The 72,089-nt window shown below is 41.2% G+C and overlaps 1 protein-coding gene across 1 annotated transcript; it reads right to left on the minus strand.

The window, feature by feature from the left end:
* Nucleotides 1-4,348: 4,348 nt before the first annotated feature.
* Nucleotides 4,349-60,187, minus strand: CERK (ceramide kinase). Its single transcript, XM_058190579.1, has 13 exons — nt 59,680-60,187; nt 48,927-49,040; nt 46,466-46,588; nt 43,608-43,733; nt 39,554-39,617; nt 32,947-33,092; nt 30,160-30,234; nt 28,146-28,298; nt 20,774-20,879; nt 19,931-20,001; nt 16,709-16,917; nt 13,161-13,369; nt 4,349-12,166 (listed from the first exon to the last, which is right to left on the minus strand). The coding sequence occupies exons 1-13, from the start codon at nt 59,825-59,827 to the stop codon at nt 12,082-12,084; spliced, it is 1,629 nt and encodes a 542-aa protein (XP_058046562.1). The 5' UTR covers nt 59,828-60,187; the 3' UTR covers nt 4,349-12,081.
* Nucleotides 60,188-72,089: the final 11,902 nt, after the last annotated feature.

The following is a 72,089-nucleotide window of genomic DNA, read 5'->3' on the forward strand; positions in this document are numbered from 1 at the left end:
ATATTTTATTACTATTATTCCTTCAGTGTATATTCCACTTTTCTACGGGTAGGTTTTGAAATAGTCACAAGCCACTATGACACCAGCAAAGTACTCTCTCTCACTGATCTGTCTTCTCCTAAAATAAAACTCAAGAAAACTGTAGCAAAGCTCTACCAGTAGAATGAATCAAAGGCACCTGGTGACAAATAATTATAAGCAACGATTCAGTTTTTATGGACAGTGTGAGTGGATTGTTGCTTATGATTGTTCTTCTCAACTATGATGGCTACTGTTCTGCTGGAATCACAGAAATCAATTCAATTAGCATTCTAATTGGGTCTGGAGAGCTATTTTATTTGCCTCAATATTCTGAGATTTTAGAACATCTAATCTATAATTTAAATTTAAAACATATCTATCTATCTGTCATCTATCTATCTATCTATCTATATCTATCTATCATCTATATCTATCATTTATCTATCTATCGATCTACCTACCTACCTATCATCCATCCACCTACCTATCTATCTATCTATCTATCTATCTATCTATCTATCTATCTATCTATCTATCTATCTATCTATCATCTATCTATCTCTATCTACCTACCTACCTATCATCCATCCATCCATCCATCCATCCATCCATCCATCCATCCATCCATCCATCCATGCCTCAATATTCTGAGATTTTAGAACATTAATATATAACATAGGATTGTGCAGAATACTTAGCTTGTAGCAGTTAGTATTTCATATATCAGCCTATTATATGCGATTTTTATTTAAACCAGAGAAATGTAAATTATTTTTGTGTATAAGGCTGAATATTTATCTGTATAGACAATAATACATGCTGCATCTAATGAGAATAATTATAAGCAATCTAAACATATGTTCCTCTAAATGCTGAGTTGTTAGACCCAAAGTACTGTGATTTCTGCATATCTGTGGAAATTATGGTTTTCATTTGCCTTGCTGAGACTTTAGCTTTGAATATTGCTTTTAAATCATTCCACACTGCAGACTCCAAAATTATGGATGTTTATGCATTTATTTCCCTCCTGATTTGAATAATTGTGGTTACCAAGCAATGCTGTAGCCTTTACTTTAGTTACTCATTAGACATAAATGTAGCTGACTAGCAAATTGATCTTAAACTTCATGTGGTATTTTAATAACAAGGAGAAAACATATGTACAGTAATTTTAAAACACTCCTGCAAACAACTAGTTCCCTTGACTATTCTATTTCTTTTGGCAAAGCTGTATATATATAATATATGTTTCACATTTCCCAAGAACAAAACCTATTTCTAGCAAGGCAGTCTACAACTGTAGCCATGCTTGAGGATTTCAATTTACGATTCCCTTACCTAAAATCTCAATCTATGGTTCCCTTACCTAAAAGAAGCCACACTGGATTCAATCCGTTTAGTTCCAATTGCATTGCCCACACTTCCATCTTTACAATTTTTACTTTCAGTTGTATACTTTCAACTGAGAACATTCAAGAAGCCAATCAATTAGTGTAATGCATGAATATGCCCAATTTACAAACTGGATGGAATCATGAGAGACGGTGGAACAGGAAATGGAATCGGAATTGGAATTAATAAAGTAAAATGCATCTCTCTCCCTCCCTCCCGCTCTCTCTAATTCAAAGTCTCGCAAATCTATATTCATAAATGCATATTCGTATTTTCAAACATAAGTCAAGCCACTTTCAAGTCAACTTCCATACCTGGTGACTTCATGGACATCCACGTGATTTTTTTTGGGATAGCAGCATAGAAGTGTTTTGCCATTGTCTTCTTTTGGAATGTCATTTAAATTTTCTAATATACTCTACCACTTTGGAACTACCTGATGTTCCTCCAACCAGGTACCAATGGGGTGCAATCGTGCTTGTTTTTTAATTCAGCCAAGGTGAGCTATCTGCTCCAGATATTAATGGATGAGAAGGGACAGAATGAAGAATGCAGTGGGAGTGCATGGAACAAAGTGGCTCCAATACGTTACCTGCAAACCATAAACCATATCATCTGTACACTTTTACTAACTTGTAATCTGGCTTGTTTGGTTTTGATTTGTGTTGTGTGAACTAGCCAGTAGTAGTGTGGGAAGCCCCCCCCCCCAAAGAATGAAATATTTGGGGGAATATTAAAAAGGCAGGATAGAATATTTACCCTAAAGCAGGGGTCTCCAACCTTGGCAACTTTAAGACTTGTGGATTTCAACTCCCAGAGTCCCTCTGGGAGTTGAAATCCACAAGTCTTAAAATTGTCAAGGTTGGAGACCCCTGTCCTAAAGGAGAAATGGGGGAAAAAGACTTAAGAGAGGCAGAAACCAGCCCCAGTCTCCCTGCCCCAAGCAGAAACTTTTAGAAATGCACATTTGGTAATCCATTCAGAAAGACTAGGTCAGGCAGAAACTCCAGATAAGCAAGAAGCCAAAGGTTGACAAATGAGCTCAAACATTTATTCCCAGTGCCTTTCTCCCAGGTTGGACCTGGACCTGGATATTTCCAGGATATTTCCAGGACAGTTACAAAACTTAGCTTAACATGGTATGGAACCCTGTCATAGCTTTGAACAAGAGAGGACAGTACACTATGTATGCTGTTTTTGAGTTCCTGATTGGAAGGAGGGATACAAATCTAATAAAAAAACCTCCAACATCTGGGGATTCCAGTTGCATTGGGATTGTAACTCCCAGAGATCCCGTGGAAGGAGAAATTCTGGGATGAAAAGTGGCAACAGATCTGAAGGTCCCCGTTCGAGAAGGCTGGTTTTGAGTGGTATGAAGTGGACAACTGAGTTCCAAGTGGAAGATGAGGAAACTTGTAATAGGCATAGCCTAGGTTTCCCTTCCTCATTTTCATTAGGTAAGTTTCCCTTTAGTTCTCGATTCATTCTTCCCAGCATAATACAACCTCAGCTGTCAAAAGATATGTATTGAACAGCTGAACTGCCATTCAACTATCTGACAATTATGGAGTTGGATTTTATTTCATTTTCAGGAGAAAAGTTATTTGGTTAATTTTTATTCCCTGAAAGCTTTGAATGCCACTCTGTACTGGGTAGGGGTAAATTTGTACAGATAGTCCTCAACTTATAGCTATTTGTTTAGCAACTAGTCAGTTACAACAGCATTGAAAAAAAATGACTTACAGTATAGCCAGTCCTCACAATTATGACCATGATCCTATTCCCATGATCACATGATCAAAATTTGGGCACTTGGCAACTGGCATGTATTTATAAGAGTTGTAGCATCCCAGGGCACCTGATTGCCATTTGCAATCTTCTAAGTCAGCTTTCGACAAGCAAAGTCAACGGGGGAACCCAGATTCACTTGACGGCTATTTAATTCACTTAATGACCATTGCAAATCATTATACCACCACCACCACCTAAATTTATATCTCACCTTTATTTGTACACTCATAGGTAATTTTGCTTTTCATTGTTTTGGAAAAGGAAAACAGTGAGTGATATTGCATCAAGTGTAGAGACTGACATTATGATTTCAGAGGAAATGTAGGGAATGGCTTGTTGACAGCTGCAACAGAAACTGTATGCCTTTCTCTACTGGTGCGTGATTACAACACAAATATGTCCCGGCAATTTTCTTTTTTCTGCCAGTCTCCATGAAACCCCTTCATGTCATCTGCAGCCCAGAAATGAAGCAGATCATCCTTAACTGTTCCAATTGTTATCGCAACATCATCCAAGGGCAACTGCGAGGTGTATAAATTCTCTTTTCCCACCCATTACCTACCTGTGTTTCCCCGAAAATAAGACATCCCCTGATAAGCCCTCCCCCTAAAATAAACCCTCCTTTGAAAATAAGCCCTCCCCCCAAAACAAGCCCTCCTCAAAAATATTTAAACACATGAAAAGACATTTTCTCTGGTTAGGGTTAGGAAGACAGAGCTGGAAATCAGGTAAGATGGTAAGAGAAGCCCCGTCTTGCTCTGTGCCACAAAATAATAAGACCTCCCTGAAAATAAGGCCAAGCACTTATTTTGGGGTTCAAAAAAATATAAGTCAGGGTCTTATTTTCAGGAAAGCATGGTAGGAGGGAAGTCAGGTGATTGCATCATCTTGAAAGGCAAGCAATCAAGGCAGGATATAGTTCCTTGCCGAGTCAAAGATGGGGTGTTAAACTCGCGTCATCACATGACGTATCATGACTTTTTTCCCCTTTGCTAAACCGGGTGTGGGTGTGGGCATGGCCAGGATGTGACAAACTGGGCCTGCAGGCTGCGAGTTTGACATACCTGTTGTAACCCAGCAGTAGAATAAAGCCTGTTGAGATACAGTAAGAACTTGAACAGACACAAGAAGAACACACATAACATCTGCAGTATAATTTTATTTCCAGAAATATTTTCAGTTTAAAAACAAAAAGTTGCATTTCAATCTTGAAACCAGCAAGACTGATAAATTCATCCCCATGGCAACATGGGGCTTCCTACCAAACATAGAACATATTAAGAATGCTGATTCTACTTTCAAACGAAGCTTTAAAAAGTCAGATAGAATATGTCTTTGTACATTTGCTAAGCACCAAACCCCAGCTAGTTTCATGAGGTTACTCTCAAATCAGCATTCATAGGATTGCATTCCATATACAGAGAAATTGCCTTATAATAAGAAATACTTAATACATGATATGAAGCATGAATTGTGCTTTGTAACAATTTGAGGAAACAGAGTTGTTACTCCAATGTCTATATTTATCATGATTTCACAACTATGCTGGATAGTCTCATTTGTTTTCTGATTTTGAAAAGTCACTTTTTTACAGCTATAACAAGGTTCTGGGCGACACAGAATGTTGCTGACAATATAAGGTCTGGTCAGCTACATGGATATGTTGATCAATCTTAATAAAACTATCTATTAATATAATAGTGTCCTCAACTCAGAAAGCTATTTCAGCAGATTACCTCATGCTAACCTTATAATTGTAAAATTACTAAAAGCCAACCTTTAAGTAGCTTGGTTATTGAGTTTTTCTAATGTTAGTAATTCTGTTACAAAACTTAATAATTGAAAATTTAGAATAGTCATACTTTTTGATCTGTTCCTATTCTTGGAACATTTCCTAGCAAGTATTTGTTACTACACAATTCATCCTTCTGCTGGCAAAAAAACAACAACCTGCTATATATCTGGCTTTCTTAAAAAAATTGATGGGATACCAATCAACATTAAAGCTATTCTAAAACATGTTAGAGAATGGAGCAATTTTCTTTTAGTCAAGACAGTATTAATGTTGAAGGCATAGATTATCTTGATGAAGACCATAAACTAGAGTTAAGAGTTACAAACATATCTGGGAAGCTCATGTAAGGGAAGCTCATGCATGGAAAATCTGAATATTTATGGAATGTACATTAAACAAAAATGTTTCCAAAATCAGGCCTCCTCCATTTCTGTAAAATTCCAGTCAAGTTACATTGGGTACAAAGAAATATCCAACAGAGATATTTTATTCATTTAACTGGATGGAAAATAAGCTTTGGAGCTTTACCATAGAACCAAAGTTGGCAAAAGAAATAATGACATAATTTAGATATGAGTTATACAAATGTTTTTGATGGCAATTAGTTGTCTAGTCATGTATCTAGTAGCTAAATATAATAAATATAATATCAGCTGCACCATTTTCCAAGCAATTAATTTTGGGGTTGGGGACCCTGGAAAAGTAACTAATGCATGGAGTTCATGAGAAACATTTCATTGAAATAACTGGGTGCTATACCACAAATTACTGAAAGAACTTATGGAAAATTCTAGAAATATCTTCACTGAACAGTAGTTTATCATTATTGATGTGTACGGTGGTGGAGCAATGACTTATTATCAAACATTACATGTCAACTGGATATTATCTAAGAAAATACAAGGAATCCTACCATTCTTACAGTGAGTTTTATACATTTAAATGGAAATCAGCTCCCACTGAATTCAACAGGATGTGCTTCCTTGTAAATGGACTGATGGGGAAAGGATGGAATGGAACATTCTCAAGAAAAGCACAGACATAGAAGAAAAATAAAAAAAATATTACAGTAGTTACACAAGTTCAAAGATAACAGAACAAAGCAAATGCTTGGTCCAAATAATATACAAAATTTCTACAAAGGGTATGAATAGATTTTCATTAGCTTTGCAAGCTTCTATGGAGAATTCCTATTTTTTCTTCTTTAAAAACAAAGTCCCTTACAAAGAGATTATAGCAGTGGCAATGAAATTCCACGATATCATGTACCCAATCCAGAGTATCAAAATAAATACTGCAACCCACCTGTTAAATTCTATATGAATTAACTAATTTCTTTAATCAGCTATTAGACGCAGTCTAAACATTTCAATATTTGTTTGGTCATTACAAAATCAAATAGAAGATGATACTAACACCTTCTGGCCAGTTTATTTATCAGCAAAACCAAGGAGTTTTACTAGATACCGTTCAGGCTAGAAATGTAGAATCAGTTGTTTTGCATGCAAGTAGAAACCTAGCATATCAGAAATTAATCTAGGTTTCTCTTTGAGATGCTAGATATAAAAAACACTGTTTCGGAAGGGATTAATTTAAACATGCAATTGATTATACACATATAATATGAATTGGTAACATCCAGATTATTATTTTTTTCAGAGAAAAAGCAAGTATACAGTATAAATACTGTGCTCATTTAAAGAAGTTCCAAAGAAATTTAACAATATGAAATTAAAAATTAAGTAGTCTACCAATTGGTAAAAGTAACAAGGCAGCTCTGTCTACTTACATTAATAGTCTACGTGAAACAAGCTACATTTTCAGCTATCCCTGAAAAAACGCATCAGCAAATGAATTCTGTCCCTTGATTCTATTGCAATGTTTCTCAAACTTGGCAATTTACAATATGCGGACATCATCTCCCAGAATTCCCTAGTCAGCAAGCTCAAAGTGCCAAGTTTGAAAAACAAAACAAAACACTGTTCTATTGATTGCACAGAAAACCTTTGGTTGGGAAGAAACCCTGGCTGGTATCCAAAAGCTGCTGCTCCATTCATGTAAGGGGAGAGGCAGGAGCAATTTAGGAAACCATGAAAAAAGATGAAGAGGCAGAATTTATTAATCCAATTTCTATACCGCCCTTCTCCCGAATCTGGAATAAAACATTCCAGATACTCTATACAGAACCGCCCCAATTATAGGAGCATGGAAGTTCCGTGAGTCTTCTCTATGAAGTGCTATATGCTTCTATCCTGCCCATTTTTGTTCCTGCATCATCTGAGGGGGTTATCCAGGGGTGGGATTCAGCCGGATCGGGAAAACCAGATGTTAATTTTAATCTGGTTTGCCGAACTGGTTGTTGCAAGGACTGGCTGACCCGCCCACCCTGCCTGTTTTGAGTGGCAGGTAAGTGCAGGGCCTGCATAGACACTCTGGCGGGGGGCGGGGGGCGGGGGCGGGGCAAAAATGGGCCTAGTGAAAGTTCCGGAAGTCTGAAAATGGGTGCATCTCCGGCCTCTGGAGCCCAGGGGAAGCAGTTTTCACCCTCCCAGAGGCTCAAGGAAAGCATCTGGAACCTGGGGAGGGCAAAAACAGAAGTACCGGAAGTCCGAAAACAGTCCCGTTTCCAGCCTCTGGAGCCCAGGGCAGGCTGTTTTCACCCTCCCAGAGGCTCAAAGAAAGCCTTTAGAGCCCAGGAGGTGCGGGGTGACCCTTTGCAGGGACGTGCCAAGGAGTTTAGTGGTTATCTATATGATAAAATCGCTCAGCTCCGGGATGGTCTGGACCGAAATTGGGATGATCCAAGCGGGGGAGAGGAGGCACGTCTTGTCGAGTCTGTTTGGGATGAGTTTGACCCTGTGGCTCCCGAGGACGTGGACAGGTTGTTGGGGAGGCTTCACACCACCACGTTTACTGGACCCGTATCCTTCCTGGCTGGTGCTGGCCACTCAGGAAGTGACACGAGGCTGGCTCCAGGGGATTATCAACGCTTCTTTGTTGGAAGGGGTTTTCCCTGCCGCCTTGAAAGAGGCGGTGGTGAGACCCCTCCTTAAGAAGCCCTCCCTGGACCCGGCTATTTTGGGTAATTATCGTCCGGTCTCCAACCTTCGCTTTGTTGCGAAGGTTGTAGAGAGTGCTGTGGCGCGACAGCTTCCCCAATACCTGGATGAAGCCGTCTATCTAGACCCGTTCCAGTCTGGCTTCCGACCCGGATACAGCACGGAGACAGCTTTGGTCGCATTGGTGGATGATCTCTGGAGGGCCAGGGACAGGGGTTATTCCTCTGCCCTGGTCCTATTAGATCTCTCGGCGGCTTTTGATACCATCGACCATGGTATCTTGCTGCGCCGGTTGGGGGGATTGGGAGTGGGAGGCCTTCCGTCGTGAGCTCAAAACATATTTATTTATTAAAGCGGGACTGGCATAATTATTGATGAATTTTAATTGGGTATTCTTATATTTTTAAATTTTAAATCTAAATTTTAATAATTCAGCCTTTTAAAATTTGCTCTTTTTAACTGTTGTTTTAAATTGTATATATTTTGTTCTTATTCCGGCTGTACACCGCCCTGAGTCCTTCGGGAGAAGGGCGGTATAAAAATCTAATAAACCATAAACCATAAACCAGGCACCGTTTATCGGTGGTTCTCCTCCTATCTCTCTGACCGGTCGCAGACAGTGTTGACAGGGGGGCAGAGGTCGACCGCGAGGGGCCTCACTTGTGGGGTGCCGCAGGGGTCGATCCTCTCGCCCCTCCTGTTCAACATCTATATGAAGCCGTTGGGTGAGATCATCAGTGGCTTTGGGGTGAGATACCAGCTGTACGCTGATGACACTCAGCTGTACTTTTCCACCCCGGGCCACCCCAATGAAGCTGTTGAAGTGCTGTCCCGGTGTTTGGAGGCCGTACGGGTCTGGATGGGGAGAAACAGGCTCAAGCTCAATCCCTCCAAGACGGAGTGGCTGTGGATGCCGGCACCCCGATTCAGTCAACTGCAGCCGCAGCTGACTGTCGGAGGCGAGTTATTGGCCCCTGTTGTGTCTTGTCCGCTCTCACCGCAGCCGGGGTCTGCTTATCTGTTCCCGAACACGGAGGAATGTATGCCTCCCGGCCCCAGTTCTGGCTCCATGCCCAGACAAGCTGCAGAGGAGGGGGCACCTCCCGGTCCCAGCCCTGGCTCCATGCCCAAGCAGGCTGCAGAGGAGGGAGCATCCCCCGGCCCCAGCCCTGGCTCCATGCCCAGGCAAACGGAGCAGCTAGACCCCTCCCCCTCCTCCACAGCATGTGAGCCTGAGGAAAGTTTACTTCCAACAACAGCTGATTGGAGTGACCCTCGCATCAGAAGATTGGATAGGCGTAGGCAACAGAAGGAAGGGAGGGGCAGGCCTTAATGAGTGCTGAGTCATGGAGCCACACCCCATGGCCTATATAAAGGATCTGCTTTATGGCAGTCTCTGAGTCAGGCAAAGTCGAACTTATCTTGCTGAAGTCACTTACTGGTCTCCTGCCTGCTCTGAGGACTTTGCTAGGACTTTGGGCAGAGCTGCAGAGGCAAGCCTGATTCGGATTTCCCTGACCCGGCCGTCAGCGGAGGAGTGGGACACGACAGCCCCAAAGGATAGGGTGCGCAACTTAGGTGTCCTCCTGGATGAACGGCTGTCGTTTGAAGATCATTTGACGGCCGTCTCCAGGAGGGCCTTCCACCAGGTTCGCCTGGTTCGGCAATTGCGCCCCTTCCTTGATCGGGATGCCTTGTGCACAGTCACTCATGCGCTCGTTACCTCTCGCTTGGATTATTGTAATGCTCTCTACATGGGGCTCCCCTTGAGGTGCACTTGGAGGCTTCAGTTAGTCCAGAATGCAGCTGCGCGGGTGATAGAAGGAGCTTTGCGTAGCTCCCGCGTAACACCGCTCCTGCGCAGACTGCACTGGCTACCTGTGGCCTTTCGGGTGCACTTTAAGGTTTTGGTTACGACCTTTAAAGCGCTCCATGGCTTAGGGCCTGGGTACTTACGGGACCGCCTGCTGTTACCGCATGCCTCCCACCGACCCGTACGCTTTCACAGAGAGGGACTTCTCAGGATGCCGTCCACCAAGCAATGTCGGCTGGCGGCCCCCAGGGGAAGGTCCTTCTCTGTGGGGGCTCCCACACTCTGGAACGAGCTTCCCCCTGGTTTACGTCAAATACCTGACCTTCGGACCTTCCGCCGCGAACTGAAGACACATCTTTTCATTCGCGCGGGGCTGGCTTAAATTTTATTGATTTTAAATTTTCTATTACAAATTTTAATGGGGTTTTAGTTTTATATATTTTAAAGTTTTTTGGCCAATTATAAAATAAGTTTTTTAATTTGTATTTTAAATTGTATATTGTATTGTTTGTTTTTTACTTTTTGGCTGTACACCGCCCTGAGTCCTTCGGGAGAAGGGCGGTATAAAAATCGAATTAAATAAATAAATAAATAAATAAACACTCCCCCTGCCGTGGTGCAGGAGGACGACTAGGCCACGCCCACCCAGCAACCAGGCAGAGAACCCCTTGCTAAAATTTTTGAAGCCCACCCCTGGGCTTATCTACAGTTTCAGATAATCCTTAAGGACTGGGCATAATCCTTTAAGAGAATGTTTCTCAACCTTGGCAACTTTAAAATATGCTTCGAGGAGAATTCTGGGGGAAGTCTACATGTCTTAAAATTGTCAGGTTTGAGAAATTTTTAGGAGAAAAACAAAGGGATTCCTTGAACTATACATTTTTTATATGGAAATACATTATATAACATAATATATATAAGACGTTTGCTATTACCTGAAACCCAGAGTGTGCATTTAGACTGCGCTGAGGTTGCTAATGCAAGCTAGCTCGAGCAACGAATGCGTGTATGGCCACTTCAGGAGAAAACAAGATTCATGATAGGATACTATCATATTTTAAATGTCTTTAAACCATACACCGTGATTCAAAATCGCCTTAAAAGAATATAAGTTTCATCAGCCTCTGCTGCAAGCAGAATGCACATTATTTTGCATTATAATTCAAAATCATATATATTTGATTTTTTAAAATGCCCCCTTTATTATTTTATAGAAACTCAAGGTGGCAAACATACATAATAATCCTTTTTCGTGACATGAATGACAAAATTTGTACCAAATCTGCAGGCTTGCCTTTAACAATTTGTCATTCATCTAGTAGCCATAAGTAACAAAGAATTCTATACACATGAATGGATGAACTTTCACGTAGGCAATTGAGCAGGTTGGAGGAGAATTGTACATTTTCCCATTTCTCCTTCACCAATCCATTATTGATATTATACTGGAAGGAGATGAAGAGAACTCCTCTAGCTCAGGGGTGTCAAACTCACAGCGTCATCACATGACGTATGAGGACTTTCCCTTTTGCTAAACCGGGAGTGGGCGTGGCCAGCACGTGACGAATCTGATCCGCAGGCCATGAGTTTGACAGCCTTGCTCTAGCTCTACATTTCTAAGCCTAAATAATAATAAGCAGCAGAAGAACTCAATATGAATGAAGGGCAGCATCAATTAAAGAGCTGGCAACTGTGACTTCACATTGTTGTGAACAGACAATAGTCAATTGCAAAAGGCAGCTTTGCTCAGAACAGCTTATAACCTGCGACAATACCTCTAACACCATCTAATATCCACATATGCCTATCCCAGGTTCTTGGGAAGGAATAGATAGGTGGACAAAAATGCAAATCCAGTCTGAACATCTGGCTAACTGTGCGACGAACCATACTAATAATAACCTGATTTTTTTATCCTGACCTAAGAGAAGGAGCATCCAGCTTAGAAATACAGCAGAGAAAAAACAGAATCCTTTCATAACAAAAGAAAGGAAATATAAGCCAAAAATCTTCTTCACTGCCCTAGGATAAAATAATTTAAAATAATCCACTATCTTTGAAGACATTAACTGAAAATAAATCTATCCAAAATTAAAATTTGACCAGAAAAATAAAGTTTAAGAACATTTATTAACATGCCACAAGTGCTTGTCTCTGTGTTGCCTTTTTTTCCTCTTCATGTTCTTGCAGTGTTGACTTACATTAATTGCTCAGGTAAGTTGCTTGTAAGGTGATTCAGGTTTGTGATTCTTTTCTATTCCTCTTGCAAAAAGTTTAATTAATTGGCAGTGAACTCTGCAAATGTAAGAAATTGTAAAATCTTCACATGATAAAATGCTATCAATTCCAGTCACTAATAAGAACAAAATCCTCTCAATTATTCATTTAAGAAGCTGTTCACAATGGCAATTTCAGATAGCAAGTACGTCTATGTTTTGTGTTTTTTTCCTAGTATATTTTTTATTTGGAGAAATGCCATAATAAATAAATCATCTAGCTAAAATTAAGATCCCTTCACATATACCTGTGTATTTATTATTGCCTTTTAGATAATTTGAATTGGTCTCTAGCATCTCTGCTCCAAGTAACATATATGTTGGGTTCAGGTATAAATCAGATATAGAATTACTTGGGATTTTGCCTAGAATTTGTAAATAATAATATATATCTTACTGTATTATTTGAACCAAATCCATGGATGCAGGTTGCTCCCAACCCTGAGTCTTAAGATCAGTAGCTCAGTACTAGTCTTGCATTCTGTGAATTTATCTAATTTCCTTTCAACATTATTTACATCAGTGACGGTCATCAGATTCTGTAGTAAGGAATTCCACAGAACTAATTATTAATTTAGCCTAACTAACTAACTAACTAATTTAACCATGTTTGGTTGAACAAACCATCTTATTCTCTTTTTATCATGCATTGAGGACTCTGGCTGGGAAGATGATTTAAAAAACAAAAAAACCCCAAAACACCTTTATTTCTACACCTTAGCCATGGAAAACATTCTGCCTTCCTGGGAACTGCTATTGGAGGCAATAGTCTGTTTAATAAAGTTCTGTTTAATAAAACCTGTTGACATTTTTTAGGTGAGAGGATTAAAACCTTTTTTTTAGAGAGTGCACAGCTATGCATATGTAACAAAAAACAACAACAACCAGATCTCTAACTTTAGTGGAAGTACACTGTCAATTTTTAAATCCTGTTAGGGAAAGGACTAATGTGTGAATTGCACTCTAATCTCTTTATGTTCATAGATTCATTTTTAAAAAAGAAAGGCACTCACTTGACTTCAATAGTTGAACAATCCAGGGTCTCTCCATCACAGTTCCAAGTACTGCTAGGGGGGAGACAGCAGCAAGCTGGGTGGTCTCTACAGAATTGACCAAAGTGTTTTTTCCGCATACCCTGGTCATCATTTTCACCATCATCAAAATGCTTTGATGTAAAACGAAACTTTTTAATCCGATAGACCTCTACAAAGCTGAAATCAAACTGTAGAGAAATTGTAGGAAGCAAATTAGCATTTGTTGCCTTAGAAATTGTCAAAAAGACATGTCAGTCTTTTGAGGGTTGTTTTTTTAGGGGGGTCTAAATAGCACTTAACTAAATTTTGTTTAAATTACACTCAGTACTATAATGTAAAATACAGTTAGGTGTACTCAGACATTCAATATGTTTAAGCATATCTAACTCTAGATTCTGATAACTGTGCTATAAAATTCAATATTCTTAACAACCTTTATCTGTAGACTAAACTACATGGTGCATACAAAACTATTTCTATAAATGAGGTAGGTGAATTTTTTGCATTTGCTACAATTTTCATCTGAGCTACATTAAATTGGTTGAATGCCACTAAAGTAGTAGAAGCAGTCCCCATGTTAAGAAAGAATAACTTGAAGAAACCCCTAGATACCCCTTGGGCCGGGATAGCTCAGGCAATAGAGAAGCCTGTTATTAGAACACAAAGCCTGCAATTACTGCAGGTTCGAGCCCGGCCCAAGGTTGACTCAGCCTTCCACCCTTTATAAGGTAGGTAAAATGAGGACCCAGATTGTTGGGGGGGCAATAAGTTGACTTTGTAAAAAATATACAAATAGAATGAGACTATTGCCTTATACATTGTAAGCCGCCCTGAGTCTTCAGAGAAGGGCGGGGTATAAATGTAAACAACAAAAAAAAAGATACAAAATGGCTACCCTGTTTCAAAATAGCAGATGGCTCATCTGTTAGGGTATTTTAAATGGTGGACACCTGACCAACCATGTGACACAACACAAAATGGCAGATGGCATTCTCCTGTCTTTGAGTTGATGAACTGCTGAAGCTGTGCAATGCTTTCATCAGCATCATTCAAAAGGGCAACTGCTTTTAGTGCAGTACGCAGGCTGTTTTCAGCAGTTCCTGAATGTACTCTGTGGCTTTGATGGCTCGTCGGCTCCAAAAAAGAGCACTCCATCCGCCATTTTGAATCAGATCACTCTGCCTGCAGGGAAAGTGAGAGATTGAATTCCAGCAGGTTCTCAAGATGGTGAGAAATGACATTCCGGTGTGTTCTCCTTGCTGGAAGTCTGTTTCCCACATAACTCAGTTTTAAGGTATAAAACTTAGCTGTAAGTTTAAACTTGACAAAGAGCTTTGTAAATGACGGTTGTTGCTTCTCCTTGATGTGAAGAAGTACAAGTACAGTAACCTGTTCCAACTTAAATATAAATTTGGGTTAAAGACAGAATTAAGGTATGGAAGTGTTCATACTCTGTGGACTACCTGTAGAATGGGTACGTTACATAAAGGTAACTTTAGATGTGATCTTCCTACAATTCTATGAGCAATATTATGCCCCATTACAGAAGAAAAGCTGTGAAATACAGTCTAATGCTACCCACAGAACATTAAGGAAAGAGAAAGATACAATTATGAACGCTTACTACCATTTCTACTATTATTACCACTGGTTATTATTTCTAGAACCTGTCCAATTATAGAATCAATTTAATATTGGAAAACTCAGCTTATTAATCATTCAACTGATGCTCCATCAATTCTTCACTAAATTACATAGAATAAATTCATAAATTGCTATGCAAACTTCAGCCGTACTTTGTTCCTTGTGACACAACAAATCTGGATAATGATAGTTACTTTCCCCTTGAATGGGTTCACTTTTTTCTATTTTTCTCTTATTAGCTTGAGGTTGTTAAGATTTACTGCACTGCCTCTTAATAACTAGTAAAATGCCCCTGGCATTGGGAACCAATAATGAGAAGCCAGCCACAGAATGTTCTAGGATGGCTTTGGAAATCATGGTCTTTACCGGAAAAGGTAAAGGTTCCCCTCGCACATATGTGCTAGTTTTTCCCGACTCTAGGGGGCGGTGCTCATCTCCATTTCAAAGCCGAAAAGCCAGCGCTGTCCGAAGAGGTCTCCGTGGTCATGTGGCCGGCATGACTCAACGCCAAAGGCGCACGGAACTCTGTTACCTTCCCACCAAAGGTGGTCCCTATTTTTCTACTTGCATTTTTCTACTTGCATTTTTTGCATTCGAACTGCTAGGTTGGCAGAAGCTGGGACAAGTAACGGGAGCTCACCCTGTTATGCGGCACTAGGGATTCGAACTGCTGAACTGCCAACCTTTCGATCGACAAGCTCAGCGTCTTAGCCACTGAGCCACCGTGTCCCTCAGTCTTTACCTAATATAGATTTCATATCTTGAAAAGATAATGTTTCCCTAATTCTCAGCCTGGATGTTGTTTTCTTTTCTCCGTGTCTAAATTGTCTCTGGGTTTGGGATGTGCTAGAAGCATTGAGCCCACTTCCTGCAGACTCAGAGCTGCCCTTAAATAATATCAGAGAGCTGTTGTTTACATCACCTTCTTGGTAAAAACTGAGCTGTCACTCTTGGTGGACAATGTTTCGATTCCTACATAAATAGGGCCACCAAAAGCTCTGTGGTTTTTTTGTTTTTACAAAGGAATGAATAACAGATTTATTTAAAAGCAAGGGAAATGTTGAATTGGAGACCCCGTGTAAATCAAAAGCAGTGCTGGATTCTATGTATTATATACATGTATTTATAAAGAGGGAACTAGAAGACAGCAGAGGCGGGATTCAACCGGTTCTGTACGGTTCAGGCGAACTGGTAGCGGCAACTGCGGGAGGCTCTGCCCACACACCCAGACATAATGCGCGAGCACTGTGCATGCACGCTCACATTTGCGAACTGGTAGGGAAGGTAAGTCCACCTCTGGAATAAAGCCTTTTCTGCTGTAAGCCCTGCCTTATGGAGTAATCTCCCCTCAGAGATTAGAGTGGTCCCAATTCTGATGGCCTTTCACAAGGCTTTAAAAACCTAGTTACGGAGTCAAGCTGGTGCTTGGAATATGCTGGCTTAACTATTAGTTGATTAATCATCACGGCTGAAGTTTGTTCCTTATTTATTTTGTGGACGTTTTTATTGTTTCAACGATTTGTAATTGTTTTGTTTTATAATTTTAGAATTGCGAGCTACCGAAGGTAACTTGGTTGAGTTGATCGGCTGTAAAAAAAACCTGAATAAATAAATAAATAAAATATAGCCCCATCCATGGAGTGGTAAGAGCTAAGTGGCATCAGTGAAAATAACCAATCAGTCTCCCTCCCTTTGAGAAGGATACTTTACTGGCAGATGAGGGAATGAAGCATGATCTGACCTGTAAATTCCAGAAAGTCTAGCTTTTTATCCATACTTCTTGTCCTGTTTTGTATTTCGCCACAAGACCATTAATCTACATCAGATTGTGCCTCCGTTCCAATTTTGAAGCTATGATACTGTTAAGAGAGAAAAATACGCACCTGATCATGCTCGTTTGTATGCCTTAAGAGGTATCTTAGAAAGTTTAACCGGGAACATTTACGGACTAGAATAAGGTCTGCAGAGCCATCTGCCAGGTGAGCAGCTGGCGAAAGGCCTTTAGGACTCCGTGGACAGGCACAGCTGATGTTCACAGCATTGATGGCTAGAAACTTCCCTCTAATAACTTTCCATTCTCCTTCCTCATCCCCTGAAAGAGATATATTTGCATGTTGTTCTTGGTATCATCTGGATTTTGAGACATGTTTTAAGACATTGTTGACTCCATAAAGGGTGAAGGAACGGATGGCAATTTTCCCAACCTTATATCTCCCAGAAGTATCAGGAACAGCAACTGAGATTCTAAAACCAAGCTGAGTTTTGAGACTGCTTTTCTTTCAAAATAAAGCTAGTAATTTTTGCAGGTTTTTTTTTTTTGAAAGGCAGCGTTAATATAATAGTTCAATCCAAGGTCCCCGGCAAAACAGAATTTCAGAGAATCATGTGCCCTGTTAACTAGAACCCAATTTGGATGTTTGTGCTGATTTCTTCTCAAAAGCTCTAAAATTACTGACAGATCAGTATGCCTCATACAGGTAAATCTTCCACTTACAATCATAATTGGCCCCAGAATCTTGGTGGTTGAGTGAAGCAGTTATTAAATGAGACACAAATGCATGACCACTGCACTCAACAATTGCAATCCCAGCTCTCCCAGTTGCAGTGGTTAAGGGACCACATAGGTTGTTAAGCACAGCACTGGAGAGACAGCTCTGGCTTCCCCAGCATGATAGGGTGGAACAAGTATCTGGGAGGCCTGGGCCAGGGGTGGGCTGCTGGGTTCGCAGGGGTTCGGGAGAACCTCTAGCTAAGATTCTGTGCAGTTCGGCGAACCCCCAAATCCCACTCCTGGCTGGCCCTGCCCACCCCACCTTGCCCCTCCCAGGAGTCCCCACGCAGCCCATTTTGGATGCAGGTAAGTGCAGGCTGCATGCAGAGGGGAGAGTGAAAAAAGGGCCTATTGGAAGTTTGGGAAGGTCAGAAACAGACCCGTTTCTGGCCTCCAGAGCCTGAGGAGGCTGTTTTTGCCTTTCCAGAGGCTCAAGGAAAGCCTCCGGAGCCCGAGGAGGGCAAAACGCCCCTCCCCCCGCCGTGGTGCAGGAGGCCGACTAGGCCACACCCACCATGGCCACACCCACCCAGCAACTGGGCAGAGAACCCCTTGCTAAAATTTTTGAAGCCCACCGCTGGCCTGGGCCCTCTTCCTGCCCAACTGGGGCAACAATCACAAAAATGATAGTGTTTGCTTATGTTTCACCAGGTTTGAGATCCATTCTTAAGTGCACTGAGGGATTTTGAAAGGGAAATGCCTTGGCATGCTGTAAGAACAGAATTTTGGAGGGGAAAGTGCTAGCAAATTCCAGCATTCTGAAAGGCTCAGAATGCTGGCCTTCACTAGCATTTTTTAAAAAAATTTATTTTGCCAGATTTGAGGTCACCCAACTTATGTGGTAGATTTCTCCTCTCTGCATAGAAAAGTGGGGGAGATATTTTGGTGTGCTGGGGGAATGGACCTCAAACCCAATGTCCCCTTCACTGACGACCTTCCCTGTTGATTTCCTCACTGACTTTTTGGGGGAGCCACAGAGAAGGTTGCAAATGGTGATCATATGCTGGCAAATGCAGTCATGTGACCAGAAAGACCATTTTACAATGCCCGTACGTGCTTTAACAGGACATAAAGTACTCAACCATTGGTAAGTGTTGATAAATGACTGGTTGCAAGTCAAGGGTTATTTGTTATTTCTTTTACTGCTTTTTATATCTATAATCTGTCTTCCAGGAGTTCAAGGCAGCCTGCATTACCCTTTTTCCGCTAGTGTAGTCCAGATGGCTGGACTGTTTTTCTTATCATCCTCAACCAATTGTGGTAATGTTACAGAGGAGATAAGATTTGAAGTTTTACAAGGGCTAGAGGCTATAACTAGTTCAGAGATGTTTAATGTTTTATGCTTTCAGTAACCCAAACTTTTCCATTAGATTTTCCCCCCCAATGTTGGCATGGACCTGAAACAGAATTTAAACCAGGACGAATGCTCAGTCTGGCTACTGAAATCAGAAATCTTTGATGGCATGGAGCAAAGCATAATCCTGCTGTTTCCTGAAGAGTTGAGAACCCAGCTGAAAACTGGAAATCTATTTGATAATATTAACAGTAAATGAAAACACAAGTGCATATAGTCAAGGCTATGGTTTTCCCAGTTGCAATGTATGGCTGTGAAAGTTGGACCATAAGAAAGGCTGAGTGCCAAAGAATTGAGACTTTTGAACTCTGGTGATGGAGAAGACTCCTGCAAGTCGCTTGGACTGCAAGGCGATCAAACCGGTCAGTCCTAGAGGAGATCAACCCTGACTGCTCTTTAGAGGGCCAGATCCTGAAGATGAAACTGAAATATTTTGGCCACCTAATGAGAAGGAAGGACACACTGGAGAAGAGCCTAATGCTGGGAACGATTGAGGGCAAAAGAAGAAGGGGACGACAGAGAATGAGGTGGCTGGATGAAGTCACTGAAGCAGTTGGTGTGAGCTTAAATGGACTCCAGAAGATGATAGAGGACAGGAAGGCCTGGAGGAACATTGTCCATGGGGTCACAATGGGTCGGACACAACTTCACAACTAACAACAACAACACAGTAAATGAACGAGCAGTCAAGCAGTACTATAGGCTAGTACTTGGTAGAATAGCCATGAAGGCCTCAGAACAGCTATTCCAATGCAGTGATGTGTCTACATTTAGAAAGATCAGAATAGTGCAAGCAATGGTTTTCTCTGTGACAGTCTAAAGAAGCGAAAGTTGGACATTGAAGAAGTAGGATAGAAAGTGGCTTTTACACCAAGAAAAATACAAACAGATTTCAGCCTTACCAAATTTGGTAATTGAATATGCTGCATTTACCATAGCTTCACAAACTGTACCAATTGCAGAGTCTGCCATAAATCAGCATTTGTCTGAATAATAATGAATAAGTGTAAACAGGATAAATATGTCTCATTGTAAACCTCTCTGAATTTTCCTTGGGCTTCTACAGCAGTTAAATTCAATCTTTTCTTGTTCTGATTTGGAATCTGTTTTTATACTCATCTTCCAAATAAAAGAGGTATTAGAAACTAACTGAGCCAATCTAACCATTAACAAACAAGATTCCACAAACTATAAAGTTACTTTTAATCTCCTTTTCCGTCTTCTTCTGATCTTTTTCCAGCTGTAGTTTACTTTGCTTGCAAATCCGGCACCTGAAGAGCAAAGGTAACAACTTCAGTGCTGAAAACATAACTTAGGTATTGAAAAATTAATTTAAGTTTTAATTAATTTAAAATTGTAATTTAATTTAATTAATCAGCAGGATATGCCATGACTCCCTGAGTTTTTGTTTCAGAGCTCTTTCCTCAGTACCTCCAACCATAGCAGAGTTTCTACTGCACTGCCTTCATTGGAAAAGCTGTTAATGAAGATATTCATGTTAAACTGTATACCACGGTTAATTAGGAGCCAGAGGCTATATTTTGTATTACGTCATAAAATGTTTTATGATAATTTTTATGTTATAAAATGTTTTATAAAATTTCCCAAATTTCAATTCCACAGGAGTCATGGAGTTCTGGACTTACAGAACACACTTCCTAAGTTACTCCACCTGAGGTAACGTGGTTCATAACATTTTGCTCTAAGAGGCATCTATTTTGCCCAGTTAATGGCTACACACCGACAAGCACGAGAGTTTTAATAGCGCGCGCACACACACACAAATGACTTCTCTGAAAACAAAATGGATTTAACACCATTGGTTTACCTGCATGATACTGTCATAAGTAGCATTTCAAACGTAATTTAGATAAGCAGAAAATTTCATGCCTGATGATTTAGAATTGTCTTTGTGACTTTTCAGCATGATTAACTCAACATTCCTTTTTTTTTAAACATTCTTAAACTTTAGCCAAATTAGCAAATGTATTCTGGTCTTTCTACTCAACAGACATTCAAGGTGAATCGACTGATTTAACCTACCCAGTTCTGCAGGGTTTCTTATCTCTTGGAGAACCCACGGAGTGTGATGCTGGTAAGAGAGACACTGTCCCCTCATAGTAATGATGGGAGAGGAAAGTCTTGAAACCTTGGAAGGAGACAAAAAAAATATATGGAGGAAATCATTAATTTTTGCTTTTTCTTCTACCTATTCTCCCATAGAGCTGGAAGAGAACGATTATTTTACATCTGGTCATTATTCTGTGGATGTTTCCTATAACTTGCTGTCTGTGTGTCCCAAATAAGCACTTTTTATATGCAACCTCTTGGCACTGTCTACATGTTCTCTTTACATAAAGACCACTGTTTGGGGGTTAAATTCCCACCTCTGTACTCAGCGTTGGTGTGGTTGTCCATTGGTCGCTTTTCCACGGAGAGTCATTCTCTAGAGCCGGGGTGTCAAACTCAAGGCCGCCCTGGAAACAGCAAAGGACCAGCCCGCAGTGCCTCTGCCAATGAAAATGGAGCTCAGGAAGGCTCTTGTTGTGACCCAGGTTCCTGGACCCAGACTCCTGGACTCGGATGATTCAGAAAATGAGGGAGAAGACCTGGCAAGCCCTGCTTCTCTTGAGCCCTCTCCCTCCCTGGCACCCACTCAAAGGGAGGGGTCGGCAAGGCCTGATTCTCCCGGGCCTTCTTCTGATTTGGCAACGCCCCAAGAACAGTTTTGGAGGGACGCAAGGTTACGAAGGCTTGATCGGCGTGCGCAGCAGCGGAAGAGTTGGGACAAAGCCAAGTCATAATTGTCATGCAGTGACATCTGCAGAGACTATAAATAGGAGGCGGGACTTCCTGGTTTTTTGTCTCGGACAAAGCAATGAATTTGGGGCAAGCTAATTCATGGAGGGAAGAATATATTCGTGAGTAATTCTGGCCTTATCTATAATTTCCTCGTTATCTCCAGAAACTTGGCAGGCCCGTGGGTAGACGTGGCCAGGACATGTATCTATGTAAATAAAAGGAAAAAAAAAAGGAAGGCCTCTGACGGACTCTTTGCTGGGAGTATTGGGGGAAGGGAAACAGAACATTTTGTCCAAGACCTGACTAAAACATCTTCCACCAAAGATGGATCAGCAGCAGGTACAGCAGCAGTTAGAGCAGCTACACGCGGCTAATCAACAGCTCCAGCAGCAAGTGGCTCACTTGGCAGGCCAACTTGCTGCCAGGAATGTGCCTGCAGCCCCCCCCCATCCTCCCACTCCTCCTCCTCGTCGCAAGTGCCCGATAACCGTGCCGGATAAGTTTTCTGGGCAGCCTGAGATGTTCCCGACCTTCTTGGGACAGTGCCAGCTCTACATGGCTATGAGGCCAGAGGATTTCCCAGACGACCGGGCTAAGGTGGCCTTCGTGATTAACCTTCTTTCCGGCTCGGCTGCTCGATGGGCCACGCCCCTCTTGCTCCAGGACAGCCCCCTGCTGGCGGACCAACAGCGTTTTGGCAGCACCTACGCACCATGTATGAGGACCCGTTCAATGCTGACGGCAACCAGGCGCCTTAAGGAACTCCGTCAAGGGAAACGCCTGCAGGAGTACATCGCGAATTTCGTCTTTTGTGCCAGGACTCTGACTGGAATGATGCAGCGCTGGTGGACGCGTTCCAGGAGGGACTCTCAGAGGAATTGCAAGACGAGCTGGCCCGCGTGGGCGCGCGGACCCTCGACAACTTGGTGCCTTTGTCTCGCCTCGATGCCCGCCTGCAACGGCGACCGTCCCGTCGCACCCCGGGACCCTCCGTCGACATCTGCACCCCACTTCCTGCACCACCAGCACCCAGGGTCGCCCCACGTTTTGTAACCGCTGCGGAAGAGCCCATGGAGTTGGGAGCGGCCAGACCTCGCCTAACAGCCCAGGAGGCGGAACCGGGCGCCAAGGGGATTGTGCCTGTACTGTGGGAGCCCGCCACTTCGCCGCTTCTTGCCCCAGAAAGCGGCGGGCACGACGCCGTCCCCGAATCACAGCGTGACCAATCGAAGCGGAGCAGGCCCGACCTCGGGAAACCCTAGGTCGGGCACGCACTAAGCCCCACTGGACGCTATGGAAGTAGACTCTGGGCCCCTCGGCATCTGATTCTGGACACACGGATATGGTTGGGGAACCAGTCGGACGGGCTCCAGGCGCATGCGCTGGTGGACTCAGGGCCACAACAAACTTTATGGACCAGGCCTTTGTGACCCAGTTTGCGGTCCCGTGGTTCCGGTGGACCCTCCGATGCGGTAGAGACAATTGATGGGCGAGAACTGGTGTCCGCCCCATTAAATTCGCCACCCAGCCTTTGCGCCTGGCTATTGGGGACCATGAGGAGGCGATCCAGTTTTATGTCACGGCGGACCTTCATTTTCCCTTGGTACTTGGGTTGGCCTGGCTTCGGACCACGATCCTCAGGTGGCCTGGTCGCGAACGCCATCTCTTTCCCGAGTCTGCAGTGCGTCGATCACATCCGCCACACCTGTGCCGCCAGAACGTCCCCACCGCTGCCATCACCTTGCCTCCTGAGCTGACGGACTTCGCCCGGCGTGTTCAGCGAGAAGGAGGCGGACCGACTACCCCGCATCGGCCCTACGATTGCCCGTGGACCTTCTGCCCAACGCACCACTGCCTGTGGGACGCCTGTATTCCATGTCGGAGCCCGAGTTGGCCGCCTCAGGGACTTCCTGGACAAAAACCTGGCCCGAGGGTTCATCCGCCTTCAAAGTCCCTCTCGGCCCCGGTCCTCTTTGTGAAGAAGAAGACAGGGACTTGCGCCTATGCTGTGATTACCGCCGGCTAAACGCCATTACGGTGCGGAATCGCTACCCCTGCCGCTCATCCCGGAGCTACTGGAAAGGTTGCGGAGGCCACGATCTTCACCAAGCTCGATCTCCGGGGCCTACAACCTGGTGCGGATACGAAGGAGACGAATGGAAGACGGCATTCGCACCCGATACGGACACTACGAATACACTGTCATGCCATTTGGGTTGACCAATGCTCCCGCCGTTTTCAGCACTTCATGAACGACGTGTTCCGAGACATGTTGGATCGGTTCGTGGTTATCTACCTCGACGACATCCTGATTTACTCCCGGTCCAGGGAAAGCCACCTTCGACACGTCAGTCTGGTTCTGCAACGCTATGGAGCAACAACTCAATGCGAAACTGAGAAATGCGTCTTCTTCCGGACTTCCATAGAATTCCTCGGCATATCATCTCGCCCGAGGGCATAGCCATGGACCCATGTAAAGTAGAAGCTTTGTGTAGCTGGGAAGCCCTCGTCGGGTGAAGGATGTTCAGCGCCTACTGGGCTTCGCCAACTACTACCGGACCTTCATCCCGGGCTTCGCCACACTGACAGCTCCACTTACCCAGCTCCTCAGGAAGAAGGTTGCATTCCCGTGGGGTCCCCCGCAGCAAGAAGCATTCACAGCCCTCAAGAAAGCCTTCACACGGAACCCGTCCTGAGGCATCCCGACCCGCTCCGGCCTTTTGTGGTGGAAACGGACGCGTCCAATGTGGCTCTGGGAGCGGTGCTGCTACAGGCTCCGACGAATGGCGGCACACTTTTTCCCTGCGCTTACTACTCCCGGAAACTCAACCCTTCCGAGCGCAACTACACTATCTGGGAAAAAGAGTTGCTGGCTATCAAGGCTGCATTCGAGGCTTGGCGACACCATCTGGAGGGGGCCCGACATCAGGTGGAGGTCCGAACGGACCATCGGAATCTCGAGCACCTCACCACAGCTCGGAAGTTGAACCAGCGGCAGATTCGTGGTCGTTGTTTTGCCCGGTTCAACTTCCGCGTGACCTACATTCCCAGCGGTCACAACCGGAGGGCGGATGCCCTGTCCCGCAAGCCAGAGTACCTCTGCGCCAAGGACCCCCTTCCTCCACGGACAGTGCTGCCGGCAGAAGCCTTGGCCGCAGCACGGGAGCCAGTGGACTTGCGGGCCCAGGTGCGAGAGGCGCAGCGCCAGGACGCCTGGTCGCAGCAAAGGAGAGCGGAGGTGGGCCCCACGTCTCCTTGGACCTTGGAGGAGGACTTACTCAAGTTTCGGGGGCGATTATATGTGCCCACAGGACCACTCCGAGCCCTCGCCATGACCCAGTGCCACGACAACCCTGCAGCAGGACATTTTGGGTTCTTCAAGACCCTCCACCTGGTGACACGGACCTTTTGGTGGCCCCGAGTGCGGCATGATATACATGCCTACGTGACATCCTGCGTACCGTGCCGGCAAGCCAAGACCGCCACGGGGGCCCCTCCCGGGCTCCTCCAGCCCTTGCCGACACCCGACAGACCCTGGGGGGCGATCTCTATGGATTTCCTGACAGACCTGCCGCCGTCCTCTGGGTTCACCACGGTGCTGGTGGTGGTGGACATGCTCACCAAGATGGCACACTTCATCCCATGCCGCTGGACTGCCCACAGCCGCAAAACGGCCCGCCTCTTTCTGCAGCACATCTTCCGCCTCCATGGTCTACCGGACAGGGTGGTTTCGGACCGTGGAGTTCAGTTCACAGCCCGCTTCTGGAAGAGCCTGATGGCGCGTTGGAGGTGCAGGTATGTCTGTCGTCATCGCACCATCCGGAGACCGGCGGGGTACAGAGAAGGTCATCGGTATACTGGAACAGTATCTCCGTTGCTTCATCAACCAGCAACAGGACAACTGGGCCGACTACCTGTCCCTGGCGGAGTTTGCTTTTAACAACTCTCAGCACACCTCTACTCAGATGACCCGTTCTTTGCCAATGTGGGTACCATCCGCGCTCTTCCCTCTGGCACCACCGGACTCTCCTGTTCCCGAAACGCAGACCTTCCTGACGGAATTGCATGCGGTCCAACAGTTGGTACGTCAGCAGCTGAATCGGGCAAAGGAGGACTACAAACGGTCCGCCGACCGCTCCCGACGGGCAACGCCCCCGCTGGCAGTTGGAGACCCGGTGTGGCTCTCCACCAAACACCTCCCGTCCGACCGCCCGGTAAAGAAGTTGGACCACCGATTCATCGGCCCGTTCCCTGTCGAGGCAGTCATCAACCCGGTAGCCTACCGACTGACCCTGCCACGATCCATGCGGATCCACCCCGTTTTTCACCGGTCCCTTCTGGTTCCTGAGGCCACACCGAGTCCCCTTCGGTGCCCAACAGCACCCGTCACTGTCGCTGAGGACGGATCTGAGGAATACGAAGTCCACAGCGTACGAGACTCTCGCTGGCTAAAGGGTCGTTTCCAATATTTGATCGCGTGGAAGGGATACGGGACTGATTTCTCCTGGGTAAATGCCTCCGACGTTCATGCCCCTGGCCTGGTGCAGGCCTTCCATGAGCAGAACCCAGCCCGACCGCATCCCGATCGTCAGCCCGGGGGGAAGGGCCCTGCGGTGAGGGATAGTGTTGTGACCCAGGTTCCTGGACCCAGACTCCTGGACTCGGATGATTCAGAAAATGAGGGAGAAGACCTGGCAAGCCCTGCTTCTCTTGAGCCCTCTCCCTCCCTGGCACCCACTCAAAGGGAGGGGTCGGCAAGGCCTGATTCTCCCGGGCCTTCTTCTGGTTTGGCGACGCCCCAAGAACAGTTTTGGAGGGACGCAAGGTTACGAAGGCTTGATCGGCGTGCGCAGCAGCGGAAGAGTTGGGACAAAGCCAAGTCATAATTGTCATGCAGTGACATCTGCAGAGACTATAAATAGGAGGCGGGACTTCCTGGTTTTTTGTCTCGGACAAAGCAATGAATTTGGGGCAAGCTAATTCATGGAGGGAAGAATATATTCGTGAGTAATTCTGGCCTTATCTATAATTTCCTCGTTATCTCCAGAAACTTGGCAGGCCCGTGGGTAGACGTGGCCAGGACATGTATCTATGTAAATAAAAGGAAAAAAAAAAAGGAAGGCCTCTGACGGACTCTTTGCTGGGAGTATTGGGGGAAGGGAAACAGAACAGCTCTGTTTTCACTGGCAGAGGGCTGGAAGAAGCCGTCGTGGCTGAAAACAGAGCCTCGATGAGTGATATTGAGATGGCCACGCCCCCTGGCCATGCCCCCCAGGCCCCCAAGGTCAAACACAACCGTGATGCGGCCCTCAATGAAATCAAGTTTGACACCCCTGCTTTAGAGCCATACCTATACCTTTTTTTTTCTTAGTAAATCTCCTTTAAGTATCATCTAAATGTGCTCTGAAGATTTTCTTTGGCGACTCAAATGATTCAGAAAGCCATGCCTGCCATATCTTCCACACCCTGATTACTCAGATATAGATCGGATATCAAGTGCAACGGAGGAGTTATCTACTACTACCAATCATAGAACACATCAATTTATGATTTGCTTAACTAGACTGTTGAGTGCAGGGATCATTCTAAGAAATTCTAAGAAATAAACTATGACTTGTTAACCGCATTGACTAGATTCACAAAATATGGTAAGCTAAAAACGAAACTAACTTTGTGTAGCCTAGAGCTAGGGATCATCTGCATCAAACTCCAACACTGGAAATTTTTAAGAAAATGTTGGATAGCCATTTGTCTGAAATGGTGTAGGGTTTCCTGCCTGGGCAGGGGGTTGGATTAGAAGACCTCCAAGGTCCCTTCCAAGTCTGATATTATTATTATTATTATTATTATTATTATTATTATTGTTGTTGTTGTTGTTGTTGTTGTTGTTATTATTATTATTATTATTATTATTAACTAACATTCTCTGCTTAAGTCACAAATGGCTGGGTTTAGGACAGAAAATTTTAAACCTAAATCCAGGCTCAAGTCAACCCTCCATCAGGGAAACTTGGCCCATCCTATGTCACCCGATTGTTAGGGAATTGTGCTAGGGTTACTACTCAGAGCTCCTGAAAGAAAAGTGGGATAAAGAAAGTTCAAAAAGTTACATTTATGTCTCATTTTTATCTCCAAGGTAGTATCCATGATGAATTTCCTTCATTTTTCTCCACAATAAGATCACAGGAAGATAGATTATCAATAGAAAGGAAGAAGTAGTTTGCGAAGGAACCAAGATAGTGCAGTGGTTAGAATGCAGTATTGCCCACAGCCAGGAGTTCGATCCTGACTGGCTCAAGGTACATGGTAAACCACCCACAAAGTGCTGTAACGTACTATGGGGAGGATACTGTATGTCTAGATGCTATTGTTATTGCTATGTTAAAAAAGTGGCTTATTCAATGTCATAGTGATTTTTTACAACTACAAGAGGGCTTATACCAAGGTCTTTACAATTCTAGTCCAAACCATTAACCACAAGATAACACTAGAACAGTGATTTAATTAAACGTATTGCAATTTTAATAGAAGAGATTTTTAAAATGGCAGGGGAGAGTAAATCTGTTGGCTACTTGACATAAAGGATGGCTGCAGAAGATATATAAGATGTTACCTGAGAAGTCATATCTGGCAGGGCCCATCCAGCGTTTCTGTTCACTGTCTTTTAATACATCTCCATAAAAACCATATCCCAGTAGTGATACACAGTATTTCAGAAATGTATTATTGCGATGTACTGAACAAACGTCCAGAGGTTGATTATCTCCTATTAACAAGAGGTATTTCATTACTCAGTCACTGTAAAACTGTCTTATATTGAAACATATAAAATATATTCATGTATAAAACATTGTAAAATATTAAAAACTGTCTTATCTTTTAAAATGAGACTGCAAACAAAAATTCCCATTTTTTTGTCTATAAAAGGTTCTGCAGTGCCTGATATAATAGTTAAGATGGAAGATCTTTAATTCAAATACTGAAAAAGTGTTAATAATTACTTAGTTAGAAAGCTAAATGTCTGCTATTATGACTCTTGTGATGCTATAAGCAAAGCAATTCATTCTAGTTTTACTCATTTACCCATTGTAGTTTCACTCATTCAAAAAAAAAACACCAAATGCACAGGTATCTGGTTCAACAGTAGTGCCTGCGAGAGGGATCTGGCTCTCTTATTGAACAACCACTTAAGTATGAGTCAGCAGTGTGTTGCAGCTGCCAAAAAAAGCCAATGTAGTCTTGGCCTGCATCAACAAAGGGATAGTATCAAGGCAATGTGAAATAATCATACTTGGAATTATGGTCACCATGATACAAAAAAGGGGCTGAGGCTCTAGAAAGAGTGCAGAGAGGAGTAACGAAGATGATAAAGGGTATGGAGGCTAAACCATATGACGAACAGTTGTGGGAACTAGGTAGGTATGTCTAGTCTAGCCAAGAGAAGAACTAGGAGTGACATAGTCTTCCAGTATTTGAGGGGCTGTCACAGAGAAGTGGGGTCGACTTCTTCTCCAAAGCACCCAAGAGTAGGACAAGAAGTAATGGATGGAAAACTATCAAAGAGAGATCTAAGCTCAAATTAAGGAGAAATTTCATGACAGTGAGAACAATTAATCAATGGAATGGCTTGCTTCCAGAAGTTGTGTGTATTCCATTACTGAGGTTTTCAAGAAGAGATTGGACATCCATTTGTCTGGAATGGTATAGGATCTCCTGCTTGAACTCTCTTTGGGTGTGTATGTGTGTGTGTGTGTATGTGTGTGTGCGTGCTAGAAGACCTCCAAGATTCCTTCCATTCCTGTTATTCTACATTCTAATTGTAATGAGGAGCATTACAAGGTTCCTGTACTGGATAATGACCACTCTATCCTACTTATGACTAACATGGAATGAAGGAGGAAAATACACATAGCCTGAAAACATAGCCTGTCAAACCAGGATCCCTGGAATAGTGATTGTGAAGTAGTGATAGTTGTGTACAATTATCAATCAGCTAGAAGTTGCTCACATACAAGGGTAAAAAAATAACCCCAATGAGCTATGCATAACACCAATGCTTCCATAGAACAGATGATACATAGAAAAGATTGTGATGTCTATCAGCTGCGCTTTTGAGTGATAAAGTGAAGTAGTTTCTCATTGTAACTTTCTGCCAGCAGAATGCTTTCATGCTCATATCCAACTGCCGTTTCTTCTCTGCCACACTGTATCATAAATTTTAGCAGAATACCAAGACTTCTGCAAAATCCTCAGCTGGCATTAGTGACATCTTAATGGTCAGCAACTATATTCTGGTTTTGTGTTTGATTTTTTTTTTCATTTGCCAAAGTAGTAACGATGCCGTAAAACTTCCTAGGGTGTTTAAAATTTATTTATTTTATTTTATTTATTATTCGAATTTATATACCGCCCTATCTCCCAAAGGACTCAGGGCGGTTCACAGGCATATAAAACATCAATATCAATATACAAATTAAAATAATCCTTAAAAAACTTATTCTAGTGCCCGAATTATTCAAAATAGAAATATAAATATTAAATATAAATATTAAAATCAATTTAAAACCCCTCTAAATTTAAAAATCTAAAAATTGTGTCAATGAGCCTGAAAGCAAACTAATACTTACCCACAATGATATGTAATGCAGATGTTACTGGATCATTGATGCCAACTGTTGCATAGCATATGCAATCGGTCGAACCTGGAAAGCAAGTGAACTTTACGTTGTTTGTAATTCAAAAATATTATGAGGACAACATTATCTTAACTGAAGATTAAGTTACCAAATAGAGCCGCAGATTTCAGCTGGGTTGGTTGTGTGGTTTCCTGGGAACTATTATAGTATGCTGCTAGAGACCTTGGGAGATGGCACAAGTAATGCTGCGAAGGGAAGGGTCATCTAAGAGAGGGCTCAGTCCTCAGCTGCATAATGGGCAGAGAAAAGGGCTCAGAAGGGACCCTACCCAGCTTCTCAGGATTGTTAAGGAGATGGTGGGAGTTTTGTACTTCCAGACTTGCAAGATTCTGTTAACATAGTTTTACAACAGTGGTTCTCAACCTGTGGGTCGGGACCCCATTGGGGGTCGAATGACGATTTGCCAGGGGTCGCCTAAGACCATCGGAAATATGGGAAGTATACTTGTGAGTTGAAGAATCGCGCTCCAATGGTTGACTCCACAAGCCAGCTGCAGGCTCTTCAAATCGCTAGCCGAATTCGGCTTCAGGCGGGATGAATTAAAAAAAGAGAGAAATCTTTGCTCTGATGTCTCCCTCTCAAGCCAGCTGCAATCGCTCCCAATCGCTAGCCTAATCTGGCTACAGGCGCGATAAACTTAATAGGGGAGGATTCTCCGCTTCAATGCCTCCGTCCTCAAGGCAATCACAAGCAGTTCAGATCGCTAGCCAATATGGCTTCAGGTGCGATAAATTCAAAACGAAAATAATTTTACGGTTGGGGGTCGCCACATCGTGGGGAATTGTATTAAAGGGATCGCCACATCATGGGGAATTGTATTAAAGGGGTCGCAGCACTATAAAGGTTGAGAACCACTGTTTTACAATGAAGTAGAACTAGCTCATCAGAGCTGAGTTGGCGCAGTGGTTAGAGTGCAATACTGCAGGCTACTTCAGCTGACAGCTAGCTGCAGTTCGGCAGTTCAGATCTCACTGGCTCAAGGTTGACTCAGCCTTCTATCCTTCTGAGGTGGGTAAAATGAGGACCAAGATTGTTGGGGGCAATAGGCTGATTCTGTAAAACCGCTTAGAGCGGGCTGCAAAGCACTGTAAAGCGGTATATAAGTCTAAGTGCTATTGCTATTGCTATCTGGTTGTGTTTCCTGTCTGGTTTAACTGGGAAGGCTAACAAACTAGTACTCTTTGCCAAGACTGGAACAAAATAACTATACTTAATGTGTACTTTAAACAAATATTTGATTTGTCAAGTAGACATAAAAATATAAATAATAAAAGTGTTTTTTAAAAAAGTAAAAAGATAGACTAAGCATAGTTAAATTGAGCCAACTATACTTTTGGTTACTTTTTACACAACACTGACTGCCAATAGATCCTTCGCAAGAGAATTGACATCAAGGCAGAAGTCAACTGATTCCAGTAGAACACATTCACAGCACAGGTTGTCAGCCCACCAGAAAGCACTGGTTTAATTGTATTGACTGTTGATTTGAGCCCTTACCCCCTTCTAACAGAAACTATAATTCACAATGGTCTCTGAGCAACAGAGGTATATTTTCAGGCAGAAAATAAAGAGCAGAGGAAATCAATTTTCGGGAAAAAGCGTTTTTCTTCCAATCCTTTAGAAAAGTATATTCTTGAAATCACATTGATATCTAGTCAAAGCTGAGTTGTAAAATTAAGAGCAGCCAGAGATTAAAAAACAAACTCCCTTGAAAATGATGTAGAAACTGCCACTAACCTAAGATAGTGCTGGGATGGCATACAATATTTGGCTGCAAAAATCCAGCCAATGGCTAATTGGCAGCATACCATATTTGTCTGTAAAAAAAAATAATCAGCCAATGGCTAGTTGTTACCAATGATGCAAAAGACTCTTTCTCATTTTGTAAGGATTTTTGCAGTCCAGATAGACTGCCTTAGCATTAAGCCCTGGTTTGCTTTCCCCTTCCATGTAAATGCTCTTTTCAAGATTTAAAGTTCTTCAGAATTTAATATTTTTTCTTCATCTGTGCCTTCGCACACAATAATAACAAGCCTTCATAACACAGTCTGCAATACAGCAGATGGCAACGGAAAATTGGGAATGCTCTAACTATGAAAGAATACACACTAGAATTTATGCTAAAGGATCAGTGTTTCTAAGCTTTTTAATCCTCCTTAAATAGTTTTAAATTGTGGTGGGTATGTATTTCTTTCCGCTGATTTTTCTCTATATTGTGGTCTTTTAATTTGTTTTTATCGTAAGTTTAATTCTGTTGTGAGTTGCCCTAGGAATTTCCTGTTGACCCCATCTATGAGTACCTGAACAATTCTGTGCCCTCTATACAAAGAGGTTTAGGATATAGGCAAATAGGAATATGATTGCTGACTAAAGAAATATACGTTTCTGTTTCTCATCGGATTCATCCAGTCAATAAGGACGGAAGTTATAGAACCCGAGGAGAACACTGCCTTTCCATTCATTTCCATTTCCCATTTGTACCTTCAACAAATGCATATGTGAACAGGTTTCAATAAACATTAGGCAATCTATCTATCTTGCCTAGAACTATTGGCAACTATCTTGCCAATAGTTCTAGGCAAGATCCAATATCTGTCGAGGCTCTTAGCTAACCATGATGCTGTCCCATGTATATAATAATACTTTTTCATTTTGGTCCAAAGAGGTAAATACATGATAACAATGTACAGTAGACATTCACCATGTGGCGGTTCTTACCAGCAGGAATTATGCCAATCCTGAGACAGCATTGGACTAATTGTGCTTTGGGATTATTTTGATCTATGCCCGAATCCTTCTGAGATCTTCCAATTAGACCATGTATCACTTCACTGAACATTCCGTCCCCACCAACACAAACAACACTGCCGGAAAACACACAAATTAAAACTCACATTGACAGTCAATACATAAAATGTGTCAAAGGATGTGAAAATACAATTTTATTAAAAGTTATCTTTATGCTTCACTATTTAGTCTCCCCCCACACATGGAGAAATGTGTATTATTATTTGAAACAAGTACCGTGTTTCCCCAAAAATAAGACCCTGTCTTATATTTTTTTGAACCCTGAAATAAGTCCTTGGCCTTATTGCCATGTGCTCAAAAGCCCAATTGGGCTCATTATCAGGGGATGTCTTATTTGGGGGGGGAAAACAGGTTATTTAATGCATATTTTAAATAATTTACTTAATTGGGCTGTGACAGGCTCATTTTTATTACAATTTTGGATATTTAAAAGTAATAATTTATCCTGCATTAACATCTCACTGTGGAAAAGGAGTATTGTTCTATCAATGGTAAATTTCATCCACATTCTTATCATTCATAAATACTTATCTATCATAATCACTAATAATCACTATTTCTCTTCTCTCCAACTTGATGGTTCACCTCCGATAGCAAAAGCTACTCAAGATGTACGTACTGATGGGAAAGCATGTCAACTGTCTATCCCAGGGGTCTGCAAACTTGGCTCTTTTAAGACTTGTGGACTTCAACTCCCATGGTTCCTCAGCCAGCTTTGCTGGCTGAGGAACTCTGGGAGTTGAAGTCCACAAGTCTTAAAAGAGCCAAGTTTGCAGACCCCTGGTCTATCCCGATGGGCAATATGGAAGTCCTGCTCATTGGGCAGATCTTTTCCACATATATGATTCTTTGTGCCTTTTATGATTGGACCCCAATTTTCCCATGACTGGATTGTATGTCAATTACTACCCCAGCTGGATATGCCTACCCATAGAAAAGCTTCTTCTTCTTGGCAAGGGTACTTACAAGATGTCCTCCCCAAGGGGCCCATCTCACATGGACAGATTCTGCTGCGACAGTAGCAAATATGATTAGAATCATCCATTCATTGTAGGGATACTTTAAGGATTATGTTGATCCCACTGAGGGATGGAGGACCACTGAGAAATGTAATGGTATAACAGCATATACAAAAATAATTTGAAAAGTGCTCAATTTTTGGACTTATTTGTGAATTGTGATCACCAAGATCCAAGACATGCATCCCATTGGCATGCTTCCTTATGTTACAGTTGGTTTGAGTAGCTGCCATGGCTCTTAAATTCTGATGCTTGGCTTATTATAATGTATGATTGGAAATATCAACCTTGTGCTCTCCAAATGTTTTAATTATAACTTCCTTAGGACTAGGAATTGTAAGTAATTATTATAATTATTTCAAATTATTAATTATACAAAGTTTCTGGAGACACCAGATTACCTAATACTGATACACTGGGCAGATTGGACAACAGTTGCCCAACCAACTGGAGGATCATAAGAGTTGAAGGTCAACACAGTTGAAAGGCATCAGATCACACAAAATCCATTTTGCTTGCTGCTGATTTTAATTTGCGATTGTGAGTTGCCGAAAGATGAGATAGAACTAATGCAAAATAAGCAAATACAGGTAGTCCTCATTTAACAAGCGCAATTGGGACTGGCAGCTCCATCACTAAGTGACGTGGTCATCAAGTGAGATTTCACATGGCTGTGATGGACTTATGACCTCACTTCTCCTGTGTTAGATAGATGAATCATCTAATGATGAGTCACTAAGTGCAACATCAAGTAACTGTGACTTGTGAGTTTACCGCTGGCTTTTCCATTAACTCTACTTTTTGGACGCCAGTATGAAGCGTGCAAGTGGCAATCACATGAACGTGTTAACTGCTGCGACAGTCATGTGGGGGCCAGTTTTGAAGTTACTTTTACAGTACCACTGTAACTTTGGATGAACAGGGCAATTGTTAACTGAGATCTACCTGTAACTAAAAATAAATAAAGTTAGATTCATTATGTATAAATCAGATCTACATCTGCCTTTCAATCAGTACAAGATGCTGTATATAGCATTCTACCTTCCTACCTTTTCCCATAATGACAAGAATAACAACCCCTGTGAAGTAATAATCATAAATTGAAGTTATATGCCACCCAATTCTCAATAAGTCTGGGCAGCTTTCTGGGTGGGGAGCCCAAAAGTCATCCAATAAGCTTCCATGGCTGAGGGCAGATTGGTATCTGGATTGGGTCCAGGACAATTCTCCTTGGCTATCTTGCTGCAGCTGACTCGCCCTGGTCAACATACCACAGGACAAATCAATGTGGGATAACTCAAGAGAGGGACATGTGAATTGTAGCGGGCCTTGTCTTGCTTTAGGTTTGAGCCTTCTCAAGTTAGAAATCCTTGAAACTAAGCTGAGCCAGAATGTGGAATCCCAGCGACCTGTTGGTCAAGCCATGGAACAAGCACAGTACGCCTGGCAGTCCCTATGTGGATCCAGGACGTGGGATGTTCTGCGATGCAGCACCACAATCTGGATGTCAGCAGAGCAGCTGGCCCTTACAGTGGATGCTCCAGGAAGAAACAGTGGAAGCAGGCTTCCTCTCATAGACACACTGTGCCCTTTGCCTGGATCTGTGCAGGAACTACTCGGCGTGCCACACTTGCTCCACAACTTGGCCCACAGACCACTGGGACTCCATACTCTGGCTCAACCCAGGCTCAAGAGCTTCTAACTTGAGAATATTCAAACCTAAAGCAAGACAAGGCCCACTGCAATTCACTTGTCTTGAGTTATCCCATGTTGAATTATCCTGCGGCAAGTTGTCCCATAGTGAGTTGGCTGGGGAGAGTCAGCCAGGGAGAGTTTTCCCATTCTGATCCGGATCTTCTTGTGTCTAGTCCAATATCTGAACTGTTTCTGGAGCCCTACAAGACTGGCCAACTCAGAATCAGTTGGATTTAGTGAAAAATGTTTATTTCTGTATCTTGTGTCTTGCATCTTGCAAAAAGGAAGATGGTGACTCATATAGCTGGGTTGACACTTTGTTCAAAGGCCAAGTGCTTCTGTGTGTCAGGGTATGTTCCTGTCATTTGCTCCACCTGCTCACCTAGCAGTTCAAAAGCATGCAAATGCCAGTAGATAATTAATTACCATTTTGGTGGGCTCATTAACAGGGACATGAAAAGAGTCCCAAACTGGGCGTCTCCTGGTCAACACTGATGTCATCAGTTAATTCTTTCACCACAGTGCTTCTGAGAAGGAAGTAGTAGTAATATGTATTTTGCAAGAATTACCAAAGTAATTCTCCCACATAACTTACACCAAGAGTACTTCACAGTCAGCTTGGTATGAGGTGGCTGTGAGCCAGTTCCTCTCCTTCAGCCTTAAGTAGAAGGCAATGGCAAACCACTTCCAAAAACCTTTGGAAAACCTGTCTAGGCAATTGCCAGGAGTCAAAACTGACTCAACATGCACACACACAAGTATATAATTAAGGAGGAGTTACTCTGAGTCTCCTTCATGTGTTTCTCCCTCCTTGGACTCAATATTCCCTGCTTGAACTACAGTAATGGCGAAAATTGTGGAAACCTTTTGGGAAAAGTGCATTTTTGAGGTTTGATAGCTAATAACACCACTTTTTTTGGGAGTTTGAAGATAATCCTATTCCACTGCTGGAATTACCTGGGAAGAGCCCAGACCGTAACCTAATTGAAATCTGTGGAACCGACTAAAGAAACTTGTTAGTCAGAAGCGAACCAGCAATAAAACCCAGTTAATAGAAGCCATCATTCAATCTTGGTTTCACATTATAACAGCTGCAGAACGAAAAGACTTGGGTCACTCCATGGGAAAGCATTGTAAGGCCATAATTCATGCTAAAAGTTACCCAACTAAGTATTAACTGACATGATGATAATTTTTGTACATCTCATTTTTTCTATGGTGATAATTTTTGTATATCTCCTTTTTTTCTACATGTTTCACTTTTCTTCTTTATACTGTAACTGCTATTCTAATAGCAAATCCTTCATAAAAGTTATTGCATTACATTCTTCATTAAATTATCTTTCCATTGATATATAATTTGTATGGTACTACTCCAAAAAAAGTGGTGTTATTCGCTAGTTTTAGAAAATACACTTCCTAAAAAGTTTTTCTATGGTGATAATTTTTGTATATCTCCTTTTTTTCTATGTTTCATTTTTCTTCTTTATACTGTAACTGCTATTCTAATAGCAAATCCTTCATAAAAGTTATTGCATTACATTCTTCATTAAATTATCTTTCCATTGATATATAATTTGTACGGTACTACTCCAAAAAAAGTGGTGTTATTCGCTAGTTTTAGAAAATACACTTCCTAAAAAGTTTCTACAATTTTGGCCACTATTGTATCTTGCTCTCTCTTCTATATTCCCAAGGCTTTCCCCTCATGCTACTGCTCCTTAATGACTCTCACTTTAGTGGTAATTAAAAAAAAAAAAAACTGTTCCCAGTGATTTGCTAGCATCGGGTATATCCCTTAATTTGCACACGTGGGAATAATGTTGCTCCATGGAAAACAAAATATATTTTGTCAGGGAGCTTCATTGAAAAGTGGGGCTGTGCCATGAATCTATAGGAAATAGCATTTGCTTTCCCGAGTCATCTTTTACTCAGGTGAACAAATGGAGTAAAAGGTGCGAACTTGGTTTTTAAAGACAGTACAATCTTGTTTGATGCTTGGCTATGCAAAATGCGCTGGAATAAATGAGAAGAGCTCGCCTATTCATTCAGAGGAGATTCGCACAGGAGTAAATATAATCTTTGGCCACAGCACAGGTGTTTATGAGCCAGTGTCTTTTTTTTTCCTTTACAAGCAAATCCTGTTAGCCTATTTAATGACTTAAGGTGATTCATTATGGAATTTGTTCTGTACTTGTGAAAGCAGTGCATGGGCTCTGTTGTTTTAATCCAATTGGGCAAAAGCCTTGACCTTGTTAGAGGTAAATGGAAGTCAAAACTATTAAAATTGTCTTACAACATAAAATGTCTTCAAAGCTATTCTTTAAAAAAAATAATGATAGGGATTTATGCTTGGCAGGCAAAGAACATTTTCATAATTAGAGGGGGGGAAGCAAAATACCCAACAGTGGAGCAGTTGTCATTTGCAAAACTGCTAAAGGAATGTTGTGCTGACAGATTGAGCCGAAACTGTATGAAGTTAGCACAGGCTACTCTCCTTCAAACCAAACCTAATGTATGAGTTCATTGCAGACTGCTTAGTTCTCCACTAGTTTTGTAATTTGCCCTAGCCTATTGCGACAAGAGACAGAAACTATGTGGGTCGTGTTTAGCTGGAAGAAAATTATTTTTTTGCCTTAACATCTACTGGGAGGTGCTTGTCACCTTTGTAAAAATATAAATATACATTTCCCAGTCCGGAAATTTGGCAGCTTTATTTGGAAACACTTGTATCCCGTGACAGTACCTTTAATACCATCAAACATCCACATCTGCCTATCCCAGGCCCTTGAGAAGAACTCGTAGGGGTTAAAAATACTAAAATCCAGTCTGAACATCTGGCTGTGTGACAAAATATAATGATATTAAATCTTTAAGCTGACCAATTGCCAGCCAGTTGGGGTGGTGCGTTGGCCTCTTTCTTTGTCAACATGTCCTTAACTTTCCTAACACTGATTTTTATTTAATTGGCATGACCCTCCCTGACAGAGTTTTTGCCTTTGCAGTATTTTAACGAACTGGAAAGGTGCTAGGCTCCCCTGTACCCTCTGAAGACACTGAGGGCCGGTGAATGGCGCAGGCTGGTAAGGCCTGTTATTAAGAACACAAAGCCTGCAATTACTGCAGGTTCGAGCCCGGCCCAAGGTTGACTCAGCCTTCCATCCTTTATAAGGTAGGTAAAATGAGGACCCAGATTGTTGGGGGGGCAATAAGTTGACTTTGTAAAAAAATATACAAATAGAATGAGACTATTGCCTTATACACTGTAAGCCGCCCTGAGTCTTCGGAGAAGGGCGGGGTATAAATGTAAACAAAACAAAAAAAAAAAAAACCTGAGTGGATACATACGAACCCCACTTACATGCCCCACAGCTGTCAGCAAACTACAAACTCAGCTCCATACAGAGAGCATGAAATGTAGTGTTACACTGAGCAGATAAAACAAAGCGGATTCTTTTGATTGATGTTTAGCAATGAAGACAGAGAAGGCAGGCTAAACATAAGCTTAGAAAAACAGATAAATTCAGAAACAGAGACGCCCAAGAAAAGCAATCTGAAAACTGAGAACAAGAAATGACTTACAAAGCGGTTCATCTGGGAGCATCCTGGGGTGTGTGTGTGTGTGTGTCAAAGTCACACACACACACTCTCTCTCTCTCTCTCTCTCTCTCTCTCTCTCTCTCTCTCTCTTTCCTCATCCAGAAGCTCCTAGATCATTCCTTGGAAACAAATAGCAAATAGGCCATCTGTACGATTCTTCAAAGCCAAAAGGAAAAAGAAACGTGAGAAAACAGAGAACTTACCCATCGTATTTCTCCAGATGAATTTCAAGTAAGTTATCCTTAGCATGATTGGCATGTTCAGTGACTACATGAGGAAAAAAAAAATGGACCGGTAGTTTAAGACATATTTTTATAAAGATATGGATCAAATCAGCTACACTCATGAAACAATTTTTGAAAGCATATTTGAAAATATATAACTAATATTGATGATCACTTGGAATGGTTTTGGTTGAGGTTCATTTTTCCCCCCCCAGCTAATGGAAAATGCATTTTTGCCAAAGGCACTGAGTAACCCAAGTTTGATAAATTTATGGCTGAAGCCCTTGCTTCATTTGACTTTGTATGTTCTAAAAGATTCTTGTAATTCAAAAATAAAACTTGTGAGGGTGCATATTCTTTGGCAACGTTTCTTTTAGCATTACCACTTTCCTTTTTTCTAAATGTCTATGTCCACCTATGCCACTTCGTTTCTGAAGGGGACGAGACATTCATGACATCTCTCAAAACTGGAGTTTATCCACCAAAATGGATGGAGGCGCCCAGTAAATTTTATTTTATTTAGTTCATAGATTTAGGTAACGGGCGCATTCAAATATATGACCTTGGATAAATAACAGCTCATTTATCTCTGTGGCCAGTCAAATCTGATTTAGAAGTGAAGATTTGGGACCAGAATGGGGCTCAAATCTATCCACAGCCCTGGAAATTCACATTTTGACTAATACTAATTACATTTCCTCAGTTCATCCTACTTCCTAGAGTTGTTTTTGTGTAGGTAATATGAGGAAATTTATGAAGAGATATAAATTTATCAAACAAAACAATGGAGTGAAGATACCTCCACCAAGAAATACTAGACAATGCCTGTATAAACCATGTTGACACAACACGGATCTGTCAAATAAGTGAGATATAAACAAGAATCTTCGCTATAGTAGTCAACTTAGCAATTGTAATTCCTTGGGGCAAATCCATTGTTTCAGAGGCAGAAAATGAGTCATTACAGTAATACAACTAAGCTAGTATTAAGCAGTAGTGTAAAAGAAAGCACCGGAAAAATCCACAGCTAAGTGGCAATCAAGTTCTTTAAAAGAATAAAGCAAAAACCCTGGAATGAAAATGCAGCTTTCGTTTAGCCGGTAATGAACAGAATCTTAAACAAGCAGGCGCTCAGAAAAATTGGTTATTTTTTACACAGATAGATAATTTGTGGGAGGTACTTAGTGTTCTGGCAGATGCTATTGCTTAATCATTTAAAAGCATTTCTCAGCAATATAATAATCATTGGGGTTTAATGAAAAGTGGCTCAGCAAGAGAGGAAGATGCTAAATTTCTACTTAGCAATATTTCTTCTCAAAATAGTCTACTATATCTTGCAACCTGACTGTGCTTCAGGACACCAAATGTACATCCTATATCAGTGATGTCTAACATTTTCCGGACCAAGTGCCCAAAATGTGTGTGTGTGTGCAAAAGCATGCACCCACACCCGATCCCCAAAATGCAATGTGCGCATGGCTCCCGTGCATGCTCTCCACCCCCCACGCATGCATGTGCATACCCCCACATGCTCCATCCCCCCCCCACATGCATGCGCGGCCCCCACATGTGCGCCACCCCCCGCTCATGCGTGGCAGAGACCTGATGACCAGCTGGTCAGAGGGAGTCGCGCACACATGCATGGCTGAGTTGAACTGGGGCGACGGTTTGCATGGCCACAGAGAGGGCACTGCGTGCCACCTGTGGCACATGTGCCGTAGGTTCGCCATCACGGTCCTAGATGATGGGATATATCTAGCAATATGTTGGCACAAGAGTCTCCAGATTAGTAACACAACTTTGATTGGAATTCTGCAATGGTATGTGCGAACGACCTTGGGAGGCAGGAAGAAGACCCTCAGACTAGGTGACAGTCAGATAAGAAGCAGCTGAATCAGCAGAAGGTATGGGGGCTGTGGTAAACATCTCAAAAAGAACAACCCTAGTTTCTTGGACTGTAAAGATAAGAAGAAGAAATTTACTTTCAGACTCGCAAGGATAGATTAATATAACCTTATAATAAAGACAGAGCTAGTATTCCTGGATGGGCTTGACTATCTGAGAAGGCTGACATCAATTTCACAAGCCTGAAAGTACCTATCTTTTGTTTCCTAAGGTCTCCCATTCCTACATACCATTACAGACTTTCAACTGTCTCTCTTTTTGAACTAAGATAACTCCAACCAATATAGTCAGGGTAAGAAATCAAGAAGACCGAGAGGAAATGCACAGCGGTTTTGAAACATTCTTTTGGAAAGAGCTAATCAAGGAGCCTCCAGTGGAACAAGTGGAATTTTGTACATGGGTTTAGCCAGCAAGATCAGCTGTCACTCAGCAAAGGTGAGTAAATGTGGTATAGATTTATAGGAGGAAGAGGGAGGATGTGCTGCTTATGGGAGAACAGAATAACCAGAGGCCAGAACAAGATCACCTTAATATCCTCCGTCCCCATGGACTTAATTCTCATAATTTGTAATTTCATATTCTGCACTATGTTTTTTTTCTTTTTCTTATTTCTGTAACTTCTTTGGCTTACAATTTCACAGAATTACAGGACTGGAAGAGACTTTAGAGGTCTTCTAGTCCAACCCCTTGCGTCCCTTTTATGCCATCTGCATAATGTTGTTCATTTAAAATGGGGACAGTATTGTGATTAAGTGTGATAGCACAATCTTGCACTGTTTTTCAAGGCTTGTACAATTCACATGCATTGTCGGTTTCACTGTGGTTATTGGCATGAAGACACCTGACATATATTCTGGCCGCCACAATACAAAAAAAGACGCTGAGATCCTAGAAAGAATGCAGAGAAGATCAACAAAAATGATAAGAGGTCTGGAAGCTAATCCATATAATGAATGATTAAGGGAAGGATGTGGTGGCTCAGTGGCATAAGACACTGAACTTGTCGATCGAAAGGTCAGCAGTTCAGCGGTTCAAATCCCTAGTGCCGTGTAACGGGGTGAGCTCCTGTTACTTGTCCCAGCTTCTGCCAATCTAGCATGTAAAAAATGTAAGTAGAAAAATAAGGACCACCTTTGGTGGGAAGGCAACACTGTTCCGTGTGCCTTTGGCATTTAGTCATGCCGGCCAGATGACCACGGAGACGTCTTCGGACAGCACTGGCTCTTTGGAGCCAGCACCAGAGATGAGCACCGCCCCCTAGAGTCGGGAATGTGACTAGCACATATGTATGAGGGGAACCTTTACCTTTAGCCTAACAAAGAGAGGGATGGGGCTGACACAATAGCCATCTTCTGGTACTTGAGGGCTGTCACAGAGAGGAAGGGTTCAATTATTCTCCAAAGCACATTGGACAAGACCCAATGATTGGAAGCCTGTTAAAGAGAGATCCAACCTGGAACTAAGGAGAAATATCCTGACAGTAAGAACTACTAATCAATGGAACAGCATGCCTTTCAGAGTTGTGGATGCTTCATCACTGGAGATCTTTAAGAAAAGAAAAGATTGGATAGCCATTTGTCCAGGATGCAATGAAGTATCTTGCCTTGGGCACTGTGTTGGATTAGAAAACCTCCAAGATCCCTTCCAGCCTATGATTCTATGAACAGTATTTATCTAGCAGGTATGATGCAATGGAGAGAGGGTTGGTCAAAATGAGTATCATTTTGAGACTAGACCCTTCTTTTTCACTAGGCAAAATGGTTTTCCTGACAAGTCCAAAATTATGGGCCACAGTTGAGTATAATTAAATAAGGCAGCCAATCAATTGCACATGCACAAGCTCTGCATGTGTTCTTCAAGTTCAAGATGGGAAACTGAAGCACCTCTATATATAAACAAGCACCTTGGAGTTTGAATAACCCCGGAAACCACTTGCTTTTAGACTATTTCTAAAAGTAACTTTCTCAAACTTGGTGCATTATAAGTACATTAGGATGACAACTTCTCCATTTCTTCAATGTTTCTGGCGGGCACCAGAATTGGGGAAATCTGCTGTCTGAGGAAACTATAATGCTGTAATTCAAGGCAGTTATTTAGGGGAATCAGTAATTTCAAATGAATAACTCACCTATAACATCAGTAGAGATGGAAGCCAGACTAAACAATGGAGCCACTTTTTGTTCGTATATTTTTTCTCCTTGTGATTTTCCACTGTGTGGATTAATATATACAAGCAAGTGCTTTGGTCTGGACGCTGCCAACATGAAAGAGAGAAAGTGGGCCATGAGATTATTTGCCCTTTAGCTCAGGGGTGAAATGCTCCCGGTTCGGACTGGATTGCCTGATTCGGTAGCTATGGCAGCGGGGGGTTTGGAGAACTGGTAGCAAAACTCCCTGCCCCCACCCCATGCCCAGCTGAGCACCATTATCCTCAGAGGTTTCTTTTTCTTTGGCCGAAAAAATGCTTTTAAAAGTGGGGGGGGGGAAAGCCCTCTGATGATCGCACAGCTCAGCTGGGATCGTCAGAGCCTTTTAAAAGCATTTTTTTACAACCTCTTCGGCCAAATAGCCTTCGGTAGAAAAAAATGCTTTTAAAAGGCTCTGGCGATCCCAGCTGAGTTGCCTGATTGTCAGAGGCTTTTTTTTCTTGTAAAGGCAAAAAAATGCTTTTAAAAGAAAACAAAAGCCTCTGATGATTAGGCAACTCAGCTGGGATTGTCAGAGCCTTTTAAAAGCATTTTTTTACAACCTCTTCGGCTGAAGAGGTTGTAGAAAAAATGCTTTTAAAAGTAAAAAAAAAAAAAGTTGGCCATGCCCACCTAGTCACATTACCGCCCCCCCATCAAGCCATGCCCACAGAACCGGTAATAACAAATTTTACATTTCACCACTGCTTTAGCTACTCTAGAAGTTGCTGAACGACAAATCCTCAAATATCTCTTTCTGCTCAGGAAAGGGAATCTAAAGCGAAGTCCATTTTAACTCAGGATTTCCCAGCCATTACTGAAAGATTTCCAGAGGGAGAGCTGGCCAATAATTGAGTTCCACTATTGAAGTTTTCTCATTCTAAAGACATTTCTTCCAGCATTCGAATGTTATTTAAGCTCATTAGCCTGCCTAGAAAATAGATAAAACCTTGTTAAGAATTGTATTGTCCATGATGTCAATAGCTGGAGAATTGATCGGCGTGTCTTCATATATTCCAACTAAATACACCTCGGCTAGTGTAAAGACAAGGAGGCCTTTCTGCTGCTTGAAATATAAGGATGTGCTTGCACTTGTGCAATTTCTCATCTTATTCGAAATGTAGGTAATAGCAGCGTGAACTGCAGTGGCGCAGAGGTTAGAATGCTGCATTGCAGGCTAATTCTGCTGTCTGCCAACTGCCAGTAGTTCGGCAGTTCAAATTCCACCAGCTGAAGGTTGGCTCAGCCTTCCATCCTTCCAAGGTTGGTAAAACGAGGACCCAGATTATTGGGGGCAATAGGCTGACTCTGTAAACCGCTTAGAGAGGGCTGTAACGCACTGTGAAGCGGTATATAAGTCTAAGTGCTATTGCTATAAGTTCCCATCATTACTGGCTTCATTTTTTCCCCCTTTCTCAGAAATTGGTTAGGCCCTGAGGAAAACAGCAACAACAAAGGAATGGCATTCTTTATCTGCAACATACTCTGTAAATCAAGTAGTTCTCTCAGTGTACATATCCATTGATTACACAGATGTTCATCAATGCACCAGAAAGTCACTTCGCTGCACCGCCAGCGGTGATGCCGTGCCCTCTTGATGTAATACACTGCAAAAGAGATACATGCACAAATAAAAAGAAAATCACAGTTCCGAACAAGCAATGTTGCTCTCCAAATATAATAACATGTAGCATTTACACAATACCTGAGAATTTTGAAAGAAATTCACATCCGATAGTTTTTTAAGGCCACAGATCCCGAGAAAAAGAAAAGGCTGCCAATCTGGGCAGGTAGGCAAGGAATTCATCATCAGGTGACTCCTTGCCAATCTTTGAGATAGTGTCCTTTCCAAGTCAGGGACTTTTAGCTAGGCTAAATTTATTTACACTGGTATAAAATATTTGCCCATCGTAGAGCAAAAGACAGGGAATTCTGCTCCTTTCCTGCTCCCTGTCGTCCCAATTCCCACCGCACTTATGAGTGGCTAGAGCAATGCACCAAAAAGTTGTAGTGCTGAACAAAGCCGTGAGAGAGTTGTGAAATTTGATTTAAATCTACATTATTATTATTTTTTTCAAACTTTGTGACTTTTCAGATGTGTAAACTCCAACTTCCAGAATTTCCCAGCCATTACTGAAAGATTTCCAGAGGGAGAGCTGGCCAATAATTGAGTTCCACTATTGAAGTTTTCTCATTCTAAAGACATTTCTTCCAGCATTCGAATGTTATTTAAGCTCATTAGCCTGCCTAGAAAATAGATAAAACCTTGTTAAGAATTGTATTGTCCATGATGTCAATAGCTGGAGAATTGATAGGCGTGTCTTCATATATTCCAACTAAATACACCTCGGCTAGTGTAAAGACAAGGAGGCCTTTCTGCTGCTTGAAATATAAGGATGTGCTTGCACTTGTGCAATTTCTCATCTTATTCGAAATGTAGGTAATAGCAGCGTGAACTGCAGTGGCGCAGAGGTTAGAATGCTGCATTGCAGGCTAATTCTGCTGTCTGCCAACTGCCAGTAGTTCGGCAGTTCAAATTCCACCAGCTGAAGGTTGGCTCAGCCTTCCATCCTTCCAAGGTTGGTAAAACGAGGACCCAGATTATTGGGGGCAATAGGCTGACTCTGTAAACCGCTTAGAGAGGGCTGTAACGCACTGTGAAGCGGTATATAAGTCTAAGTGCTATTGCTATAAGTTCCCATCATTACTGGCTTCATTTTTTCCCCCTTTCTCAGAAATTGGTTAGGCCCTGAGGAAAACAGCAACAACAAAGGAATGGCATTCTTTATCTGCAACATACTCTGTAAATCAAGTAGTTCTCTCAGTGTACATATCCATTGATTACACAGATGTTCATCAATGCACCAGAAAGTCACTTCGCTGCACCGCCAGCGGTGATGCCGTGCCCTCTTGATGTAATACACTGCAAAAGAGATACATGCACAAATAAAAAGAAAATCACAGTTCCGAACAAGCAATGTTGCTCTCCAAATATAATAACATGTAGCATTTACACAATACCTGAGAATTTTGAAAGAAATTCACATCCGATAGTTTTTTAAGGCCACAGATCCCGAGAAAAAGAAAAGGCTGCCAATCTGGGCAGGTAGGCAAGGAATTCATCATCAGGTGACTCCTTGCCAATCTTTGAGATAGTGTCCTTTCCAAGTCAGGGACTTTTAGCTAGGCTAAATTTATTTACACTGGTATAAAATATTTGCCCATCGTAGAGCAAAAGACAGGGAATTCTGCTCCTTTCCTGCTCCCTGTCGTCCCAATTCCCACCGCACTTATGAGTGGCTAGAGCAATGCACCAAAAAGTTGTAGTGCTGAACAAAGCCGTGAGAGAGTTGTGAAATTTGATTTAAATCTACATTATTATTATTTTTTTCAAACTTTGTGACTTTTCAGATGTGTAAACTCCAACTTCCAGAATTTCCCAGCCCACATGTTGATTAGGGAATTCTGGGCGCTGAAGTCCACATACCTTAAAGTTGTCAAGATTGAAAAAGAGTGATCTAAATTGAATCGGTTAAGGTTTCCCCCTTTCATTCTATTCACAATCACATTGCAGCAGCAGCAGCTATTGGAGAGGGTTATATTTCTAAGGTTTCTAGGGAAATGTATACAGTCCACAGCAACTTAGCAACTTATTCTAGAAAATAACTGAGTGTCGGGGTTAAGGTGTTGGATTAAGAGTGGGGAGACCCAGCTTGTAATCCACCTTCACTCACAGACATTCTCTGGGTGACTTTGCATTGGTCCTTTATGACCTCCCCCACCTTACAAGGTTGTTGTGAAAAAAATAAGATAAGGGCATGCTAACTACACTGCCTTCAGCTAAATGACTAAATAAGTGATTCAGTCTTGTTTTCTGGATATTATGTATGGATGAAAAGAAAAGAAGAATGTGTTGGCTATGGATACTTGACTGATTTATTTTTGACTGATTTATTAACCCACCTGTTTCTCTTGAGGATTCCAAGGTGGGGGGCCTCCCCTCATTTTATTCCCACAACCACCACTTTGTAAAGATAGACTGAAACCAAACAAACTCTCTGTTATTAAGTGAGGATTAAACCTGGTGTCCATGGTCCAAATCCAATACTCAACCATTATATTATACCAACAACATAAATATATTTGTGGTTCCAATTTTTTTTTCAGTTACTAATCTACAAAAACTTTTTGTGATATGCAAAATCATAGAAATTGGTTGAGGTTTCCCAATTAAAAATTCATTGTACAAAGCAAGGAGATGGTGCTTTTAAGTCTGTGAAAAGGTCACTTTTTAAAAAAGAATCTTTCATTGCTTAAGAAAACCATTTGTTACAGATGGTCATAGATACGAGTTTTTAATGTGTAGAGGGGAAAAAAAGGAAAGTAACAATTTGGGCACTTAGGTTTATTCTTTCATTTAGTTGTCTATGTTGGACAGTTTATATCATCAATACAGAATATTTTATTATCATTGGATATCATGCAAATGAGTGACATGGTGACCTAGTGGTGAAAATCCTCGTCTCCAACTCAGAAGGTTGAGAATTCAATCCTAGGTAGTGGCAGATGTTTCTCTTCTAGGCACAGAGAAAAAAAATCTGCTGTAAAGTCACTTAAGCATCAGGAAGGACATCCAGCCAGTAAAACGGTCAGCTCCATTTAGTCGCCCCTGACTCTACCCCAAATTAAGGGATTATAGGGCTGCAAAAAGAGAGTTTATTGGATATCATGTAAATACTATAAAAGTCAGGCAAATGTTACTGTCCGGCATTTACCAAAAGTCTTGAAAACGGAACAGGCGGCATGACAGAAATTCAGAGTTCAAGGAGCCAAATAGCAAGAGATGAACTATGAAAATGAAAAAAAAAATGTCTTTCAAGCCCATCTTAATAATCTCCTTTCTGCAAAGAAGGATTTCTGCACAGAAATAATTTTGGATGCTCCACTGTAGCAAATGTGAGGGAAAAGGTTGAATGAATTCAGATCTTCTGTCAAGTAATAACTTAGTTCAACTGGCATGTAACCTCTTGATAAGGCAGTCACAATTGTAGCTACTGCTGAAGAGGAATATTAAGTTTCATCAAGATAATTTTCTCTCCTCTGTCTCTGTCTCTCTCTCCTTCCCTCCCTCCCTCTTTCACTCTCTTTCAGGAAGTTATGTGAATCCAGCTTATTTGATTCCATATATTATGCAAACCCAGAATGTTAATAATTTTAAAACTATTTGCACTAAAACGTGGCTTATTATTATTTTTTTTTACCGGTGAATGCATGAGGCTTTGCCATTTTCTGCCATCTTCCAGGATGAGATTGTTTCGCCTCCCTTTCTTTCTCCTCAACAGCAATGATCTCAGAAATGGGCACAGCATAGCTCTCTGCAAAAAAAAAAAAAAAAGAAGAAAGAAAAAAAAAAGAGGAAGAGTTGTAAAATAAACAAACAGCCTAGCTAGACCCAAAGGAATCTCTTGTGCAGCATTTTCTGCTCCTAGTGGGCAACAACATGTCTGTGGGGAGCAGCCCGAGACCAGAAAAGTATCTTTGTAACAAAAGTGTAAACATTTTTTAGGCATTCACTTCAGAGGATATTTAAATCAAGCATGTTGCTGAAGAAAAGTTGAAAAGTTGAAAAAAATTGCTAGGCCAATTCTTGAATACAGCTCACCTGTCTGGAACCCTCACCACATTTCTGACATCAATACAATTGAACATGTCCAGAAATATTTTACAAGAAGAGTTCTTCACTCCTCTGAAAACAACAAAATACCTTATCCCACCAGACTTGAAATCCTAGGCTTAGAAAGCTTGGAACGCCGCCGCCTTCGACAAGACCTAAGTTTAACTCATAGAATCATCTATTGTAATGTCCTTCCTGTTAAAGACTACTTCAGCTTCAATTGCAACAATACAAGAGCAACCAATAGATTTAAACTTAATGTTAACCGCTTCAATCTAGATTGCAGAAAATATGACTTCTGTAACAGAGTCATCAGTGGTTGGAACACATTACCTGACTCTGTGGTCTCTTCTCATAATCCCAAAAGCTTTAACCAAAAACTATCTACTATTGACCTCACCCCATTCCTAAGAGGACCATAAGGGGCGTGCATAAGAGCACAAATGTGCCTACTGTTCCTGTCCTATTGTTTTTTCTTATATATATATGCTTATACTTCCTTATATTTCCTCATATATATATATGTTTATATACTATATAATCATTTTGTGTGAAGCTTGTGTATATTGTTGTGACAAAAATAAAAAAATAAAAATAAATAAATAAATAAAAAATAAACTCTCAAAATACATTTTGTGAAAGGAACGGATGTCTGTGGAGAATGATATAGTTTTTTATAATCAGAAACTCTAAGTCAAAATATTCTGTTCAGAGACTTGGGAAAAGAATATTCATTTTATAAACACGTGTGACAGGTTGGAATAACAAGGTGGGTCAAAGGTATTAGGAGATGGTCCCCAACATATATGTACCACACAGTATCTTTTTTTGACAGAGCCAAAAACGAAAAGATTCCATTGTGGGGAACTTGGAGGGATAATGGACGGAGGAAGGAATCCAAGTGGCATGTACTGTATATTGATTTTACTCTTATTTTGAAATGTGGTAAGAGATCAATGATAGGATACAGTTCAGTTCTTCTCAACCTTGGCAACTTTTAAGATGTGTGGACATCAACCCTGGGAATCCTCCCAGCCAGCCTTTGGTTGATAAACACTGATCTAGTAATTCAATATTATTTTAGAGTTCTCAACCTTAGATTCTTTGTGCCTCAGATGAGAAGATGGCAATCTTTATAGGATAATACACATTTTGTGGAATGTTTATTAGCATAGGAGAAAAGAACTGAAGTAAAATCTTCCCCAGGTTGAACTTGGCTCTTGGTGCCTTCATGCCACCATGGTCCCATGAGTGTCTGGACCACTGGATAGAAGTGGTTGGTCACTGCCACTTTTTCAACCTAGCCTACAACTCTGGGAATTCCTAGTACTCATCTAAATACTATCCAGGACTAATATCAAATTAGTGGCTATTAGACCTATGCACTTGCAGAAATTATTCTATAAACTTACTTCAAACATTAGATCAGGGGTTTCAAACTAGCAGCGTCATGTTGTTGTCACGTGACAAATCACAACTTTCCCTTCCTTCGCTAAAACGGGGTGGGCGTGGCCAGCGTGTAACACATCTGGGTCACAGGCATCCCCACATTAGATGAAGACAACATATCTCTCTTACTCATTAAATCTTTTTTTTCCCAGGCTCTGCAGGAGTTTTAAGAGTTACACTAAAGACCGACTGCTTTCATGCTTTGAGTGAAAATTGTAAGACGAGAAGCAATTTCCCCTCCCCAAATCATTTTCAAAGCAAGCATAGCCCTAAATAATTATGCCAAGAGAATAATGAGATTTGGGCTGAAATGAAAACCACCACAAGGTAGGTTCTTGCTACTATGATTTAGGAGTTTATGAGAATATCATCTTCATAAAAGAAAAGAACAGTTGCAAGCAGCCAAGGTTTACAAGTAAAATCTATTCATCCCTTTGAGTAAAATTTAGAATCTGGATCTGTGCCTTATGGTTCAGTATACTGTAACTGCCCAAAGTGTCTCCTTGAGGGAGATCTACGGTTTAGAAACATGAAGTATAAACAAACAAACAAACAAATGTATATCATGGCTGTCAAAAACAAGACTTTTTATAGGAGGTGAAAAAAATAGAATGTGGGAAGAAATTGTCAAATGATTCTCTCCAAAAGATCCCTTGCTTTAAAATTATGTCAGTAAGTGCTATGTGCATTCATTTATTTATGATGACTCTTTTTTTTTTGGTTCAAATCCATATAGTTACATTGTTCTGGAAAGCCTACATTTAGCTAAACTCCGTTTGTTTCAAAAACAACAATGAACTGCAAACAAAAGAGCTTATTTTAGCTCTGAATCTATGCAGAGCAACCAGTGTGTTAATCCTGATACAAAGCTCTCTCTCTGAGTCCTGACTGATTAAAGTAGTATGTTTTAGACCAGGAGATTTAAAAATCTATGGATTTTAATATTTGGCTGGGAAATTCTATTGGTTGAAATCCACTCATCTTAGAGTTAAAGTTAAATTTAAAATATATTAGGGTTGACAAATCAGTGAGAGAAAGCTGATACCTACAATGTGTAGAAGATCAAGAAAGGGAGGAAATGCTAAAGATATTAAAGGGCAGACAAAACATGACAGAGGAAGTGATTCATATATGTGGGTACATGCATACTTTTGTATTTATTTATTTAGTCATATTTATGTAGTGTATATTGGAGGTGGAGACCCTTTGAGAACTGTATCCAACAAAATTTCATTTTAACGTATACCGATTAGTGTATAGTCAAAGTTATTGTTATTGGTTCTATCTGTCTGTCTATCTATCTATCTATCTATCTATCTATCTATCTATCTATCTATCTATCTATCTATCTATCTATCTATCCATCCATCCATCCATCCATCCATCCATCCATCCATCCATCTATCATCTTAAATAAAATTTAAAAATCAAAGGAAATAGCTAGGAACAAACTGTATTCCAACATCTGTGACTATGAAGGGTAGTTTTCCCAAGTCTTTTTGTCATTAAAGGGAACATCGCATACCCCTTTTACTCCAGAGGCTCTGTAAGTACCAATCCCTGGCTAGCTTCATCGGGGGTTGAATGCTTTGCAAATTTAGCTTCCAAGTCTTGCATTATAACTCTGCCATGAATGCATGTCTTGGAACTGTTCAGAGAAATTGATGTGCTATTTTTGGATTGTCTCTTTGCTGGTAAACACATGTCTCGCCAAAAGATCTGAACGGACCCAAACATTTATATCACTCTTCAAAACTATAGTTTATTTAACCATGACTTGTTGAGTAAGCCACAATTACAACTGCTTGTTAAACTATAACCAATAAGTTCTGAGTGCTCGTTCAAAGAAACTATTTAATTGCAATACATGAACTCGGCAGATCCCAGCACCAGGATAATCCCAAGTAGGTGTGTTTTAACAAAATTCCTGAAAAAAAGCAATAGCAAGCAATTTCCATATTATTGTCACAAAAATTACAAGAGGTTGCCAGCAGTTTAATTCAGGCAGACTTTCCTTATTTACAAATCATACCAGCCAACATCTCTCCCAGCCCTTCCACTCTCTTACTGAACCACCCAAAGAGGAAAATGTGGTTTTCTTGTTGGACAACTGCAGCTTTTCTGCTTTTGTCTCAAGACTCAAAGGAGGGAGCTTTATATTTGCTGTTTCACTATTCACACAGTGAACTGAAATACAATTTTCCCCTGCCTAAAATAGTCACCTTGCGCCCTATGATGAATGAGAAACTTCTCTAAGAAGCATAAAAAACTGGGATGCACTCACCTTGCTTTAGGACTGGACTAATATATCTTGTAGACTGGCAGTCTGGTAAAAACCACTTGTGATTTTTGGCTGACTGTCAAGTCATACAAAGCTAATGGCCGGAAAGAAAGCTAAGATTTTCTATTAGTTCTGCCAGTTTAGCGGATGTCAGTAGCAGAAAATACCATAAATTCAATACCCATAATTCCAAAAATACTGAGTGCCGTATACTAAAATTATTGAATATACCGTAAGAAATACTGAAAATACAGTAGCAGAAAGTATCTTGGAAAATACCAGTAGCAGATTTTTTTTTTTTGTAAAGGAGGATTCATCCCATCTAAAGAAATGCATAATCTGCAAATTACTTCAAAATACTAAAACATCTTAAAATTAAGTTCTGTTAAAGCTAGGTACATTTCCTCCAAAACTTGGGGTTGGGACTATGGCTAAATCTTAGGAAGAAATTCCTTTCTTCCCTTCAGCAGCCCTCTCTCTCTCTCTCTGCACAACAGAACAATGTTAATTTAATCACGGTTTACTAAACTTACCTAACACACTGAAATATAAACCAGCCATTCTGCCCTGAGTTCACACAACCTGGGTATCAACCAAACTAATGTGTTGTACCAATACAACATGGAGGCTGACCTCCATGTAGTATGGGTACAATAGATTAGTTGTATTGGTACAACACATGAGGGGGGGAGAACCTGTCTTCCTACTGAATCAATGGATTAAACAAATTTAATTGTGGGTTCCTTGGTGCTCTCTGAGCTCAGTTGTTTTCTTGCAGGTGTTTCATCACCCAAACTAGATAACATCATCAGTGCTGATAGGGAGTGTTATTTGCTCTCATTTTATATACTAGTGGCTTGCCCTGTCAGTATTGGTGAGAGTGGTCTTGGTGGTTCTTGACTGGGCACTTGTTTACTGTTGGCCTACTTATCTGAATTGATAGTTCCTTGATTGGGATATTGTTTACTTCTTGATTGTTGGTCTAATGTTAATCTTGGTGTTAATCTCTGCTTATCTCTGTGTTGATTGCTGGTGAGGAGGTGTTTCAGACTTTTTGATTGCCTTTTGAATGGTATGTAGATGTTGTTTATCTCTATGTGCCTGTTGATGATCAATTTGCCTGAGTGCCAGCCTTTTATGAATTCTCTAGCTTGTTTGGACTTGGCTTGTTCTGTTGTGGAAACCATAGTTCTAGGATGGTCACAGTTTTCCAGTTGAAACTACAGTTAAATCTGTCAATGTGTTATGAAATTAAGGAGTTTTCATCATGTCTTCTGAGTGCTGGTTATTGTTCATGGATGTGCTGTGCTAGTCTTCTGACTGTTTATCCTACATAATGGCTGTAGTAGTTCTTACACTGTATGCGGTTGTAGTCTGTTGATGGTTTCTGAAATGTTTTTGATGTATGGCAGTGTTATCCTTTTCAGAGCTTGTTTTGATTGGATTGAGTGTTCAGGCCTTTTTTGATGAAGTTGATGGATATCCATTTTGTTGGAAGATGTTGAATAGATAACCTCTTTCCTTTTTCTAACATTCAGGGGTGCTGCCATATATTTGTGCTTATCTAAATAGTGTTCTTACATAGCTTCTTTTGTGGGGTTGTTATATTGGTAGTGGAGCACTTGGTTGATGTGGCTGGTTTTCTGATAGACTTGTGTTTCTAATTTGCCATTACTGACAAAATAGCCAGGAAGAATAGCATGGTGTTGTTTTCTACTTTCTTAGTAGATTTTATTCCTTTGAAGATGCTGTTGATGATTTCATGTATATTCTCTGATTGGTCCTTTTTTATTATGACAATGGTGTTATCTATTTATTGGATACATACATATGCATGGGAATGCTCCAGGTGTTGCATTATAGTCTCTCCTATTAGTCCTGAAAGTGATGATCCCATAAGTCTTCCTTAGATTTGTTGATATATTTGTCCATTAAACTGAAAGTATGCTATTAGACAAAAGTTGATAAGATCCATGACTGTGGATATTTCAGTCTTGGTGTATTTGGTTAGGTCAGGTGTGTTGTGTAGTAGTGCTGTCAGGTATTCTTTAGCTAATTCTGGTTCTTTGAATAGAATCCCTTTTGAATAGAATTTTATTGGCCAAGTGTGATTGGACACACAAGGAATTTGTCTTGGTGCATATGCTCTCAGTGTACATAAAAGAAAAGATAGGTTCATCAAGGTACAACATTTACAACACAATTGATGGGTGCAGAAAGTGTTGTGCTATCAAATGAGACCATGATTTCATCTTCATCTATTGTCACGTTTTTTATTCTTTGGAGAAGCTGTAATAAGGAGTTGATGGAGTATCTGGCTTCCCTCTGTGATGTGTTCAAGCTTTTTTGTCAATTCTTTAGCAATGCTGTGGGTTAGAATCCCTGGTAATGAAACAAATGTACAGAAAGGTATATCTAGGCTGTGTGTTTTAGGGTATTAATAGAAGTGTGAGGGATGGGTCCAGACTGCTACAGACATTCTCTTCTATTGCAAACAAATTTAAAAATCAGGATAAAAAGTTTAATTCACTTTAATTTTGCTGCCAAGTGAGCTTTAATGAATAACTTCTGAACTGCTTCTTGAGGCAGATCTGCGAAAATCACTGACACTGGCAAGGATGGGTGGCACACCAGATTAATAAATAAAATTATCTTTGCATTCCATTCTAAAGCTCGCACTTATCAATATAAAGATAAGTTATGAATCTGCATTGTGTATCTTAAAAATCTCACAACAATAGGCCTCGTCCTTTGTCCTGAATAGAAACAGAAGCCCATATTATAAGCAATTTCTATTTTTTTAAAGAAAAAGTTTAAATTATTTGTAAACTATAAATGCTCAATGTCACAATGCATGATTAAAAATAATCTATTCATACAGTTCACTTTATTTTTGTTTACTCTCAACACTGTTTTAACATTCATGGCACGCTGTTTATCAGGATTTTGAAGATGAATGGTTCGTTTTCATGTGAAGAATACTAAAGTTTTTTAACTTTGATATTTTCTCCTCCAAGATATAAAATTTCTGCTTTATCTAAAAAAAATTCAGTTTCATTTCATCTAGTGCAGTTTTTAACTGTGTAAATTCAATCATTTTAAAAGAGTATAAATCCTGAGGGAAAGCATTTAAAGTAATATGCAACTTTGCACGATTTGTTTCTTTGCTACTTTCTCTTATTTGGAAATAAATGTAGTAGAGGTTGCATGTTGATCTGAGGAGTTTTCTGTTCATCAATTAAGTTATAAAGTAATCAAAGATGAGGGAAAGACCTTTAACCATTCAGATTAATGTGCTTGGAAAATCCTTGTGTCATAATACTAACCACTAGTCAGCATATTTCCCTTTTAAATGCTTGGCGATATATGAATATATTGCTCTTCAATGGAATAGAATGTAGTGAAGTTCATGTTACGTAACATACATGGGAAATAAAACAATATTTCCCATGTATATTATGTTTGATTTCCAAAGGTCAACTGAAGCAAAGTATGTTTGCTTATCTGTAAAAAACAGGAACAATGCTAATTTCTTGCAAAAAAATAGGTTCTCAACATAGGGAAACTAAAATATATTGGGAGAAGAGAGATCGTTGTAAAGAAAAAGCAGCTATAGGGAGGTGGACTCAAGAATTGGGAAAGACTGCGGCTTTAGTTTTTATGCAGCAAGTACTTCTGATGAAATAAACATCCTGAGGTATTCTGAAATGAAAGCTAGCAATTATCTGCCTGTATTGAAAGAAGGATTATTTCAAATGGACAGCTCCTTGGATTATTGGTTAAAAGCCTGTAACATCTTTCCCTAATCAATGGACAACTCTTCCCCCCGCCCCACCCAAAAAAAAAAATTAAAGTGGAGAAAATGGGGGATTATTGCCAATGATAAATCATATCTAGGTTTTTTTTGCCTCAGCCCTGATAAATGTGATGTTTGAGGCAACCAAAAACTGGCAACCAAAAACTGTCTACTATTGACCTCACCCCATTCCTAAGAGGACTATAAGGGGCGTGCATAAGAGCACAAAAGTGCCTACCGTTCCTGTCCTATTGTTCCCTTTCATTATATCAAATTAATAAAGTTATTGCATACTTTTGCTTATATATATGTTTTTATTTTTATGTTGTTGTTTTATGTCAATGTTTACGTATACTGTTGTGACAAAATAAAATTTAAAAAAATTTACATAGGGGAAGTGTTTCTAAAAGCACACTTAATTACGATTTGCAGCTTCCTCTGATTGTAATTCAGATAAGATAGTAAGATATCCTTCCTCAACTGGATGATTGGGTCTTCGGGATATGTGGATTTCAACTCACTGACTTCTCAGCAAGGGAGCTGCTGGCTAGGAACTTGATGCCCACTCATGCGGAAGGTGCCAAGGTTGACGAAAGCAAATATATGTGGAGAATGTAGTAGAGATGGACTACAAGAGGAGTTGCCTTTGCTTAAGAGACCTTGCAGATAGCCAAAAAACATTAATAAACTCTGAAGAACAATGATAAACCTATGAGCAATCAAAAAAGGATGGGGTGGAAGCATGTTGTCTGGAATAACCAGATAGGTTAGCTGGCTTCATGTCTCATTATTCACCACAAGTGATGGGTGAGTCTTACATAAATAGATGAGGTTTTAAATTATGTTGTACCTCAACCTTTAGTATGACATGTCTCAGAGAAGAGGTTCGAGTATACCCACACAATACACCCGTTGTCTGAGAAGTTAAATTACATGAAAAGTTTTCCAAATTGCATTTTTGTTGTGGTTGCCATTGAAACTGCAGCAAATCATGAAGTTGTGGCTTCTCTTGCCATTAAAAAGTGGCTTCTTAAGCAGAGGAAGCTAATCCATGCATATCATACATGCAATCATAGAATAGCAGGAAGTTGTTATTGACACTGAGATCAGACAAACTACTGTTGATACTTTTCAAACGGAGTTCAAATATATATGCGTTGACATATACTGGACACCTAAGTTTAACTCATAGAATCATCTATTGTAATGTCCTTCCTGTTAAAGACTACTTCAGCTTCAATTGCAATAATACAAGAGCAACCAATAGATTTAAACTTAATGTTAACCGCTTCAATCTAGATTGCAGAAAATATGACTTCTGTAACAGAGTTATCAGTGCTTGGAACACATTACCTGACTCTGTGGTCTCTTCTCATAATCCCAAAAGCTTTAACCAAAAACTATCTACTATTGACCTCACCCCATTCCTAAGAGGACTATAAGGGGCATGCATAAGAGCACAAATGTGCCTACCGTTCCTGTCCTGTTGTTTTTTCATATATATATATATATATATATATATATATATTTCATATATATATATATATATATATATATATATATATATATATATATATATATATATATATATATGCTTATACTTCCTTATATTTCCTCATATATGTTTATATACCATATAATCATTTTGTGTGATGCTTGTGTATATTGTTGTGACAAAAATAAATAAATAAATAAAAATAAAAAAGATTGGGTCAATAGGCTCTTAACAGATATTGGCTGAGAAAGCAAATGTTTCATGCGGTTATGTACAGTACACAGAAGTAACACTAAACAATTTGTTGGTCCTTTTAAGATGTCAGATAGAAATGATTCACTACGGAAGATTGATAAAATCATTATAAAACTTTTCACAGCAGTTGTTTAAATACCTGCAGTTGCCACTATAACTAGGGAAGCTTACAGCTGCCAAATATTGTGTGCTACTTACATAACTCATACTGATTTCAAAATATTTAAAACATTGATAGCTGGGGAAGGAACAGCAAATTAAGTCCAAAGCTTTCCTAAGATGACAAGATTTTTGTCTCCAAGCTACATTTGTAAAAGATGTTTCAGAACTGGGCCAACTGAGTCACAGTTAATTTTCCTTCCTTTTACAAAACAGGATCATAAATTGACAAATAACGAAACAAATACTAAAAGAGGTGTGTGGTTTTTCTTTAGGCCCAGAAAAAAATAAGAAAAAGGAAGTAAGACTTCATTTAGGGGCCAGAAGTGTCAAATGGCTTAAGAATTTAAGTAACTTTTCAAAGGCACCTAGTTTTAACTAAGGTACCAAAAGGCAACTTCCTAAAATTAAGAGCATCAGGTTCCAAAACTCAGCTACTTTAGTATATACTGGAGTTGTGTGTTTGTATTTGTGTCAGTGTTGACTCCTTGTCCAATTGCTGCAGTTTTCTTCTAATCCCCCCCACCCACAAGACATCAAATGTTGCCTTAGTTAGGTCTCTTTAAAAGGATCCCTTTTGAGATCTCCTGGACCTTGAAAGTTAAGGAGGTGACTGTTCAGCACTTTGCACATGCCCAGAAGCGCACTTTCCAAGGACTCGGGACGGGTGCATGTCTCCAGATCAGACCCCACCGGGCTGGGGTGGCTCAGTGGTTAAGGCACTGAGCTCGTCCGGTCAGAAAGATCGGCAGTGCGACGGTTCGAATCCCTAGTACAGGTCTCCTGCCTGAGCAGGGGGTTGGACTAGATGACCTCCAAGGTCCCTTCCAACCCCGTTAGTGATTAGTAAAGCTTTGCTCCCCTTTTTGCCACGGATGCCGGGGAGGTCACTGGCGGCCACTCACCTCGCCCCCTGCGCGGCTGCGGCTCCAAGCTCCGCCACGCCAAGAGCCCCAGCTCCCGGTCTAAGGTGACCTCCTGGGCGCGCTGCTCCAGCACCAGCAAGGAGATGAGCTGGGTCCGCCGGCCAGCCGGAATGGACCGCTCGCCCATGGCTCTTCAGTGACCCGGCGTCCTTGGCTTAGGCGACATGATTGGAGGCCGCTCAGTCCGGGAGGCTGGGCGAGCGTTGCCGCTGCTGCCGCCGCCACCGCCACAGGGCGGCCGGGTTAAGTCCGCCCGTCGGATGTTTCAGAATCTGTTATCCTTCAGAATTTGCAGGTCCGCGCGCAGGGAGCATGCGCGAGGAAGGACTCGCGCACGCTCAGTGGCCTCGGGTCTCTAACGCGGCGCCCGCAGCTTGTCGCGGAGGGTCCGCCAGAAGCAGGAGAAACTCGGACGGCTGGAGGAGTGGGAGGGAGATACGGCGGAGCGGGTGGATCGGTCCAGCTTGATTTCCCCGCTCCTCCGGATGGAGCTTGACCTTGCTCCGTCTGCAAAGCTGCCCAGCCCCGCGCTAGAGTGGGAAAAACCGGGCTGCCGTCGTCGTCCTCGTCTCCACCGCCCTCATGCCAAGTGGGCGGTTGCAAGACGCCGAGCCAAGTTGGCACTCAAGTGCCACGCCAACGACCCCTTAAGTGCCCTGAGGAAGAAGCGCCCTGAGGCTGGAGAGACGAGTTTCGCTGCCTTGCCCTTTTTATTATATATCTATAAGAAGATATTGGCCAGCCATTTGTCTGAAATGGCATAGGGCAAGGGTCTCCAACCTTGGCAACTTTAAGCCTGGTGAACTTCAACTCCCAGAATTCCCCAGCCAGCTAAGTTGGCTGGGGAGTTCTGGGAGTTGAAGTCCACCAGGCTTAAAGTTGCCAAGGTTGGAGACCCTGGCATAGGATCTCCTGCTCAGTGGTGGGTTTCAAAATGTTTTACTACCGGTTCTGTGGCTGTGGCTTGGTGGGCGTAGCTTGGTGGGTGTAGCAGGGGAAGGATAATGTAAAATCTCCATTCCCACCCTACTCCAGGGAATGGTTACTGGAAAATCCCCATTTCCTCCCGATCATCTGGGACTTGGGAGGCAGAGAATAGATGGGGGCGAGGCCAGTCAGAATTTTTACTACAGGTTGTCCGAACTACTCAAAATTTCCGCTACCGGTTCTCCAGAACTGGTCAGAACCTGCTGAAACCCACCTCTGCTCCTGCTCGAGCAGGGGTTTAACTAGAAGACTTCCAAGGTCCCTTCCAACCAAGGGTAAAATCCAGCAGGTTCTGGAAAACCGGTAGTGGAAATTTTGAGTAGTTCGGAGAACCGGCAGATACCACCTCTGGCTGGTCGTAGCGTCGGATGGGAATGGAGATTTTGCAATATCCTTCCCACAGGAGTGGGAAGGGAATGGGGATTTTGCAGTATCCTTCCCCTGGAGAGGGGTGGGAATGGAGATTTTGCAGTAACTGTCTGCTGCCACGCCCACCAAGCCACACCCACAGAACCAGTAGTTAAAAAAATTGGATTTCACCACTGCTTCCAATTCTTGTTGTTCTTTTGTTTTATAGGCAACCTCGCACTTGGCTGCCTTCTTCATCTGGCCATCGTTTCCTCAAAACATGCTTCTCTGTCAGGTTGTTGATTTTTGACAATAAAACAGTTGTGCGTTGACAATAAAGGGTTGATTTGATTTTGATTTTGATTTTAAATCGCAAATCAACCCTCTCTAGAGATCGCAGCCTCCTCCTTCATCTTAAGTCCTGAGAAAACAAGTTGAAAGGTGACCTTAACTTTAGCTTTGGCCCTTCTTTCCCATTCTTGGCTCTGACAGATGAGGAGGATGTTTTTGAAAATGGCAAAAATGGGCAGCTTTTCAAGGTTGCTCCAGATTTGCTTCCTTTAGCTGTTCAAGAAAGCTGGCAGATGAGACCGAAGAAGAAGCTGGCCCCTGTCCATGTCCTTACAGTGAGCAAGAGAAATTGTGGTTGGCAGACAGATGTTAAAAATAGCTACCCCAAAGCCTGGTTTTACAAAATGGGAATACAATAGGATGGTGTGTTTGTGTTAGCAAACTAGAAAATAATTAAGTGTATCATAATTAGTAATATAAGTATTGCTAATCTTTGGATACTCTGCTGTTTGTGTTCATATTTTTCTGTTTGGTTTAAAAAATACTACTTTTGGTGGAAAAATAAAGGAGCCATACTTGGTCCCGAATCTCTTTTTTTTTTTTTTTTTTTTGTTTACATTTATACCCCGCCCTTCTCCGAAGACTCAGGGCGGCTTACAATGTATAGGGCAATAGTCTCATTCTATTTGTATATATTTACAAAGTCAACTTATTGCCCCCCCAACAATCTGGGTCCTCATTTTACCTACCTTATAAAGGATGGAAGGCTGAGTCAACCTTGGGCCGGGCTCGAACCTGCAGTAATTGCAGGCTTTGTGTTCTTAATAACAGGCCTTACCAGGCAGAGCTAAACCGGCCCTTTTTAAGGAATTAAAAGCTAATGTCCAGCATAATGTATATCCTGTATTTCCAAAATGGAGTCAGGGAACCATATAATCCACAGGGATGTTTTTAGAAAATCAGATTTTGGCTGGATGCAGCCTGTAGATATGTTTACCTTCTACTAAACTTTTGTTTTATGACTGAAGATTTTGTAACAAAGACCATAATATGCTTTTCAAATGTGTGTAATGACCCCGAAGGTTTGGGGCCCCCTGCAATAGGATCTAGAATGTAAACATGATAATATTTTGAAATCGATCAAAAATCTTCCTCCTGAAAGGACAACAGCAGGATCTGAAAGATTTTGGAAAATAGGGAAATTATTGCTCGAGGTTTATGAGTTATTCCACTGAATGAAAACAGAGGTATAGGTAGTCAATGACCATTTATTTAATGAGCATTCAGGTTACATGACAGTACTGAAAAATGTGACTTATAACTGGTCCTCACATTTATGACCATCACAGTGTTCCCCATGGTTGCGTGATCAAAATGTGGGTATTTGGCAACCAGCATGTAGCCAAGGTGGTGCAGTGGTTTGAGTGCAGCACTGCAGGCTACTTCAGTTGAGTGCTAGCTGCGGTTTGGCAGTTCAAATCTCACCAGCTGAAGGTTGACTCAGCCTTCCATCCTTCCGAGGTGGGTAAAATGAGGACCCAGATTGTTGGGGGCAATTTGCTGACTCTGTAAACCACTTAGAGAGGGCTGCAAAAGCACTATGAAGCGGTATATAAGTCTAAGTGCTATTGCTATCAAGGTTACATGTGTTCACCATTTGCAATCTTCTCGCAAGCAAAGTCAATTGGGAAGCCAGATTCTCTTAACAACTGCGTTACTAACTTAACAAATGGAGTGATTGCGTAACAGCTGTAGCAAGAAAAGTCATAAAATGGAGCAAAACTTACTTAACAACTGTTTTGTTTAGCAACAGAATTGTTCAGCTCAATTGTGGTTGTGTTGAGAACTATCTATACTTATATGCTTTTGAATATGCAATAGCAGATGTTTTTGTTCTAGGAGAAGAAGGGAGAACCAGAGGTGGGTTTCAGCAGGTTCTGACCAGTTCTGAAGAACCAGTAGGGGAAATTTTGAGTAGTTTGGAGAACCGGTAGTAAAAATTCTGATTGGCCCCGCCCCCATTTATTCTCTGCCTCCCAAGTCCCAGCTGATAGGGAGGAAATGGAGATTTTACAGTATCCTTCCCCGTCCCTCCCACGCCCACCATGCCATGCCACACCCACCATGCCACACCCGCAGAACCAGTAGTAAAATTTTTGAAACCCACCACTGGTGTGAACCTGAAGATGTTTCCTGCAGAATGCCTTCAAAAGAACATGCTTTTTTTTTTTTAAGGGAGTTGTACTTGTCTAATTTCCATCTTTGGAAAAGGCTGAATTGGGGAAACTGCTGGAGAATCAATTCATAGTTTTGCTAACTAGGAAGATTTTCAGATGTTACACTGAAGAATGATAGATGGACATTTGGGGAAGTGGGAAGGCTTCAGGTTATACCAACCGGAGGATTTTCCAATCTCAAATTATAATTGGCTTTAAAAAGAAATATGCATGCACATGAATTAAAATAAAATGAAACTATGCTAACGTTAACATTTTCTGACGCTCTTAAAAATGAAGCTAAACTTTGAAGAATTGGTGAATAACAATTCTACCACCTTCATCTAACAAAACCAGAAATCAAATGTACGTCAGGATGACTTCAGTTCCTTGTGTCCCAATCAAAGCCATATTGCAGCAATTACATCTTTTATTTATTTATTTATTTTTGTCACAACATTATATACAAGCACATATAATGAAAGAAAAACAATAGGACAGGAACGGTAGGCACTTTTGTGCACTTATGCACACCCCTTATAGTCCTCTTAGGAATGGGGTGAGGTCAATGGTAGATAGTTTTTGGTTAAAGCTTTTGGGATTTTGAGAAGAGACCACAGAGTCGGGTAGTGTATTCCAAGCATTAACAACTCTGTTACAAAAATCATATTTTCTGCAATCAAGATTGAAGCGGTTAACATTAAGTTTGAATCTATTGTTTGCTCTTTTATTATTGCGATTGAAGCTGAAGTAGTCTTTGACAGGAAGGACATTGCAATAGATGATTCTGTGTGTTAAACACAGGTCATGTTGGAGTCGGCAGAGTTCTAAGTTTTCTAATCCCAGGATTTCAAGTCTGGTGGTATAAGGTATTTTGTTGTTTATAGAGGAGCAGAGAACTCTTCTTGTGAAATATTTCTGGACTCGTTCAATTGTATTAATGTCAGAGATGTGGTATGGGTTCCAGACAGGTGAGCTGTATTCAAGAATGGGTCTTGCAAATGTTTTGTATGCTCTGGTTAGTAGTGTAGTGTTTTTGGAAAAGAAGCTACACAAAATCTATCTTTTTTTTAAAATTTGCATTTATATCCCGCCCTTCTCCGAAGACTCAGGGCGGCTTACACTTTGTCAAGCAATTATCTTTTAATGTATGTAGAACTGTTAAAAAAAGTGATAGGAAACCACATGAGACTATAAAGCAATGGGGATAATAGATGGTTTCAGCAAGCTGAAGATGGCTTGTTAACTAATTTATGTTTCATGCTGAGGTGTATATTGTTTATAAACTGCAAAGGTTGGCTTCCCACAACATGCTAATAATAATGGTATGTGGGAATGACCTTGAGAAGTAGGAGAAAGAGCTGTAGACTAGACAAACGTTATCTAAAGGAGCATGGGAAGTGTTCCAGAAGAGGCATTCTAGTTTTCTGGAAAGTCAAAGGAATGGAAGGAGAAAATACTTTTTGTGCTTATAGCTTCAGCTTGTAGTTGAAGACTTGCAAGCTGCTGTTAATGTAACCTTACAATGAAAACAGAGTTCATGTATTTTTTGATTCGACTATATCTCAAAAAGCCAAACACTAATACCGACTAATCCTCTTAACATGCAGCTAAACGTTGAACAACGACAGACATTTTTTTTCAGAATATCTGTCTTGGAATGGTACTTTTATGTTTTAGTTTTAAATAACACTTTTTAGCTTTAGAAACACATTTTATAGTGGTAATAATAGCAATATTAATATTTTATCCTTTTAGTTTAGGTCTTATATCTGGCCTTTTTTTGTTTTTACTTCTAAACAGTTTTAGTTTTGTTATCTATGCTCTTTGATTGAAATAAAGTTTGAACTAGAATCTGAAAAACTTCTTGTTTTTCTCTCGATGATTCATGTCACTCTTACGTGGCTGAGGAAAACTGCTTCAGAGTGTCATAGCAGAATTATCCAGAATTTTCCCTTTGCATGAATGTAAGCACCATTGACCTAATGAGTTTTAGAAACATCTTTTTCTAAGTTAGATTTCCTTAGAATACTAAAAAGTACCTGGCTACTTCACAGATTTAATATAATTTATCGTATATTAAAGAAAGTCTATGAGTTCTTCAAGATGGTGTAATATTTTATAATCTGCAATTTCAGAGACCTCACATAAATTAGAATTTACCGGTAACTGTCACACAAACCTATATTATGTGTGGAATTAAAAGTGATAAGATCCAGCATACAGTGAATAGTAAAATGCCTATTTAAAAATCTTAAAGACTCCCTTAAGTTGACCTGGAAACAATGGAGATTTTGTTTTCTTGGCATCAATATGGTTTGTCATTTCCTTCTATACTTTAAAAAAAAATACTCTGGGTTAATCTGTAGCTTGGGGATTTCCAGGTAGTCTCACATCCAGATAGTTAAGGAGTAACTTTTTTGGATCATTGAAACTCAGTTAAGATTGGTTACCTTTTGTAGGCATTATATACGTGAGCATTGTACTTGCATGTCTAAGATAAATCCTTTGAAGTCAGTCTCCTCCATACTCTGGATTTATATCTCTCTTAAGGCATCTTATTTCTTCAGGTGCCATTATGAAAGTCACATTCACAATACTAAGTGCTATTAAAACCAGCAGGGTTCCTTTGCTGGAAATTATAGTTTTTTTAGTATCCAAGGATAAGATATATAGAAAGGGTCCTTTCCATTGTTAATTACAACTTTGTTCTGTTAATCTGTTAAATTTCCTGTTTGGTGTTGCTTACTCAAAACCAGCTCTTGAATAGTTTTTATAGTTATTCCTAACTATGCCTTCTCACACATAAATAGATTGGTAGATATATTCTTCTAGTATCAGTTGGTGTTTCCGTCGGAAGAAACAGCTTTCAGGTTTTTACGGTATGCTTTCACTATATATGCTGCATTAGTATTCTCCCAAAACTGTTTTAAATGAATATGTCATATTTTTTTATTTTTCTTTACCTTTACACCGTATGCTATAAAATAATTAGGAGAAAAAGTAGGCACTTAAGTTGAATGAAACATGCAACACATTTCCATGTTCTGTAGAGGTAAATGGAATTTTCAGTAAAAATAATGCTTCTGTCTTATACTGTAAAGGGTAAAGGTAAAGGTCCCCCTCGCACATACGTGCTAGTCGTTGCCGACTCTAGGGGGCGGTGCTCATCTCCGTTTCAAAGCTGAAGAGCCAACGCTGTCCGAAGACGTCTCCGTGGTCATGTGTCTGGCATGACTCAATGCCAAAGGCGCACGGAACGCTGTTACCTTCCCATCAAAGGTGGTCCCTATTTTTTCTACTTGCATTTTTACATGCTTTCGAAACTGCTAGGTTGGGAGAAGCTGGGACAAGTAACGGGAGCTCACCCCGTTACACGGCAGCACTAGGGATTCGAACCGCCAAGCTGCGACCTTCCGATCGACAAGCTCAACGTCCTAGCCCCTGAGCCACCGCGTCCCTGTTTGATACTGTCCCACATCCCTAGTCTTATACTGTATTTTGATGTAAATCAGGAGTGTCAAACTCACGTTGTCACATGACATATCATGACTTTCTCCCTTTGCTAAAATGGGGGTATATGTGGCCAGCATGCATCCAGCCCACAGGCCACCAGTTTGACACCCCTGATGTAAATCATGGATATGATAGTCATATTGACCAATGTTCTTATTTGCAGATTTTTTTAAAAAATGTCACAGGCAATCTGGATGTTTGCTCTGATTTTTCCCATTTTTTTTCCCCCTGAAGAGCATAAAAAGAATTTAGCGTTTTCAGTTTGCAATGCATTAGATTAACTGTTGTAGGAGGAGAGATGGGGTAATTCAGGCAAAAAAATCAGAACTCTATTAGCAGCTTTTCTAACAAATTGTATTAAAATGCATTAGCTTTTGTGAGCTTCAACTGACAAAAAGGCAGATGTGTCTTTTAATAAAATTTTAATACAGTCACAAAAGATGCTACCGGATTTGCTATGGAACCAGAAAAATATCATGAGTAATATCATGATAATAAATAATGAATAATAAAAATATCAGGATCATGAGTAATAGAAGAGTAATTAAAACACTTAATTTTCATTTCATTTTCATATTATAGTTAACTGTAAAATGTTTTTTCTTTCCTCCTCCTCGTTCAGTTGAAAAAGACCTGGGGATTTTTTTTCTTGTATAAGAAACATGCATGAAAGAGAGCAAGTATGCTAATAGCCAGAGTTGAATTATGGTTTAAATTAAACCTAAATGAGTTGAACTTGTGTTGCTTAGGCTAGAAATGAAATTTAGCTGCTTAGCCAAAGCTCTTCATGGAATTAAAAAGCTAATCAATTGATTTTAGCTGGATTTAGTTTTTCCGCGTAAATTACAGACTGCATTAGAGAGGAGTGATAAAGGTACAGATGATGCTAATGCTATTATCTTTTGGCATTCCATATAATATAATCCATTTATTTTGTCTGTGCTTAATCTGGAATCCTGCTTAGTCCATTTGAGGCCTGGAAACTGTTTCCCTTGCAGTGTAAATTGATTAGGCTTTGAGATGGCCTTTTGAATAACATGGAGAGTGAAAAATATACCTAGCAGACTGTAATGTCTTCACAAAGCCAAGTGATAAGCTATAATAAGTTATGTACTTTGCAGTATTATATAGTTGGGTAAATTCTCTCTTAATCTTGGCCTTACTGCTCTTTGTCCTTTACTTGTTGCTTAGGAACTGAATAATCATAGCTAATTATAGCTGGTTTTGTCAACAAGTACTTGGAATCAGTGCTGTCAACAAGTACTTGGACTGTTTGTGAGATCGCCTACGACAGGAATTAAGACTTTCAGATGTTCTCACTGGCCTACTTTTAGCCTCATTAGCCCAGTAAATATTTTATTTCTGTATTAAGCCCAAGACAATAACAATAATACACAATAATCCAGGAGGAACATTATCTTTAGCATTCGAATGCTTCTGAAAAGGCTTCAGTTTTTGCAAATTTCCACAAGAGAGCTAATCCAATCTGGGCGGGGTAGGACTGCAAGGATCTGTTCTCTAAGCCTTTTGCTAATGAGGACCATTAATAGATTTTTGTGGGAGAACATACGTCAGACAAGTCTATGCTATGAGGACAAAGTGCTCCTGAAGAAATTAGGAGCCAGATCATACAGATCTTAATGGATTAAAACCAGCACATTGATTCGCATTTGGAATTGTTGGAAGAAATATCCATCTGGTTCAGTTCCAAGCTGGGAGAAAAGCACTGGAAACATGGAGGCTGATTGGAAAGATGGTTTATTGATGAAGCAGAACCACCATGCACATGTTCTGGGTAGCTGACTACATGGAGTTGAGAATGAGGGGTATTCATACCGTCTCTTGGACTTTGAACTTGAGCTTCCTGTTCCTGTGCAAGAACATGTACTCTATTGGCTACTGTCAGACACCCATGGGACTATTCAGGGGTCATAGCTGAGGTTGTCTGAGCTCCCAGATTTGGTTAAAGCTTCCTGGGTGATGTGATGAGCTCTGCTGCTAGATGGGTTAATCCTATTATGTCCTGGAGAGTCATGTCTTAATCCCATCACCCTGGAGCTGAAGGTCTTTTGTCTTGTAGATAGATTGGCCCAGCCCTGCTGGGGCTGTTAAGAAAGGTGGGGGCTCTTTGCAAGAGCATGTTTCTCCTTTAGGGAAATATAATATTCTCCCTTTGTAATATTTCTCAAAACATTTCATTCTTCTAGGAGGGGTGACTTCCCTCACCTATATGCAACTGGTGCAGACCCACCCTACCAGCAAGCGAGCCACTGCATTTTGGGCCAACTGCAGCTTCCAGATCATTTTCAAAAGCAGACTGCAGAGCATATTGCAGTAGCCCAATTTGGTGATAAGAGTTGCGAGGAACGTGGCAGGAAAATATAGCAAAGATCTCTTGGCCACAGCCTCCACTCACCTGTGTAGGAGGAGCCACGAGTCCAGGTGGACCCTCAAAAGTCTTCTGCTTGAATAAAATAATCCTTTTTAAAAAAAATACCTGTTCAGCTGAATATTAGAGCAAAGAAAAGGACACTTGGGTGTGAAATTATCCGAATAGCCGGCACAGAAATGGAAGTTAGCTTAATTACTTCGTATGAAATCTGCAGAGCCAAGTTATTTTTATCCTCTGCGTTGTTGTTTTTTTCTTTTCCTTTATTTACATTTATATCCCGCCCTTCTCCAAAGACTCAGGGCGGCTTACATTGTATAAGGCAATAGTCTCATTCTATTTGTATATTTATATACAAAGTCAACTTATTGCCCCCCCAACAATCTGGGTCCTCATTTTACCTACCTTATAAAGGATGGAAGGCTGAGTCAACCTTGGGCCTGGTGGGACTAGAACCTGCAGTAATTGCAGGCTGCTGCTGTTAATAACAGGCTATCTTACAGCCTGAGCCACACCGCGTTTTAACATTGCAACACAGAGACTGGACTGAGCAGTTTGGTTTCCTTTCTAATTTTCTTTATAACATCTGATAGATGTCTAAGGGCAGCAGGATTGGCACATATAATTAACCCCAGTCAATTAAATGTGTCTCAGAAAAATATAGGGAAGGAGCTATTTATTTCCATATATTAATTCTAATTTGTAATTTATAAAAAATAATTACATGCTGATTAGAAGAAAAATAATGTCCTGATTGCTTGTTCTTTTTTTTTTTTACTAGAGAATATTATTGAGAATAGAATAGAATAGAATAGAATAGAATAGAATAGAATAGAATAGAATTCTTTATTGGCCAAGTGTGATTGGACACACAAGGAATTTGTCTGGTGCATATGCTCTCAGTGTACATAAGGAGAATAAAATACATTCATCAAGAATAAAAAGATACAACACTTAGTGATAGTCAAGGTTACTAATAAGCTATCAAATCGTACTAGGAAGCAAATAAAAAAACAATATAAACTGAGAGATACAAGCTACATGGTTATAGTCATAAGGGGGAAGAGATAGATACTAGTAAGGAAGAGAAGAATAATAGTAATATAGTCTTAGTAAATTATTTGCCAGTGTTGTGGGAATTAGTTGTTAAGCAGAATGATGACATTTGGGAAAAAACTGTCCTTGTGTCTAGTTGTTTTGGTGTGCAGTGCCCTATAGCGTCGTTTTGAGGGTAGAAGTTGAAACAGTTTATGTCCAGAATGTGAGGGGTCTGTAGATATTTTCACAGCCCTCTTTTTGACTTGTGCAGTATACAGATCCTCAATGGGAGGCAGTTTGGTAGCAATTATTCAAATTTGTATACCGCCCTATCTCCCGAAGGACTCAGGGCGGTTCACAGGCACATAAAACATTTATATACAATTAAAATAACTATTAAAAAACTTATTCTAATGCCAAATATTAAAAATATAAATATAAATCTTAAAACCAAATTTAAACCCCTATAAATTTAAAAATCTATAAATTTAAAATCTAAATTTAAAATCTAAAATCTAAGGAGTTGAGTCGAGCTTGCGGAGGGACTTTTCGTTCCTCTGAGCTCCTCCTCCCGCCATCCGCCCTGGATTATTCGCCGGCTCGGACCTGCTGTCCTCTAGAGGGACCTGAGGGTGTCGCTGGACCTCGCCTGACTCAGATAAGTCTCTGTTTGGTTCTACGCTTTCTGTTTGTTCTCGGCTCCAGTCAGCTGTGGGGTTAATTAAATCATAGTCAGGGCTGGTCTCGCCTAATTCTGCCTTATCGCTCAATCTGTTTCTTAATTGATCTATGTGGCGCCCAAACTCTGCCATCGTCTATTTCCACTAGATAAGATTTGGGGCCCGCTTTGTCTATGACTATCCCCCTCTTCCAGCTTGGGCCGTCGCTGTAATTATGTGCCCACACTGAGTCTCCTATGTTTAATTCCCGGATTCTATCTGGTTTTGTTTTGAACCCGTCCTGCACGTAGTTCGGGTGTAGCCGGTCTAGCGGGCACCGTAGCTTCCGCCCCATTAATAGCTCGGCTGGGCTGCGGCGGTGGCCACACAGGGGTCCTGTGTTGGACGGTTAGAATGCGCCGATTTGTGCCTGCCAATCGCCGGGCCGCTTCGTGATAGCGCTTCTTCGCACTCCGAACAAAACGTTCAGCAAGGCCGTTCGACGCAGGGTGGAACGGCGCTGAGAGGGCATGTCGGATGCCCTCTTCAGCCAGGTACCCTTCAAATAATGCTGCGGTGAACTGTGGGCCGTTATCGGACACGAGGGTGTCCGGTAGCCCGTGCGTGGCGAAAAGGTGTTTTAGTGCTGCAATGACAGCTCCAGCGGTTGTGGATTTCATTAGATGATCTCCAGCCATTTGGAGAATGCATCCACCACAATTAGAAATGTTTGGCCGTGGAAGGGCCGGCAAAATCAATGTGTATGCGGGACCAAGGGCCTTGGGGTTTCTCCCACTCCAACACTGGGGCCGTGGGTGGTAGTGGTCTGATTCCTGACATACCTGGCATCGCCAACCCTGTCACTGATTTCCTGTCCATTAGGGGCCACCAAACATAGCTCCTGGCTAGCCCTTCATCCTTACAATTCCTGGGTGACCCTCATGC

The sequence above is a fragment of the Ahaetulla prasina genome, chromosome 7 (genome assembly GCF_028640845.1).
Source record: "Ahaetulla prasina isolate Xishuangbanna chromosome 7, ASM2864084v1, whole genome shotgun sequence".
NCBI lineage: Eukaryota > Metazoa > Chordata > Lepidosauria > Squamata > Colubridae > Ahaetulla > Ahaetulla prasina.

Bases quoted from the DNA above. Each gene is read 5' to 3' on its own strand.
- CERK (XM_058190579.1), bottom strand. From the start codon at position 59,827: ATGGGCGAGCGGTCCATTCCGGCTGGCCGGCGGACCCAGCTCATCTCC. The intron at 28,299-30,159 runs GTAAGTATTAGT...TCTTGTTAATAG, and splicing joins TGCATTACATATCATTGTGG to GAGATAATCAACCTCTGGAC. The intron at 20,880-28,145 runs GTAACATCTTAT...TCTCCTTCCAAG, and splicing joins TGCCAGATATGACTTCTCAG to GTTTCAAGACTTTCCTCTCC.